This window comes from Saccopteryx leptura, chromosome 2 (genome assembly GCF_036850995.1).
Source record: "Saccopteryx leptura isolate mSacLep1 chromosome 2, mSacLep1_pri_phased_curated, whole genome shotgun sequence".
Classification (NCBI taxonomy): Eukaryota; Metazoa; Chordata; class Mammalia; order Chiroptera; family Emballonuridae; genus Saccopteryx; species Saccopteryx leptura.
In genome coordinates this window covers 283,088,289-283,160,377 of record NC_089504.1, presented here as the reverse complement: position 1 = coordinate 283,160,377, position 72,089 = coordinate 283,088,289, and the positions used below count along the sequence as shown (strand labels likewise).

At 40.1% G+C, this 72,089-nt stretch overlaps 1 protein-coding gene and 2 pseudogenes across 7 annotated transcripts; all 3 read right to left on the bottom strand.

Moving 5' to 3' along the window:
• Positions 1-16,961: 16,961 nt before the first annotated feature.
• Positions 16,962-21,961, bottom strand: HJV (hemojuvelin BMP co-receptor). Of its 7 annotated transcripts, XM_066362067.1 has the most exons (5): positions 21,781-21,960; positions 20,307-20,483; positions 19,893-19,929; positions 19,321-19,417; positions 16,962-18,213 (listed from the first exon to the last, which is right to left on the bottom strand). In XM_066362067.1, the coding sequence occupies exons 2-5, from the start codon at positions 20,401-20,403 to the stop codon at positions 17,593-17,595; spliced, it is 852 nt and encodes a 283-aa protein (XP_066218164.1). In that variant the 5' UTR covers positions 20,404-20,483; positions 21,781-21,960; the 3' UTR covers positions 16,962-17,592. The 7 variants fall into 7 exon arrangements, with proteins under 7 accessions (XP_066218164.1, XP_066218161.1, XP_066218162.1 ...); XM_066362064.1 differs by having other exon boundaries at positions 19,367-19,929; positions 21,781-21,961; XM_066362065.1 differs by lacking the exon at positions 21,781-21,960 and having other exon boundaries at positions 19,367-19,716; positions 20,307-20,409.
• A 9,099-nt stretch (positions 21,962-31,060) lies between these two features.
• Positions 31,061-31,379, bottom strand: LOC136393461 (protein S100-A14 pseudogene; annotated as a pseudogene).
• A 3,213-nt stretch (positions 31,380-34,592) lies between these two features.
• Positions 34,593-35,847, bottom strand: LOC136393996 (surfeit locus protein 6 pseudogene; annotated as a pseudogene).
• Between the last annotated feature and the right edge of the window lie 36,242 nt (positions 35,848-72,089).

The window sequence follows — 72,089 nt, the reverse complement described above, 5'->3', positions numbered from 1 at the left end:
AGGACATCCAGAACTATGTTGAATAGAGTGGTGAAAGGGGGCACCTCTGCCTTGTTCCTGATCTTAAGGGGATTGCTTTTATTTTTTCCCATTGAGTATGATGTTAGCTGTAGGTTTGTCATAGCTGGACTTTATCATGTTGAGGTATGTTCTCTGTATTCCCACTTTGCTGAGAGTTTTGATCATAAATGGGTACTGGATTTTACCAAATGCTTTTACTGCATCTATTGATATTATCATGTGATTTTTATTCTTCATTTTGTTTATGTGATGAGTCACATTTATTGAGTTGTGAATATTGTACCAGCCTTGTTTTCCCAGAATAAATCCCACTTGATCATGATGTATGATTTTTTTCATGTATTGCTGGATCCAGTTTGCTAATATTTTGTTGAGAATTTTAGCATCTATGTTTATCAGAAATATTGGCTTATAGTTTTCTTTCTTTGTAGTGTCTTTACCTGGTTTTGGAATGAGAATAATGCTTGCCTTATAAAATAAGCATGGAAGTCTTCCCTCCTCTTGAATTTTTTGAAATAGCTTGAGAAGGATAGGTGTTAGTTCTTTTTTGAATATTTGGTAAAATTCGCCTGTGAAGCCATCTGGTCCAGGACTTTTTTTGCTGGGAGGTTTTTTTTTTTATTTCATTTTTTTATACCTGTTTCAGTTTCATTTGTAATAATCAGTCTGTTTTGGTTTTCTGATTCTTCCAGATTGAATTTTGGAAGATTGTGTGTTTTTAGGAATTTATCCTTTTTGCTTAGATTGTCCAGTTTTTTGACATATAGATCTTTATAGTATTTTCTTACAATCCTTTGCATTTCTGTGGTGTCAGTTGTTACTTCTCCACTTTCATTTCTAATTTTATTTATTTGGGTCCTCTTTTTTTCTTGATGAGTCTGGTTAAAGATTTGTCAATCTCATTTACCTTTTCAAAGAACCAGCTCTTGGTTTCATTGACCTTTTGTATTTTTTTTTAGCCTCTATATAATTTATTTCTTTTTTGATATTTATTATTTCCTTCCTTCTACTTCCTCTGAGCTTCATTTGTTGTTCTTTTTCTAGTTCTTTTAGTTGTAGGGTTAAGTTGTTTGAGCTTTTTCTTGCTTCTTAAGGTATGCCTGTAATGCTATGAACTTCCCTCTCAGTACTGCTTTTGCTGTGTTCCATAGATTTTAGGTTGTTGTATGTTCATTTTCATTTGTCTCAAAGAAATTTTTATTTTTTTAATGTCATTGTTCACCCATTTATTTAATAACATGCTATTAGGCCTCCAAATGTTTGAATGTTTTTCAGTTTTTCTATTGTAGCTGATTTCTACTTTCGTGCCGTTGTGATCAGAAAAGATGCTTGATGTGATTTCAGTCTTCTTAAATTTATTGAAATGTGTTTTGTTTCCTAACATGGTCTGTCCTAGAGAATGTACCATGAGCACTTGTAAAGAATGTATATTCTACTGCTTTGAGTGAAAGGTTCTGAAGATATCGATTAAATCCAGTTGATCAAATATGTAACATAAGGCTGCTGTTTCTTTGTTAATTTTCTGTCTGGAGGATCTGTCCATTGATGTTAGTGGGGTATTAAAATTCCCTACTATTATAGTATTGCTATCGATCTTACTCTTTGTGTCCATCAAAATCTGCTTTATATATTTAGGTGCTCCTATAATAGGCACTTAAATATTTACAATGGTTATATCCTTCTGTTGGATTGCTTCCTTTATCATTATGTAGTGACCTTCTTTATCTCTTTGTTTTAAATGCTATTTTGTCAGATGTAAGTATTGCTACCCCAGCTTTTTTTTTTTCATTTTCATTTGCATGAAATACTTTTTTTCATCCCTTCACTTTCAGTCTGTGTGTATCTTTTGTTCTGAGGTGGGTCTCTTATAGACAGTATGTGTACGGGATCCTGTTTTGTTATCTATGCAGCTACCCTATTTCTTCTGATTGGAACATTTAATTCATTTACATTTAAGGTTATAATTGACATGTACTTATTTATTTCCATTTTATTCTTTAAAGCTACAATCCTCTTTCTCTCTATTTCTTTTTTTCTTTGCAGGCCCTTTAACATTTCTTGCAGTACTGGTTCAAACCCAGGAGTCTTAATACTTGATCTCCAGTTTTCTCCAGGAGGCTTTTTAAAGGTGTTTTTGTTTCTTTTAGTTTAGTTTTTTTTTTTTTTACAGGGACAGAGAGAGAGTCAGAGAGAGGGATAGATAGGGTCAGACAGACAGGAATGGAGAGAGATAAGAAGCATCAATCATCCATTTTTCGTTTGGACTCCTTAGATGTTCATTGATTGCTTTCTCATATGTGCCTTGACTGTGGCCTTCAGCAGACCGAGTAACCCCTTGCTCGAGTCAGCGACCTTGGGTCCAAGCTGGTGAGCTTCTTTTTGCTCAAACCAGATGAGCCCGTGCTCAGGCTGGTGACCTCGGGGTCTCGAACCTGGGTCCTTCCGCATTCCAGTCCGACGCTCTATCCACTGCACCACTGACTTGTCAGGCTCTTTTAGTTTAAAGTATTAAAAATACCTCATCTGAACAGACTGATGGTTGCTAGAGGTGAAGGTTGAGGGTTGGGAAGAGTGGGTAAAGGAAATCAAAAGGAATAAACTTGTAGTTATAAAATAACTCATGGGGATGAATATATGGTACAGTATGGCAACTATAGTTAAAGATACTGTTGCATATTTGAAAGTTGCTAAGAGAATAGATTCTAAAAGTCCTCATGACAAGAAAAATTTCTGTAATTATGTATGGTGACAGATGTTAACTAGACTTACTGTGGTGATTATTTTACAATATATCTATATATTGGATTATTACGTTGTACATATGAAACTAATATGATCTATGTCAACTATACCAAAATTTAAAAAATAAAACTCATCTGGAAGACCACATTTCCTGTTTATTGAGTCTATTTTTCTACTTAATTGAGGAAAGATTGAGATCTAGGAGTTGCTCAACTTCAGGGAAAGCTGGAGAGGAGATGAATTAATTTTTTCAGCTCTATTGATGATTCATTTAATATATTTTTTAAAGTTGCCTTATTAAAAAATTCTTAATGCTTTCTTATGCTGTCACCTCATCTATTTTCTTCCCTTTACTACTGAATTTAAGAGAATAACTTTTTTTTTTAAGAATTTTATTTATTCATTTTAGATAGAAGAGACAGAGAGAGAAAGAGAAGGGGAGGAGCAGGAAGCATCAACTCTCCTATGTGCCTTGACTGTGCAAGCCCGGGCTTTTGAACATGCGACCTCAGCATTCCAGGTAGACACTTTATCCATTGCACCACCACAGATCAGGCCAGAATAACTTTTTTTTTTATACATATATATATATTATTGACTTAAGAAAGAGGAGAAAGAAAGAGTGAAAAGAAGGGAGGAGTAAGAAACAACAACTCATAGTAGTTACTTCTCATATTTGCCTTGACTGGGCAAGCCCAGGGTTTTGAACCAGCAGCCTCAGCAATTCAGGTCAATGCTTTATTCATTGTGCCACCACAGGTCAGGCAACAATAACTTGTACCACTTTCTTTGTTGATTAAACTTGTCCCTTTGTAGTCTGGTTTCACCTACCATTGAAATGTTTTTTTTCAAGATTTCATAGGAAACCAGAGTGATTTTTAGGCCTTATTCCTCTTGACTCCTATATAATTTAACTGCTATGTCTTGAAAATTTTTAAATTTCTTTTGACTTTTGGATTTTATTTATCCCTTTCTTCTTTGCTAGCAATTTGTTTTTCTTGTGCCTCCTGAAAGCTTTTCTTTTTTTTTTTTTTTTTTCATCTTTCCGAAGCTGGAAACAGGGAGAGACAGTCAGACAGACTCCCGCATGCGCCCGACCGGGATCCACCCGGCACGCCCACCATGGGGCGACGCTCTGCCCACCAGGGGGCGATGCTCTGCCCATCCTGGGCGTCGCCATGTTGCGACCAGAGCCACTCTAGCGCCTGAGGCAGAGGCCACAGAGCCATCCCCAGCGCCCGGGCCATCTTTGCTCCAATGGAGCCTTGGCTGCGGAAGGGGAAGAGAGAGACAGAGAGGAAAGTGCGGCGGAGGGGTGGAGAAGCAAATGGGCGCTTCTCCTGTGTGCCCTGGCCGGGAATCGAACCCGGGTCCTCTGCACGCTAGGCCGACGCTCTACCGCTGAGCCAACCGGCCAGGGCCTGAAAGCTTTTCTTAAAGGACTTGTCTTTGGCCCTTCTCCTTTTTTTTCCCTTTAAGTTTTGCTCTTTAGTTTGCCCACCTGTACCTCAGTCATGTAAAAATCTGTCCTATACCTTTAATTTGTCTCCAAAATTCCAGCTGGCATCTCAGGTTTAACTTGTCCAGTATAGAATTCATAATCTTGTCCCTGTGCTCCAATTCAGTTTTCCCCCTTGTTTTCTTTCTTTCTTTCTTTCTTTCTTTCTTTCTTTCTTTCTTTCTTTCTTTCTTTCTTTCTTTCTTTCTTTCTTTCTTTTTTTCTTCTCTCCCCCCTCTCTCCCCCTTCTTCCCTCCCTCCCTCCCTCCCTCCCTCTCTCACTCCCTCCCTTCCTTCCTTCCTTCCTAAGAGGAGGGGAGGCATAGACAGACTCCGCTACCTCCCCTATGAAGATTCACCTGGCAGGCCCCCATGGTTATTCAGCAACCGAGCTATTCTTAGCTCCATAGGCTACCAGCTGCTGGGGCCAACTCCCCCCAATCTAGCCATGGCTATGAGAGAGGAAGAAGCAAGAAGGGGAAGGGTGGAAAATCAGATGGTCCATTCTCCTGTGTGCCCTGACTGGTAATCAAACCCAGGACATCCACATGCTGGGCCAGTGCTCTGTCATTGAGCCAACTGGCCAGGGCCTCCCTTGTTTCTTTTAATGGAACCATTATACATTCCCACTGCCACCCCTCTGGTTCATGTCTTTTTTACTTTTGCCTAGATCAGGGGTCCCCAAACTTTTTATACAGGGGCCAGTTCACTGTCCCTCAGACCGTTGGAGGGCCGGACTATAAAAAAAACTATGAACAAATCCCTGTGCACACTGCACATATCTTATTTTAAAGTAAAAAAACAAAATGAGAACAAATACAATATTGAAAATAAAGAATAAGTAAATTTAAATCAACAAACTGACCAGTATTTCAATGGGAACTATGCTCCTCTCACTGACCACCAATGAAAGAGGTGCCTCTTCTGGAAGTGCGGCGGGGGCCAGATAAATGGCCTCAGGGGGCCGCATGCGGCCCGCGGGCCGTAGTTTGGGGACCCCTGGCCTAGATTGTTTTAATAGCTTTTAACTGATATTTATGCTGTAATCTATAGACCATGACAAAATCTATCAAAATAGTTTCTGTCTGTTCCTATGAGACTCTAAAACCCATTGTTTAACTGACTTAAACTCAAATACTTTGACCTGGTGTTTAAAGCCTTTTCAAATTGGCCTCAAAAATACTTCCAGCCTCATTTCCCACTACTTCCTTGTGTATGTACCCTATATTTTAGCCAAACTTAAGTACTCAATGTTCCCCTAATATATCCTTCTCTGCCTTTGTCTATGCTTTTTCCTCTACCTGACCTTTTTCCCATCTCTGCTCTTTAAAATCCTTCCCACTCATCAGTAGACAGAAAAATGACTTTTCCTTTATAAAATCTTTCTTGATTCCCCATCCCCTCATCTTTCCAGCTTCAACCAAATTTTCCTTCTCTTTTGAGTACTCAGTAGCACATTGTTTATATTTCTGACCTAGAACTTATATGAAATTTTCTTTTCTCTCTTAGATAATGAATTCTTAGGGAGAGGGAACTATGTCCTTTTAAAAAATCTTTGTATCTTCTTTATAGCATCTAGCAGAGTACATATTACAGAGTAAATGTATTATTAGATATATATTGAATTGATAGGGCTATGTCTCCGGACTAGATTGTGCCAAAAATTCAGAACCTAGTATTGTTTCTTATGAGTGTTAGACTACTTTAAACCTCAACCTCAGTTCCTTCTGCTTAACTGTAACATACCTAATTAGTTTCTCCTCAAGGCTATGGCTCAATTATTTGTTAGAGCAAGGGTGAGAGATGATGGTTTGCATTTCTATGAGAGGAAAATTGGACTGTGTTGGTGCTTATATAAATATGAGAGAGACAGGACATTGTGTGCTTAGCCCAACTTCCTTTTTCTGAGAAAATTCTTTCTTACTCAATTCAGTAATCCAGTTGTCTCAGACCTGCCGCCCAGTGGGTAAATTAATGTACTGTCAAGATCCTAAGTCCAAGAGTCGCCTCAAAAATGCGGAAGCTTTTCTGAGACTTGAAACTTGACCCAAACTGCTCCCTGAGTGACAAAGATGATTCTTTGATCATGAGACAAAAAAACAAAGGAAGCAATGTGGTGTTGTTCATGACTGAGAGGAAGAAGCTGCATATTAAAAGTTTTTTTTGGCCTGACCAGGTGGTGGTGCAGTGGATAGAACATCGAACTGGGATGCAGAGGACCCAGCTTCTAGCCTCGAGGTTGCCAGCTTGAGCGCAGGGTTGCTGGCTTGAACGTGGGATCATAGACATGACCCCATGGTCATTGTCTTGAGCCTAAAGGTCGTTGGCTTGAAGCCCAACGTCACTGGCTTGAACGTGGGATCATAGACATGACACCATGGTCACTGGTTTGAGCCCAAAAGTTGCTGGCTTGAGTCCAAGGTCACTGGTTTGAGCATGGGATCATAGACATGACTCCATGGTCACTGGCTTGAGCCCAAAGGTCACTGGCTTGAGCCCAACGTCGCTGGCTTGAGCAGTGGGTCACTCACTCTACTGGAGCCCCCTGGTCGAGGCACATATGAGAAAGCAATCAGTGAACAACTAAGGTGCTGCAAAAAAAAATTAATACTTCTCATCCCTCTCCCTTCCTGTCTGTCTGTCCCTGTCTCTCTCTGTCTTTCTCTCTTTCATCTCTCTTGCTAAAAAAAAAAAAAAAAAGATTTTAGTTTTTTTATCCAGACTGACATTTAACAATACTTTTTTGTTAATAACATTTATACATGTGTGTTATAAAGAAATTTACAAACATTTAATTCTCACTAGATAGGTCAGCAAATATTTTGTAGAATGTGTATTGTGATTCAGAGAGCTCACACAACTAGGACAAAATTCATCTGATTTATGGTTCAAAGATCTTTCTACTAGAGCATCTCTGATTCTTTAAAAAAAAAAGAAAGTCATTTTCTTTGTAAATATTTCTCTGATTTCTACAAGCAGATTTGTATTCCTACAGCATGTTGGACATGCTTCTATATGTTACACATATTGTTGTTTATCTTGTAATCTTTATTATATGCGGCTTAAGTGTCTGTTTGTCGCCGATAGCTTATTGGTTGCTTGCGTAACTGTACTAGCCAATGGGGTGAAGTTGCCACGGCATTCAAATAGTCCCGCCTTCTGGCATGCCACCTCACAAATTGAGGTTAAAGATTGGAGCAATTATTATGCTGTTAAATCTTAACACCAGAAGGAGTCTTTGCAATGGTATAAGACTAGAGGTTCTCCAATTGAAAAATAATGTCATAATAGCTAAGTCTTTGACTGGCTCCTCTAAAGGTGAAATACATGTCATTCCAAGAATTGATTTGGCTCCATCTCAAACAGGGTTGCCGTTTCAATTGAGACGTAGACAATTTCCTGTAGAACTTGCTTTTGCTATGACCATCAATAAGTCTCAGGGCCAAATGCTTAAGCGTGTTGGCATTTTTTTACCTGAGCCTGCATTTGGACACGGTCAACTTTATGTTGCCTGTTCAAGAGTTCGTGAAAGAACGGATGTAAAATTAAAAATAATTGATGGTCCTCTGCAAGGCAAGCTTAAAAATGATGGAAAGATCTACACAAGAAATGTGTACAAAGAGATCTTTGACATGTGAATTAACATTTTATTATTTAAATCACCTTTATTTATTGAGCTAGCGGTGGCTCTTAAGAAATGTACCGCCAGTGGTTTCCTTCATTGCACTCTACTTTAAGCAATTAAGCAAGTAGAAGGGGGAAACCCCATGGGGCAGTAAGCAAAGGGGCATCCTCACCGCCTGCCCTGGGTAATTCAGTTTGAATTAGCAGACACCTTTGCACAAATCATTTTAATTACAATTTATAATATCTAGAACAGCGGTCATTTCATATGACTGCTGGGCTTTCTAGTTATGTTTATATGACTGTTACTTCCTACTAAACTGAACTCTCTAAAGGTAGGAACTATGTCATCTTATGGCTGGCATCATTTAGGTGCTTCAAAAATTCTAAAGAATGGTCAAAATGAATCCACAGAATTATTTTACCTTGATCAGCTATGTAACCCATTCTACTGTTCACCCTTCTGGTTTTGGTTTCTTCTCTGATGCTGATTGTCTTTCCCTCGGGCTATAGGGTTGGTTGTGGTAGATCCAGGTCAGTGACCTCCATAAAGAGAAAATAAAACCATGGCAGAACATTTTCTGTTTCAGATGCTATCGTTCTAGCAAAGGGGCTTTCAATTCTTGGCTGGGTAAGGTGGGGTAAGAGAGCAAAATGAAGAGGCTGATAAATTTTTTAAAAATCTGACTTAACTAGTTTCTCAGAGGTAGAAGTAGAGGGAAAGTGCTGTATCAAAGATTGACTACCAAAACCCTTGATATTAAAATTATTGGTTCTCTCAGATCTATATTCCTGTCTCCTTTCTTCTTTCTCTAAAAGCAATAAAGTAAACATTAAAAAAAGTTTAAAAAGATAAATAAAATTATTGGTTCTTTGAACCAGTGCAAAGAATGATTCCAAAATAGCTCACAGTGGAGGAAAAATCTAGTTATCTTTTCTGATTTCTCTTTCACTTTCTCAAAACCCACCCTCCACTCCTACACAAATTGTATCTCAGGAAACATATTTAACTTATTCCTCCCTACTAACTGTTAGGAAGACGATGAGTAATTTGGTTTGGGAGTAGGCAGAAAAATTAAGGGAGGACTTTTATTTTTTAATGGCTTGCTGGTGCAGTTTCTTGGAACTGATTTTGAGAACTGTAATTACTGGACCATGGAAATTCTTTGTTTCCTTGAGAAGAAATGTAGGAAGGAACTTGCCATAAAGTGTATGAGGTAGGGTAAGGAGGTGGGGTAATAATCTGGTAAGTCATTGAGGTGGCTACAAGTTTAAAAAGTAAAGGGGGAAAGTTCAGAACTGGCAAGATGGAAATACCATCCCTTTTAAAAATCCTGTTTTTTTTGTGACAGAGACAGAGAGACAGAGAGAGGGACAGATAGAGACAAACAGACAGGAAGGAAGAGAGATGAGAAGCATCAATTTTTCGTTGTGGCACCTTAGTTGTTGTTTTTTTAAATATATATCTTTTTATTTATTTATTTATTTTTACAGAGACAGAGCAAGAGTTAGAGAGAGGGATAGACAGGGACAGACAATCAGGAACCGAGAGAGATGAGAAGCATCAATCATCAGTTTTTTTGTTGCAACACCTTAGTTGTTCACTGATTGCTTTCTCACATGTGCCTTGATCATGGGCCTTCAGCAGACCAAGTAACCCCTTGCTCAAGCCAGCGACTCTAGGTCCAAGCTGGTGAGCTTTTTGCTCAAGCCAGATGAGCACACACTCAAGCTGGTGACCTCGGGGTCTCGAACCTGGGTCCTCCACATCCCAGTTTGACGCTCTATCCACTGTGCCACCGCCTGGTCAGGCTGTGGCACCTTAGTTGTTAATGATCTCATATGTGCCTTGACAGAAGGGCTCCATCAGACCGAGTGACCCCTTGCTCAAGCCAGCGACCTTGCCCTCAAGTTGGTAAACCTTGATGAGCTCCAACCAGATGAGCTTGTGCTCAAGCTGGTGACCTCGGGGTTTTGAACCTGGGTTTTCTGTGTCCCAGTCCGAAGCTCTATCCACTGCATCACCTCCTGGTCAGACCCTTTTAAAAATCAAAATAAAGTAACAATATAGTTGAAATCATATAGTATTTAATACACACTAACAGCACTCCTCAAGTCTCTCTACTGAAATGTCTCTTCCAATTATTTCAGGTTTTTAATCTTTTATTACTTCATATTTCTAAACTATGTGTTTCTTCTTTTATTTCTTAAGTTGGAAATATTAGCCATATCTACTCTTTTTTATAAAAGTTACATTTTACTCTTTCTTTTTTTTTAGATTTATTTATTTATTTATTCATTTTTAGAGAGACAGGAAAGAGAGAGAGAGAGAGAGAGAGAGAGAGAGAGAGAGAGAGGGAGAGAAGCAGGGCAGGAGCAGGAAGCATCAACTTCTATATGTGCCTTGACCAGGCAAGTCCAGGATTTTGAACTGGCGATCTCAGTGTTCCAAGTCAGCGCTTTATCCACTGAGCCACCACAGGTCAGGCTACTCTTTTTTGTTATAGTGATTGAAATTTTAAGCATTTTATATCCTCTTGTATCCCTACCTTCCTTTTCTTTTTTTACTTTATCCTCTCAATAGAGTTATATCACAATTTTGGCCAAATCATTAGTCAGTGTTTACGTTATTATCACTGTGTAAATAATATCCTTGTGGAGCCAAGTAGTTTATTTTGATTGTTTTATGACTTGAGCAACCCTTTGTTGTAAAGTTTTAACAGTTTAAACAATTTATTTAGTCTACTATGCACTTATCTTCAGTTTATTTCTGAAATGACAGTTCTGCCAAATTCTTATTAATATTTTCTTTTAAATGGGCGACATATCAGATAATCTAAGGGATTAATTTTCATTTTCCTGGAGACTTGTCCCATCCTGAGTTATTATTTTTAGTCACCCACGCCACCTGCTGACTATAGGCAGAGTGTGAAGACAGAATTATGAGGCACATGGTTCCTGTTTTTAAGCCAGGAAATGTCCTTTCTCTGGTCTCTGACTCTGAGGATGACAGACTGGAGGAAGGAATGTGGTCCTCATGATGGGAGTTAGAAGAGAGAATATAATATCATTAAATATTCTCTTTCCTTGTCCTATTATCCTTTTCTGTGTTTTCCTAGAAGAAGGAAAGACTGTTCTAATATTACTGAAAAAATTTTAAATTACCCCGACCAGATAGCTTGGTTCGTTAGAGCATATTTCTTTTTTTTTAAAAATTTTTTATTTATTCATTTTAGAGAGGAGAGACAGAGAGAAGGGGGAGGAGCTGGAAGCATCAACTCCCATATGAGCCTTGACCAGGCAAGCCCAGGGTTTCGAACCGGTGACCTCAGCATTTCCAGGTTGACGCTTTATCCACTGCGCCACCACAGGTAAGGCAGAGCATATTTCTGAAGTGCAGAGGTTGCTGTTTTAATCCCTGGCCAGGGCACAAACAGGAACAGATGGATGTTCCTCCCTCTCTCTCTCTCCCCCCTTTTTCTCTCGCTAAAATCAATAAAATAAACATTAAAAAAATTTTAATTGAATGTATTGGGGTGACACTGCTTAAAAAATTACACAATTTTCAGGTGCATAATTCTATAACTCATTTCTGTGTTTACCCTCCCCCCACTTTTTATTATTTTAAAAAATATTTTTTACTTATTAATTTTTTTGTATCAATATTTTTCTGAAGTGAGAAGCAGGGAAGCAGAGAGACAGACTCCCACATGTGCCTGACCGGGATTCACCCAGCATGCCCACTAGGGGGCAATGCTCTGCCCTTTTGGGGCTTTGCTAGGTTGCAACCAGAGCCATTCTAGCGCCTGAGGCAGAGGCCATGGAGCTATCCTCAGCACCCAGGCCAACTTTGCTTCAATGGAGGGTTGGCTGTGGGAGGGGAAGAAAGAGATAGAGAGGAAGGAAAGGGGGAAGGGTGGAGAAGCAGATGGTCGCTTTTCCTGTGTGCCCTGACTGGGAATTGCACCCAGGACATCCACACACTGGGCTGACGCTTTACCACTGAGCCAAACGGCCAAGGCTATTTATTAATTTTTAGAGAGAGGGAGAGAGAGAGGGAGAGGGAGGGAGAGAGAGAGCGAGCAGTGGGGAAGAACAGGAAGCGCCAATCCCATATGTGTCTTGACCAGGCAAGCCTGGGGTTTCGAACTGGCAACCTCAGCATTTTAGGTTGATGCTTTATCTACTGCAACACCACAGGTCAGGTTACCCCCTACTTTTTAAAATTTTTTGAAAATTGATTTTAGAGCCCTGGCCAGATGGCTCAGTTGGTTAGTGCTTTGTCTGGAAGCACAGTGGTTGTCCATTCAGTATCCAGTCAGAGCACATAAAAGATCAATGTTCTTGTCTCTCTCTCTTCTTTCCTCTCTCTAAAATAAAATAAAAGTTAAAAATAAGTTTAAAAAAACTGATTTTATTTTATTTGTTTATTTTTAGGTGAGAGGAGGGGATATGGTGAGACAAACTCCTGCATGTACCCTGACTGGGATCTACCTGGCAACCCCATCTGGGACCAAAGCTAGAGTACCAAGCTATTTTTAGTGCCTTAGGCTGATGTGCTTAGACCAACTGAGCTAGTCTCACTGCCCAGGGCCATGCTTGAACCAATCAAACCACTGGCTATGAGCCAGGGCCCCAAATAATTGATTTTAGATAGACATCAGTTTGTTGTTCCACTTATTTATGCATTCATTGGTTGATTCTTGTATGTTCACTGACTGGGGATCAAACCCATAACCTTGGTGTATCGGGATGATGCTCTAACCAACTGAGCTGTCCTGTCAGGGCCTAATATTATTTTTTTTCTATGCAATGGTCATTCTAAGCTTTTGTCTGATTCACCAAAAAAAGAGGGAAAGGTGGGCTACCTGCTTGCAAAAAACATTTACAACTTTATTGGGTATACTTAATGTATGATAAACTACACATTTAAAATGTATAATTTCCTGTTTTTGACATATGTATATTCATGAAATTGTTGCCACACTCATGATAATTAACATGTTATTCCTGCCTGACTAGGTGTTGGCGCAGTGGATGGAGCGCCGACCTAGGGTGCTGAGGACCCAGGTTCGAAACCTTGAGGTCACTGGCTTGGGTGCAGGCCCATCCAGCTTGAACATGGGGTCACTGGCTTGAGCATAAGATCATAGACATTACCTCAAATGTCACTGGCTTGAAGCCCACGGTCGCTAGCTTGAGCAAGGGGTCATTGGCTTGGCAGGAACCCCCAGCATGTATGAGAAGCAATCAATGAACAACCAAAGTGCTGCAACTGCAAGTTGATGTTTCTTATTTCTCTCCCTATCTGTCTGTCTGTCTCTCTTTCTATCTCTTGCTAAAAAACAAAAAAAACAAACAAAACTGTGTTATTCCCCAAAGTTTCCTCATGCCCCTTTGTAAATCATTCCTTCCTCCTTCTACTCATTCCCAGGCAACCATTGGTTTCTCTTCTGTCACTATATATTTTCTGTTACTATAATTTTATATACATGAAAACAAACAGTATATACTCCTTTTTGTTGTTGTTTGGCTTCTTTCATTTGCATTATTATTTTGAAATTTATCATGGTGTGTGGATCAGTAGTTTATTGTATTTTATTGCTTAGTAGTTTTCTGTTGTATGGATTTACTATAATTAGTGTATCCATTCATATGTTACTGACCATTTGGCTTATTTCCAGTTAATGGTTATTTCAGACAAGACTATTATGGACATGTGTATGCAGGTCTTTGTACAGACACATGCTATCATTTCTCCTGGGTCAATACTCAGGAGTGGGACATTTCAATTGTATGGTAAGTGTATACTTAGCTTTTTTTTTTTTCTTTTTTTCTGAAGCTGGAAATGGGGAGAGACAGTCAGACAGACTACTGCATGCGCCCCGACCGGGATCCACCCGGCACGCCCACCAGGGGCAATGCTCTGCCCACCAGGGGGCGATGCTCTGCCCCTCCGGGGCTTCGCTCTGCCACGACCAAAGCCACTCTAGCGCCTGGGGCAGAGGCCAAGGAGCCATCCCCAGCGCCCGGGCCATCTTTGCTCCAAAGGAGCCTTGGCTGCGGGAGGGGAATAGAGAGACAGAGAGGAAGGAAGGGGGGGATGGAAAAGCAAATGGGCGCCTCTCCTATGTGCCCTGGCCGGGAATCGAACCCTGGGTCCCCCGCACGCCAGGCCAAAGCTCTACCGCTGAGCCAACCAGCCAGGGCCTATATACTTAGCTTTTAAAGAAACTGCCAAACTATTTTACAAAGCGGTTGTACTATTCTACATTCCCACCAGCAGTGTGAGAACTCCACACCTTGTCAACACTAGATATGGTCAAGCTTTTACATTTTAACTGTTCTAATGGTATATATTTTCTCATTGTGGTTTTAATTTGATTTGCATTTTGCTAGTGACTAATGATGTTGAGCACCTTTTCATATGCTTATTTTGAATGATTCCCCCTTTAAAACACTGCATTGGTAATAGGGCAAATACTAAGTTTGAGCAAAGAAAGCAGTGTTACATGACAGGTGTCATAAAGGATCTCTTTCACCAGTTGGCTATGACAGTCTTCTTAACTTAACTTGAGATTTCCAAACCTGAGGGATAAAGTTACTCTGGTAAGTGAGTTAAGGGAATCAGTGTAAGGAGCAGTTTCTAAGAAAAAGATGTCTTGAATTAAATGCTTGTTATCTGAAAATGAAGGCAGAGCCCTAGATATTTTTCTTCCCATTTCCTTCTATTAGAAGAGATTGATTTCTAGAGTAGCTAAAGGTCATTTCAAAAATTAAACAGACTGTGCTTTGAGGAAATGGCAGAGTGGCTATGGTTCTTAGAGGAGTGGAGAAGAGGAAATAAGGGATGAAGAATTGCAAAAGAATTTGAAATGGCAGGCCAGATAGGACAACCTGTCTGGTAAGCACTGACCAGTGTATAAGTGTGTTCTGGGGAAGAATGGTTAGGTCAGTGAGGCTGAGAGAAGAGGAGGAACATAAGTGTCAATATATGATTACCATATTTCCCCATGTATAAGATGCACCTTAATTTTGGGGCCCGAAATTTGAAAAAAAGTGTATTACATAAAATTATTGAACTCAGGTTTTATTCATTATAAAATTTATACAACTTCTCAAATGGGAAATGTAAGTAAAAAATCTACAATCACTATATGAGATGCACCCAGTTTTTAGATCCCCATTTTTTTTGAAAAAGGGTGTGTCTTATACATGGAGAAATATGGTAGATCAGGGTCAGGCCCCAGATAATTGAGTAGTTGGAGGGGGAAAGCGAGAAAAGAAATAAAAGGGGGAAATACTCAATATAAATGTTACCTCCTACATAGTTTTCTTTCAGAGCAGCACTGTTACTTTAGAACATTCTGGACTTAGAATAGCTTCTATTCTCAAGTCTTCTCTTATACAAACTAGATTCCTTCAACTTTGGGTTTTCCCTTCCTACCCCCAGCTCTCCCTTTTGGGTTTCGTAAGACAGAAGAAAAAAGTAGCCTTTGTGGTGGCAGCCACTGCTGCAGCTCTCCTTTTCTGCCCAGCTCCACAGCCAAAAATTGTAACAGATCTCTGTTTCCTTGACAAAATAATATAGTGGTTAAGAGTTAAGGCTCTAGCCTACCTGTGGTGGTGCAGTGGATAAAACGTCAACCTGGAACGCTGAGGTTGCTAGTCCAAAACCCCGGGCTTGCCTGGTCAAGGCACATAATGGAGTTGATGCTTCCTGCTTCTCTCTCTCTCTCTTACTCTCTCTTCCCTCTCTAAAATGAATAAAAATAGGCCCTGGCTGGTTGGCTTAGTGGTAGAGCATTGGCCTGGCATGTGGAAGTCCTGGGTTCGATTCCCGGTCAGGGCATACAGGAGAAGTGACCATCTGCTTCTTCAGCCCCCCTCTTCTTTCTCTCTCTCTATATCTCTCTCTTCTCCTCCTGCAGCCATGGCTTGTAAGCAAGGTGGCCCTGGGTACTGAGGATGGATTCATGGCCTCGCCTCACCTCACCTCAGGCACTAAAAATAACTCAGTTGCCAAGCAATGGAGCAGTGATCCCAGATGGGCAGTGCATCAGCCCCAGACAAGGGTTGCCAGGTGGATCCCATTGGGGGAACATGCGGGAGTCTGTCTCTCTGTCTCCCTGCCTCTCACTTGATTAAAATAAATAAATATCATAAATAAATATTTTTAAAAAATAATTAAGACTTTAGGCCCTGATCAGATAGCTCAGTTGATTAAAGCATCATCCAGACATGCTGAGGTAGTGGGTTTGATCCCTAGTCAGGGTACATACAAGAATCAACCAGTAATGGAGTGAATAAGTGAAACAATTAATTGATTAATTCTCTCTTGCTCTTTGTATTTCTCCTTTCCTCTAAATATCAATAAAAAAAGGTTAAGGTTCTAGAGCCAAACTGCCTAAGTTCAATTTCTGGCTCTAATTTATTAGCTGTATGATGGTGGGCAAGTTGCTTAATCTTCCTGTACCTCAGTTTCCTTATATAAAAATGAGAATATTACCTTCCTTAGAGTTGTAAGGATTAAGTGAATTAATAATTTACAACATTGCCTGACAGGTTTTAAGCTCTCAATAAATGTTAGTTGTTATTTGAATTTAAGCTCCTTGGCTCCACTTTCAAGGCACTTTATAATCTGGTCTCTGCCTTTTATTCCATTAATTCTTGCCTAATTCATTTGAGTTTTGCTGATTTTCTCACTGAATCATAAATCTATGCATAATTCTAGATGGTTTCCATTTCCTGGAAGGCTCTTAACAATTCAAATCCTACCCAGTCTTCAAAGATCACCTCAAAGCCTATCTCCTCTATTAACTCTTGTTACTTATTATTTGATGAGTTTTCTTCAACCACCTTCCCATCAGAATTCACAGTACCATAGAATTTAGTGAATAAGTACACACTCATCACTCCATCTGAATCACTTTTGTCTCTCTAATAGCCTGCAAACTTTCTGAGGGTTGAAACAATGTCTGGTGCTTCTGAGCCTTCTAGCAGTGGAGTGAATACATTGTCTTTACTCATTGTCAAGCGTCTGTGAAGAGATTAAACGTAGGAAACAGAGGAGGAGTAAAGAACTCATAGCTTTAATAACAGATTAGTTAGAGATGGGGATGATAGTTTCTTTTCTATCTGTGCCATTCTCTAAAGGCAGAGATTCCTTTCACTTAAGATCCAGACAACCCCCACATCATTTCTGAACCAAGATAGCAGAAGACATCTTACTCATATATATTCCTCAGACAGACATTTTTCCCTAGTCATTTTTATCTTGTTCCACCTTTGAGAGAAAATCATTGAGTTTTTATGAGTCATGATCATGTCTTCCTTTTTCATTTCTGTCCTCTTGAAAGACTCAACCCTTCAGTTTTCTACTGATCATCAGGACCACTATAACCTCTAAGCTTGTGGGGGTGATCTCAGGAGTAGGTGGTCTATAACAATTCACTTTTACTGTAAACAGGACTGGGGAAACTGGTGAAGAGTCCCTAAAGAGGTGTGGAATGCAGAAACCTGGCCCAGAATTCTTATTCTCTGATCATTTCATCTCTGGACTGCAGCCTTATCTGACTCTGGATAAATGTCATTGTATCATGCATCTCCCAGTCCCCACTGTTTCCTTCAGTGATTTTTTTACTTTCTTCCCTGCCAATCTCTATCCCCAAATCATTTCCAAACCAATCAAAGGCTTGCTGGCCTAGTTATTGAATGCAAAGCCACAGAACAAAGAGCCCAGAAAAGAGTAGGGCTGGGAGGGTTGCTGAGAAAAGAGGAACCCCGGCATCTGAGGGGAAGAGATGCAGCTTGTCTAAGTCTGGCAAGAAGGCTCGGGCATCCTCCAGAGCAGCCTGAGCTGCCACAGTAAAGTTGGGATCACCGGAGATTAGAACATCAAAGACACAGGAATGAAAGTAAGCATCTTCAACCGGCAGCCCTTCCTTGCACAGCTGTCTGGCAGTATCAGTGGTTATAGCTCCCTGACTGGGCTCTGAGTAAGAGAGTCGCTGACTTGGGGGGCACCCTCCAACACAGAGCTGTAGGTCCTGCTCAGCTGAGAAGGCCCTTGCCACATCCTCTGCTACTTTGATGGAGAAGGAGAGCTGCCCAGCTGTCTGCCGAATAATTATGGTTGTACCAATATAGGCAGCTCGGATCTCCACATGGTTCCCAGGGTTAGCAGTTCCAATGGACAAACTTGAGCCCCCAGGTCGGTCACCTCCATTGATAGAGCCATCTTCAAAGGCTGCAGGAAGATTTTCCACCTCAGCCTGGTAGACCTTCTGATCAATGCATTCCTGCATATTCTTAAATATAATGGTGAGCTGTGAGGGCAAGAGGGAAAACAGTTCATTTTGGGTTCAGGGCATCCTTCCCCCTTCTCCCAATCTGGCTTCTTAACATAATTAGGGATCTAATCCCAAGAGAGGTGCAAGGTTTAGCATGGCCCTCACTCCTTCATCCCTTCTCATTATGTTCCAGTATTGCCTCATCCCTGCTCAACCCCTCTCTCTCCTTTTTGGCCTCAATCTCAGCAACACACACAGGAGAAGGAAAAATTTCCCTTTTGTTACTCCTCATCCCAGGGCTCGTCAGCTCTTCTTTCCCCAACTCTCTCTTCAGTGTTTTCTGAATTTGAGTTAAATTCAGTGGTGGGATTCAGCCGGTTTACACCACCAGTTCAGCAGAACCAATACCTAAATTTTTGCTGAGTTTGGCGAACTGGTTGTTAAAATGTCACTTGTAATCAAGGGTTCTCTTTAAGGTAGACGCCTGGGCAACCGCCCGATGTGAAAATCACAAATTTATATTCCTTACTCTTTTTTCATGTTCAGCTGTGCAACACAGCAGCATATTCTAAGCGCCCATAGTAACATTCATTCCGTCTATTGGTGAAAAAAATTTGACGGAACGATGCTTGTAATATTTATTTATTCATTTCATAAAACTTATTATACCATTGATGAAATACTACATTTTAATTCCCTCACATTCGTTACTTCATTAAATAAACATATAATATAAAAAGAAAAAGTGTCAAACAACCAGGGGTAACAAGCTGCCATTGGAAATATCTTAAATAACAGTTTTATTATTTTTTGTCAGGTATTATTGAATACTTTTCATTAATATTTAAAAACTCTTACAACATAATCTAGTTTTGTGTACCTCTTTTATTGTTCTTATTTAAGTATTGAATTCATGAAATAATAAGCTACCTTTCAGTATATCTTTTTTTATACTTAAAATGATAATTAGGGCAGAGAACCGGTTGTTAAATTATTTGAATCCCACCACTGGTTAAATTCTCTCCAAGGGAAAGTGAGCAACTGTTTGGTAGGGGGGAATGATTCCAGATGAGAAAGTGGTTGAGGAAAAAAGGGAATAAGGAGCATTGCTGAGAGATAGTGAGAATGAGATGGGAGTGGTACCGTGAGGTGACCATGAGAGGGTCTGGAGGAGCACTTGAGTCCTGACCTTCTGGGTGGTGGTGGCGTTGGCCCCGGAAGCCACGGGGGAGCTGGTGGCCTGGACAAAAAGGAAGTCATTATCCAGCAGGGGCCAAGCTCCTTGGACACGGCACGTGTGAAAGTGGTGGTGGAAGCTGCGCACGTGTGGGTCCCCGAAGGAAGCGCAATGTAAGAAGCCTGAGGGACGACCGTGCAGCCGGGAAAACCGACCTTCATAGTCACAGGGGTCCGGGGCTACCGGGCCGGAGGAGCTGACCGGGCCTGTGCCTGGAAGGGCTGGGCCCCGGGGCGGGGGAGGGGCTGTGGGGCCCTGGCGGGAACAGTTGTGCTGGATCATCAAGTCCTCGATGCCATGCACTGCGGAATGGAAGGCGAGGTCCCCCCGGCAGGTGCGGGCCGTCCGCCGAGTACATATCGCATAGGAGCGGAGGGCTCGACAGAAGCCGCTGGAGCCCACCCCTCCACCCCGGCCTCCTCCTCGGAGCGCTCCTGGTGAACCCCCACCTCTAAGGCTCAAGGTGGAGGATACATACTCAGCATTGCAGCGGAGGATCTTGCATTGTGAATGAGCTGAGAACATAAGGGAGAGGATTGTGAGAAGGTCCCCAGGTACCCGGCTCAACCGAGTATGCTCTTCCAAATCTCATCAGGGGATTCCAGCCGTTCCTAAAACCACTGAAGGCCGCCCCTAGCCCCCAGCCCCCAGTTCCCTACTCCTGTCTTCACTCAGTTTTGCTAAAAATGTATAAGCCAGGTTGATCTCTTCTCCCTGTCCATAGAGCTCTTTCCCAGTGCCCTTCCCCAAATTGAATGGAAAAGACCTGTTTGAGAGTGGGGCAAGTGACCTTCATCACCTTTCTCTTCTCACGCACACTTGCTCACACGCCCACCCCTACATAGCAGCCTGCCCTGCAGATTCCCCACACCCTTCCCTAGCCCTTTCTTACCGTATCCACAGAGGAGCAGCAGGAAAGTGAGAGTGCTCAGAGATGAGATACTACCGTGGGGGAATTTGGGACTAGGGGACTGGCCTGGATCCCCCATACCTATCCAGCCAGGTCCCCCCAGGCTTCAGTTCTTTCCTGATGATGGCTGTCCTACCTAGTGAATTTTGAGTGGCCGTTCTGTAAGAGATGGAAAAAGAATTTTTTTGATTGGGCATGGGGAAAGAGAAAAGTTGAAGATTGTTTAGGATGATGTGAAGAGAATCCAGAAAGATCAAGAAAAGGATAAGTAGACTGGATTTTGGGAGAATGGGGCTCCCCAAACTGTAAGTGTGGCTGTTAAACATCTGTGCCCTGCTCCTGTGAGCCTTTTCAGGTCTGTTATGCAATACCCTGAGGTGGGGGTGGAAGGAACATTCAGTGGACTCTGGGGGTGGGGGGCAGAGTCCGCTGTGTTGTCCCATTTGGGGCTACCAAGAAGCGGAAATATCCAGAAAGGAGGAACCATGGGGATAGATCAGAATTCAATCATTCCAGTGGGCTCCCCGACAGAATAAGGATCTGAAATATTTTTCAGATCCTCATTCGCCTCTCCTCTTCAGGAGGGAACACCCTCCAGGGGTCATTCATGTCTTTTTTTTTTTTCTTTCTTTCTTTGTGTCAGAATTTGCAGCAAGAAGGAATCAAGATTGTAATACTTATCCCCTCAGTATTCAGATAAAAATAGAACCAATTTCTTTCATCTATTTTAGAGAGCTGCGATTGTAATCCCTCTCTCTCACTGAATAATGGGGTGCAACCTAAGCATGCAAATCAATATTTGCTTGTTATGAGTCAACCGTTCTTGAATATTTCCAAACCTGACCAAAGAATCACTTTTGCAATTAATCTTTCCTTTGCAAATTCAGAAGTTTTCAGGCCTTTGATGAGAAGAGGGCTTGAGGAGGGGCTTGCCTTTCCTGGGATAAGGATATGATTGGGGGATGTCATGCCGGAGGGAGAAGAGGATGACAGGACTTGGCAGGACTAGATTTGTGGGGAGAAATCATTTATGACAAGGAGTGGCCACAATCCTCGGAAGCCCAGTGTGAAGGGCACTGCTAAGTAGGGACAAGGTAGAAGAATATCAGTGACTAATCATGTGAGGCTAAATTTGGCCTTGGTGAATAAAAACGCAGACTAAGGGATGGGGGAAACTCCTCCTAAAGAAGGAGACTTCCTTAGAAGTCTTGAGGTAATAAGGTAAGGAGAGAGCTAAAACTGCCAGAGGGGAGCCAGAGAATTAAACTTCAAATGGCCAGAGGCCTCTGGCCAGAAAGAAATCACACAGAAGGGAGAAATGGAATTTGGGGCACCTTAGCATGGAAGAGATGTTAGCTTTTGGATCAGAGATATCCAAGTAGGTGTTCTAATTTTATTAAAGTCTAACTTCAATCCAAAAGCTTATTAAAGGAATTGCAATTTCATTTTGACTTACTGTTTCCAGAGGTCAAACATTACTCTGATTTCCAGTTCTCCAGCCATGACTGCCTACTCTGTTGGTCAGCTCCAGCCAGGGGATCCCCCGTCTCTTTCTCCATGTCTCCCCCAGATTCCCAGACCTGCTGCAATCTCAGTGAGGTCAGGGAGCCAGAGAAGGTCTGGTGTTGGGGGAAGGGGGAGTATATGGCTGGACGGAGCACTGGACAGCTGGGCGGGGGAGGGAGGTGGCTACTGAGTTGACTGTTTTAAAAATAGCTAAGTCCAAAATTCCAGGAGCTTTGGTGGGGGTAGGGTGTGGGAGTGGGGAGGGTAGGAAGATTAAAAAGAATGTGGAGTATAGGGTGCCAAGTAGGGGAGGGGGGTCAGAAATATGACAGGCAAGTCAGATATCCAGTTCCAGCTTATATGACACTAGTCACTGTCGACTCAAAGCAGCCCTCCAGCATGGTCAGTAATGAGCCCCAAGCCTTTACAAATTAGAGCTGGCAATTGTACACCTCTCATTGACCACCCTCTCTCTGCTCTATTGAATATTGCATTTAGTTTCTACAGAATACCTAGGGGGTAGCTGAATTTAAATAAGGTCCACAGCAGAAGTAGTTTATAGCCCTTCCCCCATCTTTGCAGGCTATTTCAGAAGGATTGAAAAAACTGGCTGCCCAGAGAAGAAATCTGAGCTCTAAGTTGTTTAGGATGAGGGTTTGTTTCGGTCTACCAGCTCAGATCCTTGCAGCTGTCTATCCTCCTACCACCTCCGTTTTCATTCCCTTAGTTATATAGAGTTTCTCTTTCCTTCCTGTCACCAACACACACACACACACACACACACACACACACACACACACACACACACACACACATGGTCTCTCTCTCTCTCTCTCTCTCTCATTGCTGGGGGAGTAGGCTAACTAGAGCAAAGAAGTAAAGAAGGAATGGAGATAGAAGTTTATTTTTATTGTAATTTAAAAATTTTATTTAGAAAATCAACTTTAACAGGGTGACATTGATCAATAAGAGTATAGAGGTTTCAGTTAAACATTTCTATAGTATTTGAACTCTTGATTCTGTTGTATACCCATCACACAAAGTCAAATAATTTTCCATCATCTTATATTGGGCCCTCTTTACACCCTTCCCTACAACCCCCTCTCCCACCCTTCCCCACATCATCTTCCCCCTGGAAACCACTTCACTTTTATCTATGTCCATGAGTCTCAGTTTCATATCCCCCTATGTGTGAAATCATATAGTTCTTAGCTTTTTCTGATTTACTTATTTTGCTCAGTATAATGTTCTCAAGTTCCATCCATGTTGTCATAAATGTTATTATGTTATCATTTCTTATGGTTGAGTGGTATTCCATTGTATATATGTACCATATCTTCTTTATCCAGTCCTCTGTCTAGGTTGTTTCTGTGTCTTGGCCACTGTGAATAATGATGCAATGAACATGGGGCTGCATGTGTCTTTACATGCCAATGTTTTTGAGATAGATTCCCAGTAGAGGGATTGCTGGGTCATACGATAATTCTATTCTTAATTTTTTGAGGAGCCACCATAATTTCTTCCATAATGGTTATACTAATTTGCATTCCAACCAGCAGTGAATGAAGGTTCCTTTTTTTCCACAGCCTCTCCAATACTTATTTTCTGTCTTGTTGATAAAAGCCAATCTAATAGGTGTGAAGTGGTATCTCATTGTGGTTTTGATTTGCATTTCTCAGATAGCTAGTGAAGGTGAGCATCTTTTCATATATCTGTTGGTCATTTGTATGTCCTCTTGGGAGAAGTGTTTGTCCAGGTCCTCTCCACATTTCTTAATTGGATTGTTTGCTTGTTTGTTGCTGAGCTTTGTGGGTTCTTTTTATATTTTGGATGTTAACCCCTTATTGGAGCTGTTGTTTGCAAATATCATCTCCCATTTAGTTGGCTGCTTATTTTGTTGTCAGTTTCTTTTACTGTGCAGAAACTTTTAATTTGATATAGTCCCATTCATTTATTTTTGCCTTTATTTCCCTTGCTTTTGGGGTCAAATTCATACATTGTTCTCTACGGCAAGGTCCAGAGTTTAGCGCTTATGTTTTCTTCTATGTAATTTATTGTTTCTTTTTTTTGCATTTTTTTTTGCACTTTTCCGAAGCTGGAAACGGGGAGGCAGTCAGACAGACTCCCGCATGCGCCCAACCAGGATCCACCCAGCATGCCCACCAGGGGGAGATGCTCTGCCCCTCTGGGGCGTCACTCTGTTGCATCCAGAGCCATCCTAGCACCTGAGGCAGAGGCCACAGAGCCATCCTCAGCGCCCGGGCCATCTTTGCTCCAATGGAGCCTCAGCTGCGGGAGGGGAAGAGAAAGACAGAGAGGAAGGAGAGGGGGAGGAGTGGAGAAGCAGATGGGCGCTTCTCCTGTGTGCCCTGGCCGGGAATCGAACCCGGACTCCTGCACGCTAGGCTGACGCTCTACCACTGAGCCAACCGGCCAGGGCCAATTTATTGTTTCAGATCTTATATTTAGGTCTTTGATCCATTTTGAATTTATTTTTATGCAGGAGAATGAACTATAGTCAAGTTTCATTCTTTTGCATGTAGTTTTCCAATTATCCCAGCATAATTTATTGAAGAGGCTTTCTTTTCTCCATTGTGTGTTTTGGCTTCTTTGTTGAAGATGATTTGTACATATATATGCAGTTTTATTTCTGGGCTCTTGATTCTGTTTCAATTGGTCTGTATGTCTGTTCTTCTGTCAATATCATGTTGTTTTGATTATGGTGGGTCTACAGTATAATTTGAAATCAAGTAGTGGGATACCTCTGACTTCATTCTTTTTCCTCAGGATTATTTTGGCTATTCGAGTTTTTTTCTGATTCCATACAGACCTAGTAATTTTTTGTTTTATTTATTTAAAAAAATGATATTGGAATTTTAATGGAGATTGCATTAAATTTGTATATTGATTTGGGTAATATGCCATTTAAACTATGTTTAACTATGTTTTTCCAAATCCATGAACATGGAATATTTCTCCATTTCATTGTGTCTTTTTCAATTTCTTTCAATAATGTTTTTTAGTTTTCAGTATATAGGTCCTTCACATCCTTTGTTAAGTTTATTCCTAGGTATTTTTTGTTGCAATTGTAAAAGGAATTGTTATTTTGAGTTTATTGTCTGATGTTTCATCATTGGCATATAAGAAAGCAGTGGATGTTTGTACGTTGATTTTGGATCCTGCTACTGTACTGTAATGATTTATTGTTTCTAATTGTTTTTTGGTGGAGTCTATATACACGATCATGTCATCTGCAAAAAGTGATACCTTTACTTCTTCTATCCCCATATAGATGTATTTTATTTCTTTCTGTTGCCTGATTGCTCTGGCTAAAACTTCGGAACTATGTTCAATAAGAGTGGAGAAAGTGGGCAGCCTTATCTTGTTCCTGATTTTAGAGGAAAAGCTTTTAGTTTTTAACTGTTTAGTATGATATTAGCTGATGGTCTGTCATATATGGTCTTTATTATGTTGAGGTATTTTTCTTCTATTCTGATTTTATTGAGTGTTTTAAACATAAAGGCATATATTATAAAACATTTTTCTGCATCTATTGATAGAATCATATGATTTTTGTTCTTTGTTTTGTTGATGTGGTGTATTACATTGGTCAATTTCTGTATGTTGAACCATCCTTGTGCTTCTGGAATGAATCCCACTTGATCATGATGTATTATTTTTTGATGTATTGTTGTATTCAATTTGCTAGTATTTTGTTTGGGATTTTTGCATCTGTATTAATTAGAGATATTGGTGTGTAATTATCTTTTTGTGTGTTGTTCTTGCAAAGTTTTCACATAAGTGTTATGTTGGCTTCATAAAGTGTGTTAGAGAGTACTGCTTCTTCTATTTTTTGGAAGACTTTAAGAAGAATAGGTACCGGCCCTGGCCGGTTGGCTCAGCGGTAGAGCGTCGGCCTAGCGTGCGGAGGACCCGGGTTCGATTCCGGCCAGGGCACACAGGAGAAGCACCCATTTGCTTCTCCACCCCTCCGCCGCGCTTTCCTCTCTGTCTCTCTCTTCCCCTCCCGCAGCCAAGGCTCCATTGGAGCAAAGATGGCCCGGGCGCTGGGGATGGCTCTGTGGCCTCTGCCCCAGGCGCTAGAGTGGCTCTGGTCGCAACATGGCGACACCCAGGATGGGCAGAGCATCGCCCCCTGGTGGGCAGAGCGTCGCCCCATGGTGGGCGTGCCGGGTGGATCCCGGTCGGGCGCATGCGGGAGTCTGTCTGACTGTCTCTCCCTGTTTCCAGCTTCAGAAAAAATGAAAAAAAAAAAAAAAAAAAAAAAAAAAGAAGAATAGGTACCAAATCTTTGAATGTTTGGTAGAATTCACTAGTGTAGTCATCTGGTCCTGGAATTCTGTTTTTGGGGAGGTTTTTGATAGTTGTTTGTATTTCCTCCCAGCTTATAGGTCTATTTAGGTTTTCCACTTCTTCGTGACTCAGTATAGAAAGATTATATAGTTCTTGGAATTTATCCGTTTCCTCTAGATTTTTGAATTTGGTGAAATGTAATCTTTCATACTATTTTACTATGATCTTTTGTATATCTATGCTATGTGTAATAACTTTTTCTCTTTCATTTTGGATTTTGTTTATATGCAACCTTTCTCATTTTCCTTAGTGAATTTAGCTAGGGGTTTGTCAATTTTACTAATCTTTTCAAAGAACCAGCTCATTGTTGTATTGATTTTTTTCTATAGTTTTTTTTGTTCTCTATTCCACTTAGTTCTGCTCTAATTTTTACTATTTCCTTTATTCTGCAAACTTTGGGTTGACTTTGTCCTTCCTTTTCTCGTTCCTTAAGGTGTGATGTTAGGTTGTTTACTTGGAATCTCTCTTGTTTTTTGATATAAGGCAGTAATGATATAAACTTTCCTCTTGTTACTGTTTTTGCTGCATCCCAGAAAATTTGATATGTCATGTTGTCATTTTCATTTATCTGTATAGATCTTTTAATTACTACTTTTATTTCTTCTTTGATCAAGTTATTTTTTAGAAGTATGTTGTTGTTTAATTGCCACACTTTTGTAGGTTTCTTTACTTCTTTTTTATAGTTGAATTCTAATTTCAAAGTTGAATTTTAATTTCAGAAACTATGCTTGGTATAATTTCAATCTTCCTGAATTTGTTGATGGTAGTTTTGTGGCCTAATATATGGTCTATCCTTGAGAATGTTCCATGCACACTGTAGAAGAATGTATAATCTGACATTTTGGTATGAAATGTCCTTTAAGTGTCTATTATGTCCATTTGATCCAGAGTGTCATTTAAGGCTGATATTTCTTTATTGATTTTCTGTTTGAATCATCTATCTAAAGCTATCAATGGTGTGTTGAAATCTCCAAGTATGAACGTGTTTTTGTCTGCTTCTATTTTTATATCAATTAGATGTCTTATATATTTTGATCCTCCCTGGTTTGGTGCATATATATTAAGAAGTGTTATATCTTCTTGATACAGTGTCTCCTTTAACATTATGAAATGTCAATCTTTGTCTCTGGTTACTTTTGTTGTCTTGAAGTCAGCATTGTCAGATATCAGTATGTCTACACCTGCTTTTCTTTGGATATTATTTGCTTGGAGAATCATTTCCCAACCTTTCACTTTGCATCTACTTTAGTCCTTGCAGCTTAGATGTGTCTCTTGAAAGCAGCATATGATTGGATTTTGTATATGTTTAAATTTGAGTTCACAATGGTACTTAATTGTGGTAAAATACAGTTGCACAAAATTTACTTTTTTTTTGAGAGAGAGAGAGAGAGAGAGAGAGAGAGAGATGGACAGACAGGAAGGGAGAGAGATGAGAAGCATCAACTTATAGTTGCTGCATTTTAGTTGTTCATTGATTGCTTCTCATACATGCCTAGATGGGGAAGGGGGGGTCCAGCTGAGCCCAATGACCCCTTGCTCAAGCCAGCAACCTTGGACTTCAAGCCAGAGACCTTTGGGCTCAAGCCAGTGACTATGGGATCACATCTACAATCCCATGCTCAAGTTGGTGACCCTGCACTCAAGCTGGTGAACCTGCCCTCAGCATTTCTGGTTGACACTCTATCCACTGCCCCACCACTGGTCAGGTAAAATTTACTATCTTGACATTTTAAAAAATTTACTTACTGATTTTAGAAATAGAGGGAGGGAGGGAGAGAAACACTGATTTGTTGTTCCACTTATTTATGCATTCATTGGTTGATTCTTGTGCACCTTGACCAGGGATTTGACCCCTGACTTTGGTGTATTGGGACAATGCTCTAAACAACTAAGCTACCCAGCTAGGGCTTTTTACTTACTATTTTAACATTTTTAAGTGTACAGTTCAGTAGTGTTAAGTACATTCATTACATTCATACTGTTGTGCAGTCAATCTTCAGAACTCTTATCATCTTTCAAAAGTGAGACTGTATACCCATTAAACATAAATTAAAATTATTTTAACATAATTATAGATTTACATGTAGTTGTAAGTAATAATAAAGAGACATCTGAATGCCCTTTTCCCAGCTTCCTCCTGTGGTAACATCTGGGAAACTATAGTACAGTGTTACAACCAAGATATTGACATTGATACATCAAGATACAGGACATTTCCATTTGAAAGATACCTCATGTTGCCACATCCCCACCTTAACAGCTAGCAATAACTAATCTGGTCTCCATTTCTATAATTTTTTCATTTCAAGAATGTATATAAACAGGTTATAAATGTAACCTTTGGGGATTGGGGGTTTTTCACTCAGCATTTTTCTGTGGAGATTCACCCACGTTATGTGTGTGTCTAGTATTTACTCCTTTTTATTGGGGAGAGATGTACCACAATTTCTTTATTCACCTGTTGAAGGACATCTGCCTTGTTTCCAGTTTTTGGCTATTAATATATCTGCAATAAACATTTGTGTACAGGTTTTGTTTGAAAGTTTATTTTTATTTCTCTGGGATAAATGCCCTGGAGTGAAATATGAAAATTGTATATTTAGTTTTTTAAAAATAAACTGCCAAGCCTGACCAGGCAGTGGTGCAGTGGATAGAGCATCGAACTGGGATGCGGAGAACCCAGGTTCAAGACCCCAAGGTCGCCAGCTTGAGCACGGGCTCATCTGGTTTGAGCAAAGCTCACCAGCTTGGACCCAAGGTTGCTGGCTCGAGCAAGGGGTTACTTGGTCTGCTGTAGCCCCATGGTCAAGGCACATATGAGAAAGCAATCAATGAACATCTAAGGTGTTGCAACAAAAACTAATGATTGATGCTTCTCATCTCTCTCCGTTCCTATCTGTCTGTCTCTATTTATCCCTCTCTCTGACTCTCTGTCTCTGTAAAAAAACCAAAAAACAAAAAAACTGCCAAACTGTTTTCCAGAGTAGCTTATCATTTTACATTCCCATGAGCAATGTATGAATGATCTGGCTTTTGGCATTATTTTTACCAGAATTTGATATTGTCATTTTTTATCCTAGCCATGTAGAATATGTAGTGATATGTAATTGTGGTTTCAATTTGTATTTCCCTAATGGCTAATGTGCTTGTTTGCTAGCTGTTACTCATTTTGGTGAAATGTCCCTTCATATCTTTTGACCATTTTTTCATTGGTTTGTTTTTTTTTCCCTGTGGACTTTGAGAGTTCTTTATTTATTTTAGATAATAGTCCTTTCTTAGGTATGTGGTTTGCATATATTTTCTCCCAATCACTAGCTTGTCTTTTCATCCTCCTAACAGAGTCTTTTCCAGAGCAAATGTTTAAATTTTAATGAAATCTGTTGTATCAGTTTTTATTTTTACAGATAATGCTTTTCGTGTCAAATCTTTGTCTAGCCCTTCTAAAAGTTTTACGCTTCACATTTAAGTTGGGGATTTATTTGCTTTGAGTTAGTTTTTGCATAATGTCTGAGACTGAGGTGAAGAATTTCTGTTTGTTTGCCTATGACTGTTCAATTTCGTTTGCAATGTATATTTAAAAAAACTATTCTTGGCCCTGGCCTGGTAGCTCAGTTGGTTAGTGTCATCTGATTCACCAAGGTTGTGAGTTTGATCCCCAGCCAGGGTACATACAAGAAACAACCAATGAGGCCTGATCTTGGTGGCGCAGTGGATAAAAGTATTGACCTGGAACGCTGAGGTTGCGGACTGAAACCCTGGGCTTGCCCAGTCAAGGCACATATGAGAGTCGATGCTTCCTGCTCTCCCCCTTCCTTCTCTCCTCTCTCTCTTTTTCTCTCTCCTCTCTAAAAATTAAGTAAATAAAAGGAACAAGCAATGAATACATAAATGAGTAAACAACAAATCTGTTTCTTTTTTCTAAGTCAAATCAATAAGTAAAAATTAAAAAAATAATTATTGAAAATGAAAATAAGCACTATTCTTCCATTCAATTGCTTTTGCACATTTGTAAAAAAAAAAAAAAATCAGTTTGGCATATTTGTGTGGGTCCTTTATTCTATTTCATTGATCTGTGTATTTATCCTTCTGATAATATCCCACCAACTTTCCTCACCACTTTTTTCATTTTTTATTAATCAAATGATACAAAACAACCATCATTCTTTAAATGTCCAAGCATTGGTCTTCTTACTCCCAAGGTCACACCCTTTTTAGCCTGTCCCTCATCATCTCTTATTTCCCCTGCTTCAGTCCAAAGACAGTCCTAGGAGGTAGCTGGGGCAGAGCTGAAGGCAGGCAGATATTGGACAGACAGCTAGTTAGTTTGGGTTGGGGAAAACATTAGGAGGGGTAGGTTCAGAGGAAGCAAGAGAGAAAAAGTTTGAATGTGCCCTGACCGGGTATCAAACCCACAATCTTGGTGTTTCAGGATGACACTCTAACTACGCTAATCAGCCAGGGCCCTTAGAGACCTTTTTTAATACCAAATATCATGCCCTATTCCCAACTCCTTTCAAATAATTTCTCATAACCCAACTTTCTCGTTACCTGCACCCATTACCAAATGGTGTGGTTCTTACACTATCCTTACCCTATTACATCCATCCCTGGCCCAAAGCTCCCCCTGAGCCTCCCTCTGGTGGGGATTCCTGGACCCATCAGCTCTGCAGAGCTCTGAGGGGTGAAGTGCAGAGGGTCCCAAAAGGGCTGTTATGAACTTGAACCTTGCAGAGGTGATACAGATGCATGCAGAGGAACAGTGTGGTGATGGTAAAGACAGAAGTTTGATTTCCAGCCCCACAGTCTCTAAGGTTCTTTTTCCCCAACATCCCTCCAAGAATTCCAGGAGAAAGTTCTCAGCTTCCCCAGACATGGCTCTTCAGCTTCAAATGCTTGCCTGCTTCTCCAGTCTGCTCCCAGAAACTGCCAAACTTCAGTTTAGAGGCTTTACAGGTACTGAGGTTAGCAAGTCTCTCTTCCAGCCCACAGCTGCTTGGCATGAGGTGAGGCAGCTTCTGGGTCACCAGGGTCTGTAGCTTGGAGGGGGTCAGCATTCTCTTCCCAACCTCTACTGAGTACTGTTGGAAGTTCTAGATGAACATCTGGATGGCCCTCTCCACCTCACTGAACTCCTTCCCAAGCATCCTCAGCATTGGCTGACCAACACTGTCCCATGGTGCCTGTGTGCTTGGTCCTTTGGTGAGAGTTGTATTGTCCTTCTATCTGCTCCAGAGGAGTCAATGGCTCATGATCTCCCTGCTGACAGCTGCTGAGACAGAACAGGACCAATACCCTACCATGTTGACTGCTGCAGTCTTTTAATAAGTTTCGGTGAAGTCTCGAATAAAATAGGTTAAGCTGATTCCTCCCACTTAATCCTTCTTTTTCAAAATTTATTTTTAACTATTCTAGTTCCTTTGCCTTCCCATATGACTTTTACAGTAATTTTATCTAAATCTACAAAATTCTTTCTAAGATTTCCCCCTCACTAATTTTTTTTTTTTTTTTTGTATTTTTCTGAAGTTGGAAAGGGGAAGGCAGTCAGACAGACTCCCACATGTGCCTGACCGGGATCTACCCAGCATGCCCACCAGGGGGCGATGCTCTGCCCATGTGGGGCGTTGCTCTGTTGTGACCAGAGCCATTCTAGTGCCTGAGGCAGAGGCCATGGAGCCATCCTCAGCGCCCGGGGCCAACTTTGCTCCAATGGAGCCTCGGCTGCGGGAGGGGAAGAGAGAGACAGAGAGGAAGGAGAGGGAGAGGGGTGGAGAAGCAGATGGGCGCTTCTCCTGTGTGCCCTGGCTGGGAATCGAACCCAGAACTCCTGTATGCCAGGCCGACACTCTACCACTGAGCCAACTGGCCAGGGCCTAATTTTTTTTATTGTGGTAAAATACACATAGCACATACTTCAGTTTCAACCAATTTAAAGTGTACACTTCAGTGGTATTTAGAATATGCAAAATGTGCAGCCATCACCACTGTCTAGTTCCGGAACATTTTCATCACACCAAAAGAAAACCTGACACACATTATGCAGTCACTCCTCAACCTCTGGCAAGGACCAATCTGCTTTCTGTCTTAATGAATTTGCCTATTCTGCCCACTTCATACAAATGAAATCATACAACATATGACCTTTGTGTCTGGTTTCTTTCATTAAGCATATGTTTTTGAGGTTCTTGCAAGTTGTAGCATGTAAGTACTTTATTCCTTGTTATGTTCAAATAATATGCCATTGCTTGTATATGCCACAATTTGTTTAACCATTCCTTTCTTGATAGACATTTGGGTTCTTTCTACCTTTTGGTTATTGTGAAAATGAATGTTTTTACAATTGACTTGAAATGTGAAAATAAATGTGCTGTATACAGCTATTTAAGTACCTGTTTTCAGCTCGTTGGGATAAATATCTAAGGGTAAAATTTCTGAATCATATTCTATGTTTAACTTATTGAGGAACTGCCAAACTGTTCTCCACAGCAGCTGCAACATTTTACATCCCCACCAGCAATGTACAACAGTTTTAATTTCTCCTCATCCTCACCATACTTGTTATTTTCCATTAAAAAATTATAGCCATTGCCTGACCAGGTGCTTGCGCAGTGGATACAGTGTCAACCTGGGATGCTGAGAACCTAGGTTTGAAACCCAGAGGTCGCCAGCTTCAGCACAGGCTCACCAGCTTGAACGCCAGGTCGCCAGGTTGAGTGTGGGATCATAGACATGACTCCATGGTTGCTGGCTTGAAGTCCAAGGTTGCTGGCTTGAGCAAAGGGTCACTGACTCAGCTGTAGCCCCTCCACCCTGCCCCGGGGAAAGCACATATGAGAAGCAATCAATGAACAACCAACATGCTGCAACTGCAAGTTGATGCTTCTCATCTCTCTCCTTTGCTGTCTCTGTCTCTTGAGCAAAAAAGAATTATAGCCATCCAGGAAAATGTGAAGTGGAATCTTATTGTGGTGTTGATATGCATTTACTAAAAGACTAATGACATTGAGCACCTTTTTATATGCTTGCTGTTTATTTGAATATCTTCTTTGGAGAATTTTTATTCAAATAATTTTCTCATTTTTAAATTGAATTGTTTAAATTTTGTTGTTGAGTTGTAGCCCTTTCACGCTCAAAGAAGGATATTTTTGCTGGACATAGGAACCAAAAGACAGTTTTTTCTTTCAGTGCTTGAAAAACATTGTGCCACTTCTGGCTTCCATGGTTTCTAATGAGAAGTCTGCTGTCATTCAAATTGTGTCATTTTTCACTACTTTCAAAATTTTTTCCTGTTTTTAGCTTTTAGCAATTTGGTGATGATGTGCCTTGGCAAAAATTTATTTGAGTTTATTCTCTTTGTGGTTTGCTCAGCTTTTTGAACCTGTAGGTGTATCCCTCTGCTAAATTTGGGGGAGTTTTCAGCTTTATTATTATTATTATTATTATTATTATTATTATTATTATTATTTTGTATTTTTCTGAAGTTGGAAACAGGAAGGCAGTCAGACAGACTCCTACATGCGTCCGACCAGGATCCACCCCGCATGCCCACGAGGGGGCGATGCTCTGCCCATCTGGGGCGTTGCTCTGTTGCAACCAGAGCCATTCCAGTGCCTGAGGCAGAGGCCATGGAGCCATCCTCAGCGTCCAGGCCAACTTTGCTCCAATGGAGCCCTGGCTGCGGGAGGGGAAGAGAGAGACAGAGAGGAAGGAGGGGGGGGTAGAGAAGCAGATGGGTGCTTCTCCTGTGTGCCCTGGCCGGGAATCGAACCCAGGACTCCCGCACACCAGGCCGATGCTCTACCACTGAGCCAACAGGCCAGGGCCTAATTTTTACCCTTCTTACAAATAAACTTGAAATAATTCAATTGCAGTCATGCCTGAGGTTGCCTCCTTCTCCCAGTGACCTGGGCCATCAGCTTCACCTTCTGCTTGGGTGTTGGATTTTCATCCCTTTCAAGTGAGTTTTGGACTGACATTGGCAGTCACCAAGGCCATTCCCTTTATGCTCCTATGAACATGAGAGGGGCTAATGAAGTGCTCCCTCAAGTCGCCATGCCCTTCACACTACTCCCTTGTCCTTCACCCTGCAAACTTTGTGGGGCTTTCTGGCATCATAAGAGAAAGCTGGAGCCAGGATCTGCTTCACCCCTTCCCCAGGCCTGAAAGATCTGGGCCTCTATTCTCAACAATGATCTCTTTTGTATATAAGCTCTGTGTGTGACAGCGGTGCACTTTAGGTGGAGGAGCCCGAGTATGCACAGACTGGGGACTTGCCCAGAATCACAGGGTTTGCAGGTTCTCCTAAAGCCTTGACTTAAGGAGCCACTTGTGCAGCCACAGTGGAAAAGGTGCCCAGATCCGGGAGTAATCAGGATATCCGTCAGCTGGCCCTCAGGCCAGGCCAGCCCTCTCCAGGTCCTGGGCAGGATCTGGCCCTTCCTGCTGACCTTCTCCAGGCACTGCTCTTCCTTGGCCACCTTCTTGCACAGGTTCTGATGCTGCTGGTCCTGCTGCTGCTGTATCTTCTCCACCACGTGGGCGGTATGCTTCTCCCACTTGCAGCCCTCACCTCTCCTTGCGCTTCAGGGCCTCTTGCAACAGGTGCTCATAGCCATTGTGGATCCTCATAACCTCGGCCTTGTTCAGCACTTTGGTTCACTGAATCTTGCTTTTGAGCTGGGCATCTCCACATCCTGCTTCCGCAGCTCCTCCAGTTGGCTCTGTGGCGCCTTCAACTGTTCCAGCAGCTGTCGCAGCAGCTCTTGGTAGTCCTTCCCCATCAGTTGAGTCAGTTTCCCCTTCAGCTTCTGCAGCTTCTACTTCCTGCACGAGCCTTGATGGCCAGCTTCTTCTCGCTCACTTCCACCTTGTTGAAGAACAGCCCCAGCTGTCCCCACTCCGCCTTGCAGGGTACATCAGGCAGTGGCTCTGCAGCCTTCTCTTTGGCTCTCAGCTCCTTTCACTTCCTCTTCTTCCGGTCCAGCTCCTGCTTTCTCAGCTGTCTTTTCTCCAAAGTGGCAGCAGACAGCTTTTTGGTGCTGCCCTGGCTCCGGGTCTCCTGTATCTTCTTATGCAGTCGTTGCTGCAGAACATCCGAGGGAAAGAAAGAGTCAGGCTCTGTGGCCAGTCTATCTGCAGGGGACCCTGTTGAGCTGGAGACCTTTCTCTCCTTAGCTGATCCCGGTTTTCTGGCCCCGAGGCTGCCCGAGACTTCTCTGTCAGTGCCCAGGCCTTGGGCTCTGCAACCTTCTCCTCTCTCTCCTGGGATTTCCTCTGTGCTCTCTTCCTGTCCTTTTATTGGGGGCTGGCAGCTTCTGAGCCTTAAGTTTTGCCAACCAGTTTACACTTCTGTGGCTCCAGGCTGGGCTGGGAGCAGATTTTCCTAGCCAAGGATCTGCAGGTAGACATCGTTGGCAAGTAGAGAGAGGAGAGCAGTGGGGAGGGGGATAGGGCTGCACAACCTTGGCCATGGCTGCCAGGCCCCGCTTGCCAGCTCAGCCTTATATTTTACAGCAGTTTTTTTCAGTCCTGTTCTTTTTCTCTTTTCCTTCTGGGAACCCAATGACACAAATGTTAGATCTTTGTTATAATCTTGCAAATCCCTGACTCTGCTATTACTTTTTTCCATTCTATTTCGACTCTTCATATCAAGTAGTTTCTGTTGTTCTATCTTGTTCACTGATACTTTCCTCTGTCCGCCACTCTGCTGTTGAGCCTGTCCTCTGAGGGTTTGTTTGTTGTATTTTTATTTCTAAAATTTCCATTTAGTTATTCTTTATAGCTTCTATTTCTTTGCTGGGACCTTTTAAAATTTTTGTTTAAACATGTTGGTAATTGCCTTTTGAAACATTTTTATAATGACTGCTTTAAAATCTTTGTCAGATAATTTTAACATCTTGTCAACTAGGTGTTGTTTGTTTTCATTCAGTTGGGATCTTCTTCTTGGTGTGATGAGTGCTTTTAAACTAAAACCTGGATATTTTGGATGCTGGATCGTATTTAACGCTCCTGTTTTAGTTGGCTTTCTCTGATAATCCTCAGGCAGAGGAAGTATGTGTGGGTGCCTTGTTATAGCCAGGTAGGAGTAGAATCCAGGTTAGCCACTTGGTGTCTGTTTATACCTGAGGGGAGGGGCTCCTACATGGCCTCCACTGACTGGGGAATGTGGGTGGCCTTGTTATCACATGCTGTTGGTGAACATACTGACTCTCTACTGGGTCTCTTTAGGTACCAGTCCAGCCATGAAGGGTAAGAACACCTCTTTACAGGCCTGGTGAGAGTAGAAATCTAGAATCCTATTCAACCTTTGCTGGTATGGGTAGGGGCAATCCACTGTTCTTTCTAAGATGTTTGGCTGGAGTAGAATGGTTATTATTTAAGTTTTCTACTTTGCTAGGCTGCCTCTTTTCTGATCTTTTGGCTGGTGAGAGCATGCTTTTATTTTTTTTGTTTGGTTGTATTCATTGGCATTTCTAGGTTGCTGGCTTCTTCAGCTCCAAGTCTGGGATATATGAGGCAAAAAGAAAACCCAAGAAATTACCACTGTGTAGTTCTTTGGGTCTGAGGTCTCTAGCTGGTCTTTCTCTTTTTCTCTATCTTTTAGAGTCCTTTCTGTTTGTTTTATATGCAGTGTTCAGGGTTTTTCATTGTATTAGAAAAAGGAATAGGAACAAGTACATCTACTCAAACTTCCCTTATCCATTCTCTCTTATTTACTTGTTTATTTGGTTATCCACTAGGTCAGTGGTTCTCAAACATTTTGAAGTTGGGGCACATTTAAAATCCTACAAATAATTGTAGGCGCACTATATACATATTTCTGAGAAATATGTTATAATAATTAAGTCAAATATTAAAGAGAAAATGATAAATTCAAGTATGCTTTTATGGTAGTTAAACAAAATAAATACGACAAAATTAAATTTATTCTGACATTAAAAAGCATTTTTATGTTACATTTTTTGAGTTATGCTTTTTAAAATTCGTAAAAAATAGGGGTTAAAAATATAAAAACGACAAAAAGTTATCTTTTTATATATATAGATACATTCTTAGTAAGATTTAGTAAATTTGGCAGGTCCTGACACGAATGTGTTAAGTTTTTTCATTCTTGTGTTTGTGAGAAACATGAGCCTGATGTGTCCTAGCAATTTCTTCAATGTTTGGGCATATATTTGAAAGGCAAACTCTCATTTCCTCATCAATACATTGAAGAATTCCTCTCTTTTTACTCTTAATTGTGTTGAGTGCAGAAAACCCCCACCATACATATCATCTTAACTTTACACCAAACAAAGGATAGAAGAAACTTGCCTCTAGTCTTTCTGGGGAACATGGGGGGTAGTGTAAACAATCCAGCACCACAGCTTAACAGCCTTATGCAACCTAATCAGGCAAGTGAGGTGGGGGGTTGGGCAGACTGTCAGCTTACAGCCAATTCCCCATACCTCTGTCCCCCAAAAATCTAAACTCCAAAAACCCTATTGGTTTTTGGCCTCCAATAGGCACATATTTCTCTGGAATACCATAGGGCGCACCTGGAAATCTTCTAGGGTGTGCCAGTGTGCCTTGGTGCACACTTAGAGAACCACTGCATTAGGTTGTGAGTTCTTTAAGTATATTTTTGTATCTTTAATACTTAGTCTGGCACATAATCTGTAAATGTTTGAAACAAGGGAAAATGAAAATAGAACATGGAGTGAAGTGAATGAATCATACTTCTCTCTCATCCGTTCTTAGGAAGGGAGGAGGCTTAATCCTCTCCTGAATGATGACATTTCTCCTGGTGCTTTGATGTTGAAAAGAGGTTGGCTCCCAGAGCTCATAGGCTCCTTCCTAGGTTCTCATATGTTACTGAAAATTACCAATAGATGGCAGAATAATTGATGAAAATGGACTTGACCAAAACATAAGCAGGCTAATTGCTTCTGTGACAGAAAATCAGTTTTATTACCTTTACCCATCCTGGATATAATTCCAAGATGTTGCTCTGAAGGCTAGATAGTATGTTTTAGTCTTGAGGTAAGAGATGGACTGAAAGGAAATGAGTTCTGTTAGGCTCCTTGGTGATATGTGACAACAGGATTACATTTTGTGTGTGTGCATGTAAAAATAAGTGTCTAGCATTGAGTTACAGTTCTCCCTAATTTCTGTCATTTAAACCTATAGGAAGTTGAAGATTGTATGACTGGAGGAATAATACTTTTCTTAAACAACATTTTAACATCAATACTTTAAAAGCTAAACAAAACAACCTCCCCACCCCCACAAGACCCCATATCCTATTACCCTTTTTTTTCTGTCAGGCCCTGCTGATGTGTACATGTTATTGATTCAATTTTTTGAATTCTCTTTTTATTATCAAAAGGATTTTCTGATGACCTGACCTGTGGTGGCGCAGTGGATAAAACATCGACCTAGAACACTGAGGTTGCTGGTTCATAACCCTGGCCCTGCCCAGTCAAGGCACATACAACAAGCAATCAATGAACAACTAAAGTGAATCAGCTATGAGTTCATACTTCTCATCCCTCCTCCTCTCTCTGTAGAATCAATGAATACAATCTTTAAAAAAAAAAAGGATTTTCTGATGTTAATGTAAGGGGGTGTTGCTTTTAAAAACTTCTATTTGAACTCAAGTGTGGAAAGTTAATCACACTGCAGTTATAGGACCAAAAAAGGCCTGAGTGAAGGCTTTGATTGTTTATTTGTTTCCACTTTATTTTTCTCAACTTTTTAATTAATTAATTAATTGAAGTAGAGAAGGGGAGATAGAGAGACAGACTCCCACATGCCCCCTGACTGGGATCCACCCGGCAACTCTATATGGGGCCGATGCTTGAATCAACCAAGCTATGCTCAGCACCTGAAGCCAACGCTCAGACCAACTGAGCTCTGCTCAGCACCTGGAGCTGACGTTGGAACCAATTGAACCACTGGCTATGAGAGGGGAAGAGAGAAAGAAGAGGGAAAGAGAGGGGAAGAGAAGCAAATGGTTGCTTCTCATGTGTGTCCTGACCAGGGACTAAACCCGAGACGTCTATACACTGGGTTGATGCTCAATTCACTGAGTCAACTAGCCAGGTTCCATAACATTTTATTTTAAAAAATTTCAAACCTCAAAGGCTAGGGAAGTAAAGGCAAAAATAAATGAATGGCACTATAGTAAACTAAAAAGCTTCTGCACAACAAAAGAAACTGACAACAAAACAAATAGGCAGTCAACAAAATGGGAGATGATAGTAGCAAGCAATAGCTCTGATAAGGGGTTAATATCCAAAATATACAAAGAACTCACAAAGCTCAGCAGCAAACAATCTAATTAAAAAATGAGGAGAGGCCCTGTCTGGTTGGCTCAGTGGTAGAATGTAGGCTTGGCGTATGAATGTCCCAAGTTTGTTTCCCGGTCAGGGCACACAGGAGAAGCGACCATCTGCTTATCTATTCCTTTCCCCCTCTCCCTTCTGTCTATCTCTATTTCTCTCTTCTCCTCCTGCAGCCATGGCTCAGTTGGAGCAAGTTGTTCCCAGGTGCTGACGATGGTTCCATGGCCTGCTTCAGGTGCTAAAATAGCTTGGTTTCTGGGCAATGGAGCAGTGGCTCAAACAGAGAGAGCATCACCCAGTAGGGGCCTTGCCAGGTGGATTCTAACCAGGGCACAAGCAGGAGTCTGTCACTCTGCCTCCCCATTTCTCACTTAAGAAAAAAAATAGGGAGAGGACCTAGACACTTCTTCCAAGAGGACATACAAATGGCCAACAGATATATGAAAAGATGCTCATCTTCACTAGCCATTCAAGAAATGCAAATCAAAACTACAATGAGAGATACCACCTCACACCTATTAGATAGGCTGTTATTACCTGACCAGGTGGTGGCGCAGTGGATAGAGCATCAGACTGGGATGCAGAAGGACCCAGGTTTGAGACCCTGAGGTCACCAGCTTGAGCGCAGGCTCATCTGGTTTGAGCAAAAGCTCACCAGCTTGGACCCATGATCGCTAGCTTGAGCAAGGGGTTACTTGGTCTGCTTAAGGCCCATGATCAAGGCACATATGAGAAAGCAATCAATGAACAACTAAGGTGTCGCAACACGCAACGAAAAACTGATGATTGATGCTTCTCATCTCTCTTGGTTCCTGTCTGTCTGTCCCTGCCTATATCTCTCTCTGTCTCTGTAAAATAAATAAATAAATAAATAAATAAATAAATAAATAAATAAATAAATAAATAAATAGAAAGATAAGCTGTTATCAGCAAGACAGGTAATAATTATTGGAGAAGCTGTGGAGATAAAGGAATCCTTATTCACTGTTAGTGGGAATGCAAATCAGTACAACCATTATGGAAGTATGGTGGTTCCTCAAAAAATTAAGACTAGAACTACCATATGACCCAGCAATCCCTCTATTGGGTATCTACTCCAAAAACTTGAAACAATGGTATGTAAAGACACCCCCCCACATACCATGTTCATTGCAGCATTATTCACAGTGTCAAAGACATGGAAACAACCAAAGTACCCCTTGATAGAGAACTGGATGAAGAAGATATGGTACATATATACTATGGAATACTACTAAGCCATAAGAAATGATGACATAGTGCCATTTATGACAACATGGATGGACCCTGAGAACATTTTGTTGAGCGAAATAAGTAAATCAGAAAAAGCTAAGAACTGTATGATTTCACACATAGGTGGGATATAAAACTGAAACTCATGGACATAGATAAAAGTGACATGGTTACCAGGGGGAGGGAGATGTAGGGGAGAGGGCTGTAGGGGAAGGAGTAAAGAGGGCCAAATATAAGGTGACGGAAAACAATTTGATTTTGGGTGATGGGTATACAACATAATCTACAGTTCAAATGGTATAGAAATGTTTACCTGAAACCTATGTACTCTTATTGATCAATGTCACCCTGTTAAAGTTAATTTTCTAAATACAATTAAAAAACATTTCAAACCTACAGAAAATTTGAAAGAATAAAATAATGAATAATCAAATGCTCTTCTGCTACAGTTATTGTTGTTTGCCACATTTGCATTCTTTTCTTTCTCATATAGTTAATTTGCATACGTTGAAGGATTTGGTTTTTAAAGTTCCTTCAGTCTCTAGATTTTATACCTACATACACCCCAATTTCCTTTTCTTTCTCCTTCCTCTCTTTCTTCTTATTTTAAAAATATAAATCTTCAAAACTCTGCCCTTCTAGTCTCCCATCAGTGAGTTATGCTTAGATTCTGCTGATCACGAAGCACCCACTGGATGAATGATTTTCACTTGACTGTGATATTCATTTTGACCAAGAGTTTGGCTTCAATTCATAGCAGATGAAAAAGGCTGCTGTAGGATCTGGAACTCCTAGTGACCTTTCTATATACTTCAAGGAAATGTTTCTGGTCAATTGGCAGAGGCCTAGCTGAAGACCTTTTTCTTATCACAATTCAGGGAATCACTGCAACTGTGTGAAGCTGAGAGCTCCCTTTCTCAGTTACTCACTCTTCTCCAAACTTTCATCTCTGGTCTTGGGAACTGTGATTGTGTGTAACACGATTCTCCCTCAGCTCTGTGAGCCAGGCTTCGGAGTTCTCTCATGGGTTTTCTACTTTAAAAGAGAAATACAAAGAAGTAGTATCATTGTGGGGAAAGTCTAGTATTAAAAAAATCTAAACACCTAAGTAGTTGAAATAACATATGCAACATATGAAGTGGAAGCACACATTGTTAGAACTATATATTCTCTATTAGAAAGTACCATTGTTGTCCCTGGTAGTCTAGTGGTTAGAATTTGGCGCATTGCCACAACCTGGGTTTGATTCCTGGTCTATAGAATTCTTTTTATTCATTTTAGAGAGGAGAGAGGAGAGAGAAAGAGAGAGAGAGAGAGAGAGAGAGAGAGAGAAAGGAGGAGCAGCAGGAAGCATCAACTCTCATATGTGCCTTGACCAGGCAAGCCCAGGGATTCGAACTGGCGACCTCAGTGTTTCCAGGTCGATGCTTTATCCATTGAGCCACCACAGGTCAGGCTAGAATTCTTTTTAATGATTAACATTGTTTCTTCTAGTCACTTCTTCCATCTTCCCAAAGATGAAATACAGGAAATGCAGAAAAATGCATAAAAAATCACTCACAATTTAAACACTCAGCAATAACTTAACATCCAGTATTTGAACAAAATGAAATCATACTATGCATATTATTTATTACCAACTATTTTTGTTTGTTTGTATTTTTCTGAAGTGAGAAGTGGGGAGGCAGAGAGACAGACTCCCGCATGCGCCTGACCGGGATCTACCCAGCATGTCCACCAGGGGGTGATGCTCAGCCCTTCTGGGGTGTTGCTGTGCTGCAACTGGAGCCATTTTAGCACCTGAAGCAGAGGCCATGGAGCCATCCTCTGCACCCGGGCCAACTTTGCTCCAGTGGATCCTTGGCTGTGGGAGGGGAAGAGAGAGACAGAGAGGAAGGAGAGGGGGAGGGGTGGAGAAGCAGATGGGCGCTTCTCCTGTGTGCCTGGCTGGGAATCGAACCCAGGACTCCCACATGCCAGGTCAACGCTCTACCGCTGAGCTAGCCAGCCAGGGCCACCAACTAACCAATTACTTTTTTTTTTTTTTTTTTTTTTACAGAGACAAAGAGAGAGTCAGAGAGAGGGATAGACCGGGACAGACAGACAGGAATGGAGAGAGATGAGAAGCATCAATCATTAGTTTTTCGTTGTGCATTGCAACACCTTAATTGTTCATTGATTGCCTTCTCATACGTGCCTTGACTGCGGGCCTTCAGCAGACCGAGTAACCCCTTGCTCGAGCCAGCGACCTCGGGCTCAAGCTGGTGAGCTTTTGCTCAAACCAGATGAGCCCTCGCTCAAGCTGGTGACCTCAGGGTCTCGAACCTGGTTCTTCCGCATCCTAGTCCGACGCTCTATCCACTGTGCCACCACCCGGTCAGGCCCACTGACTACTTTTTAAGTTGATATCTTTCCAACACTTTCCAGTGGAAATTTTTTTCAGCAACATATTTTCTTTAAATTTAATTATTTAATTTTTGAAAAGATAATATATTTATATAGTTAGAGATTCAAATATTTATATATGCCTGATTGGTGGTAATGCAGTGGATAGATCGTCAACCTGGGGCGCTGAGGTCCCAGGTTTGAAACCCGGAGGCCACTGCCTTGAGTGTGAGCTCATCTGGCATGAGAGCAGGCTCACCACCTTGAGTGTGAAGTTAACAGCTTGAGCCCAAAGGTCACTAGAATGAAGCCCAAGGTCGCTGGCATGAACAAAGGGTCACTGGCTCAGCTGGAGTTCCTGGTCAAGGCACATATGAGAAGCAATCTATATATAAACAACTAAAGTGCCACAACTACAAGTTGATGCTTCTTATCTTTCTCCCTTCTTGTCTCTATTTCTCTAAAAAAAAAAAAAGATTCAAATATGCAAAAGTGCACAACTAATAAACCTAATTTTCACCTCTGCCTTCTAGTTTTCCTTTAATAAGGCAATCAATGTTAAGTTTTATAATTATAATGTTGTAAATATGCAAATGCAAGTATATGTATACAGACGTATATATTAAAATATGTTCCTTTTCTTGAATAAATGACAGCAATTTATACATGTCTTCTTGCACATTTCCTATTTCACTTACACTTAACAATATATTTTAGAAATAGTTCCAGAGTAAATATCCCATAGCATATAGGATTTCATTGTATTGCTGTTCCATAATTAATCGAACCAATTTCCTATGGATGGACACTTAGGTTATTTGTAAACCTTTGATATTACTAACAGTGTTGCAATAAATAATCTTATACATATGTCATTTTGCACAGGTGTGGAATCACTGTCCAGGAACTCAAATGCTTATTCTAAAGGTATGTGTATTTGTCAATAGCTATTGCCATTTTGTCCTCCTTAGAGGTCATATAAATTTATAATTTTCACTAGCAATGCACAAAGTAAATATCATTTTAAAAAAACTTGTGGGTTTTCATCAATCAATAGTATTTCTGATCTTTTGACCCCCCACCCTCATTTTCTTTCTTTTTTTTGGTGTTACAAATTGCACTTTGCTAAACAACTGCATAGCTACATCTTTGTGAATATCCTTAGTTATTTACTTAGCATAAGTTCATAGAAATGGAATTATTACCTCATACCATGTATTAAGTGGATTAAAGAATTAAAATGCAAAAGCTGAAGTAATTAAATGCTAGGAAAAACATATCAGGAGAACACTTCCAAGATAAAAGCAAAGGTAGGAGTTATAGAGCATAAAATTGACAGATTAGATTACAAAAGAACAGAAATCTTCTGCCCATCTAAAAATCTTACAAATAATTAAAAGACAAATGATTAACTGATATAAATCAGTAATATAAATATAATATAGTATACTCAGTAGAAAAATAGACAAAGCATATGACTTAGCAAGTCTCAAAACTAACAACTGGTGAGTTTATGAAAAATTATCAACTCAGTAGTAATAGAATAAATGCAAATTAAAATGAGATTCCATATTTTTATCCTGTGCTTTCTAAAGCTGAATAATGAAATCCAGTTGACCACTGTATTTTAGTAATACTCACTGAATACTGCAAATTGGTGATATCTCTCCATCTGGCAATTTGGTATATGAATCCAAAGCTTTAAAACGTGCTTATGTTTTCAATTACAACTTTATATTATGCGTTTGCCTTAAGAAAACACTCTCTCTCAAATGCATAACCATGTGTGTACAGAGATAACTCCTGAGATAGAGTCTTAACTTGTCTGTTAATTTCAAAGACCCCTGTGAAATAAAGATAGAAGAATTAAAGTTGACTTTCCTTAAACCTGTGAAACAATTAAAAAAAAAACAAACTACAAGAATTTTCATCACGATTGTAGGTGAAATTTTTGAGAGCTTTTTTTCTTCTTTGGCTCTGTGTTGAAATTTTCTCTTAACATAAATCTCAGAATAGTAAAGAAAATTGTGGGATCCAAACTTGATGTGGTAATCTTTATACGGAAAATAGCCCACACCTTGGCTGTTACTCTAGCAGCATAGTGGTGCACATAGCTCCCTTCCCACCAGTTGACTGGGGCTCGATTCCCAGTCAAACACACCCTCTCTTACTTTTCTCAGAAATAAAGGAAACAAACAACCTCTACCTGAGAGGAAAATCCAGATGTTTTGTAGCTGCAGTACTGAACCAAGTCTGTCTGCTGGCTTTGCACGAGTTTACGAAAAAATTTTTTTTGAGGGGGGGTGTTAGAGGGTTAGAGAAAGTTCTGAAATAAAGGCTGGTCAGATTTTCCCCCCCTAACTCTCAGAGGTGGCTCTAATTTACTAAGGGGTCAGAATAAGAAAGTCATTTCAAGTGCACGCGCTGTGGAGAGCTCGCGAAGTTACTTCGCAGCGGTACTGGTAGCAACAAAAAGTAAAGGGGATCTTCCCCGCCTTCCATAGCTCACCAGCTCAGTCTTTCTTCCGGTTCCGCCATTCCAGGAACAGAAACCTCAATTCCAGTGTCCAAGCTAGAGATGTCAACAGTAAAATCCTCCGAGGCTACCTCTCGCATCCTTGGGTGAGGCAGCTTGTGTTTTTGGAGGGTTAATAGTAAGGTGACCAACTTTTTTACAATGAAAAGGACAAAAATAAATAGAAGAAAACAATATCATAAACAAAAGAAACATTTTATTCATTGCAACAATAATACACTATAATATGATAAATGCATAACAAAAACATTTGTAATATTCTGTATTGTAATTTTGCTTACATGCCTATGAATTTTTAATAATAATTGTAAGAATAAAGCACTTATTTAGATAATATTATCTAAATGAGTACTTTTCAATTGAATAAATATTTTTTGTCAATGTCTCATCTTATAACAATATATTGGAAATATCTGAACAAGAAATATCCTTCATATTGAATTTTACGGCAAGTGCTGCAGCTAGAGTATCAACATTCAATCTCAATTTCTCTCTTGTCCAAAAATCATTAGTGATTGAAAAACTCTTTCAACCACTGCATTAGTTCCATGGCAGCACAATGTAAATTGAACAAGAATAAATAAATTTTCACATGGAATATGTTCATTTTTGAAATGGCTGAATATTTCCACCCATCATTTACCAATTTCGACGTTTTCATTTTCCCATTGTATTAATTTTTCAGAATTTAAATATACATTCAGTCTTCTAATTTCTTCAAAGAGACAATTGTCATGTATTTTGATGTCTGGCATTTCTTTAGATAAAAACTCAAGACAAGATTCAATATCTGTTCAATATACTTGTGATGAAGTAAAAAAAAACCATTGAAAACTTATTTCCCATGATGTTTGTTTCAGACCATTCTTCAATATATTGAAAACATGTCTGGTAAAAATTCTGCACTTCTTTGATAAACTTTTCTGTTATGCCCGGATTTGATTCCTCTGTCTGACAATTTTCTTTTTATAATTAAAGGAAGAAATTTTTCTTCAAAACAAGATTTATATTGAAGGATAAAGTCATTCAAAATAAGACTAACTTCCATAGCTGAAATGTGTTCACCTTCAATCTTTTGAATGGTTTTGTGAAAAGTAGATAGTTGAATATGTACAAAATACATTAATATCTCAGCCATTTTATTATTGAAAAATGATTCCAGGATTTTAGGACATTTGTCTAAACTTAAAAAATATAAACGGAGAGGCTCAAACAACTGTAGAACATGCTCTATAGCAGGTGTTAGAGCAAGCCATCTAACTTTTGAATATCCTTAAAGTTTTTTGTATTCAACATTTGCTTCTTCACAAAATTGTTTTAAAGTAGCAACATGAATGGTAAAATGACTAAAATACAAGTAAATTGTAGTTATTATTACTTCCACATCAATTGGCATGGCACAGGACACTGTGTTGATTGCATTTGACAAAATTATAACCTATTTCTAGTATTTTCTTTTGGAGTAACTCTTGTAATTGTACATACACAATATTCACCCCTTTGTGTCTTCATCTATCAAAATTTGTATTTGTATTATCAGCCATTAGTGCAACAACTTTGGATTTCAAATTGTTTTCATTTATTACTCTGTATAGATGGTTTGACAAAATTTCAGAAGTTTTGCCCTCAATGGATTCTAAATTTAAAATTTTTACTTGAATGCCCTTGGTAACATTAAAATATCTTTCTATTATTGGATACAATTTAACTTATGATTTGATGCATCAGATAAAATCATCACAAATGCTGTAGTACTTTGTCACAGTAATTTTTAAATACTGATTTCAAAATAGCCTCACATTTTGTCCTGGCATATGAAAATTTTGCATTGTAAAACTTTTTCAATAATTTAGTTGTACAATTCATACTACGAAAACTTTGTGAATTATGGTATGAAATGCAAATGTTCCCTTCATTGCAGCCAACTGTTTTTCATCTTCAGAATAATTTGAAGTTTTAAGAAAACTTGTTACTTTACAACTGGAAGCTGATGTATCTAATGATTGCTTATGTTTGTTGGTGGTCAAGTGTTTCGTTATCGCTGCTCTGCCCCCAACTGCAATACAAAATTGTCCGCTGCAAATATTGCAGAAAACAATGGTATCTTTCTTTGATATGAGGAATGGAAATTCCGTTTTCAATTTATTGTTGAAGTGGCATTTTCTCTTTTTTGAGTTTTCCATCCCTTAAATGAAATGAAAAATAAAAATAAAATATAGAGCTACAGGAATGATGCAAGCACATTAGGAACTGAAAATGTTACATCATGGTAGGCAAATTTTCTGGAAGCTAAATTAACAAAAGTAAATATCAAACAAAATCACTAATTTGGAATGATATTTGGGTGTATTTCTCATTTTCTAATTAAAAAACGTCTGTTTTATGCAACTATTTAATCAAAATGCGTTATTAATAGATATGGTTTGAAGTTAGATTTCCACTTTAAAACTCGAATTTTGGGAAATACTTGTAGATAAAATTATATGTATTTGGAAATTACTAAATAGATAATGAATTAATAAAACGTGAATTGTGCTTACCTGTGATTGAACATTCACTGAGAAAGAAATAATTGTGAGTCTACAATGTCATGTAGTATGTGCCATGTTGTCTTTCAGTAAGAAGTATAATACACAAAGCCATTTGTGGGCTCGGTATATCGCGCACTCCCGTGTGGAGTGCATGCATCTCATAATAGCGTCTTGCCGCACTGTACTGATCCTTGATGAATCATCATGTCAAATACAAATACGCCACATCACATGCAATGGATCAACTCTGCATTGATCAAATAAGGACATTTACAGATTAGTCTTCTAACATCAAAAAGGAGGACATGTAGGAGGACACTTTTCGAGGGAGAACAGAACTTACAAAAGAAGGACTGTCCTCCCTAAAGGAGGATGATTGGTCACCTTAGAAGTGACAGGGAGGGGCAACTGGGGTCACCCACCTGGGCTGCAGCCATCACTCAAACCTCAAGTTAGGAGTTGGGCACACTTCAGCTGCCCAGCCGAGGGCATAATGCAGGCACCAGTACCATGGGATTCAGGGGCTCTAAACCAGATTTCTGGTGTCGACCTTGAAGTTTGCACAGTGAAAACCTTTGCATGGGATTCTGATTTACATGGATCAATGAACAAGGAAAATAAAAGAGCAGCTCGAGGTTCTTCATCTCAAAAGGCATTAAGTCTAGACTTACTCTGCTCCTTCATAGGTGGCACACTATGATTGTATATAGTTGTTAGTACTCTGCATTGTGGCTGCAGCAACTTCAATTCAAAGCTGGGTCAATGACATATAGTTGTAGTTGGCTTGGGCAGCTGAATTTATTTAACCCCGTGTTGTTAGTGTTCAGGGTTTCATGAAGAGGAGCCACAAAGGAGTGAGGCAGCAACAACAATACTATAAGTGGAGGGCCCCAATATCTTTAGGATTGAGGTGCCTTGGAGAGATCAGTTATCCAATTTATTAAGCAGAAATATGACATCTTATGTAAGAAACTAACAAGCAGAATACAGTGTACAATTTTATTATTTAGTTTTGCAAAACTGATTAGATTTCTCTTGCCCTTTCTGAGACACAATACCACACCATCTGCTATCTGATTCCTGACCTGCAGAAAGCTCCGGCTGGGCCAAGCGCCCACGTCCTTGGGCTTTCCCTAGACGCGACTGCTTTCAGTCACAAGTGCTTGGCTTTGACCTTCACTTCCTCAGGATGGGAACAGAGAGTCATTCGGTGCTTTGGCTTTCCTCCAGCAACCTTGCCATCCTTTTTTTTTTAAGTGACAGAATGGGAGAGCAACAGACTGCTACATGCGCATGTGCCCCAACTGGGATCCACCTGGCAACCCTGTCTGAGGCCATGATCCATGCTTGAATCAAGCTAGCTATCTTCAGCACCAGGGACTGATGCTGCAACCAACCCAGCCACTAGCTGCCAGAAGGGAAGAGGAAGAGAAAGGGAAGAGTGAGGGGGAGAGAGGCAGGTAGTCCTTCTCTTGTGTGCCATGACAGGATTTCGGGGGATGTCCTTACACTGGGCTGATGTTCTATCCACTGAAGCAAACTGCCAGGGCTTTATTTATCTTTTTTAAAGTGACAAAAGCTTATAGGTACTTTGTGTGAGGTAGTGTAGCAGAACTGCAGCCAACTAATGAGATGAATAATTGTCTCCCCCTCAGCTCACTCTGCTGCTCACCTACCTGGGACAACCCAACCAGCCTTGGGGCTTCAGGGAGGGATGCATAGCCTCAGAGATGACAGAGGGTGCAGAGGGAAGCTCCTTTGGCTTCAGCTGAGTGGAGTAGAGAATCCTTCCTTGGGGAATCCGCAGCCCAGCTCTTCTTCCAGAGGCTGAAGAAAGGAATGCTTAGGAGAGCGGAAGGAAATCTCCTTAAGGCTCTGAATCCCCTCCGCATTATATCTTGGTGAGAACTTTGCACCTAATGAGTATGATCTTTTACTTATATTAGTAAAATATTAGTTTTTAAAAACAAACTCGAGCTCTGGCTGGTTGGTTCAGTGGATAGAGCATCAGCCTGTAGGGACCTCTGGTGAATGCCAGTCAGAGTACACAAGAGAAGGAACCATCTGCTTCTCTCCCCTTTCTCTCTCTCTTTCCTTCCTCTCACTTAAAATAAACAAACAAATAAATAAATAAAACCAAGCTTGTGCCTCAGATGAATAGTGAATTGAACGTATTTTCCCAGTAACAGGAAGGGCCCTTTCCCATTCTCTGCCCTCCCCGCCTCACACACCATCAAGTTTAGCGGAGAAAAGGGCTTTGGATGGAGAAGGAAGCAGGGCTGCAGTCTCAAGGTCCTGGAGCCCTAGTTCCCCTGCGCCTCCGACTCCGGTGGTTCCAGAAGTCATTTGGATTCTCAAAGTTATCCCAATTCTAAAGGGAATCTGCAGAAACATGAGGTCTCAGGGCCCATGATTCCTGAGTCCTGGGCAAGCCCACCTGGCCTCGTGCAGCCTCCATCATTCTCTTGAAGCTTTGGGTTCCTTAGTTTCTGTTTGGTCTGCAAAATTCAGAACAGGGATATTTTTTTCAGACCACATAACTACTATGTACCAGAACTTTGGAAAGAAATTATACTAATATCTAAAAGTTAGAAGGGGAACACAGAGATGCCTGGCTAGCTCAGTCGGTAGAGCATGATATTCTTAATCTCAGGGTCTGGGGTTTGAGCCTCATGTTGGTCGCATTGCTTTTTGGAGTTCCTTTTATATTAAATCTTTTTGGTCAGCTACCAAGAAAACCAGAATTTCTGAATGGCCATGTGGCCACTGTTTTTTTAAGTTTGGGTAAATGACTTCAGGAATTCCTTCCATTTGCCCCAAATTCAGAAAGAAAAAAAAAAAAAAAAAAAAAAAAAGAAGAGGAATCCAGGCCAGAGAGTTTAGCATCTCCCCCTTGGTCCTGTCTGGACTTTGCTCCATGGAGAAGATGATGGTCTGCTCTGTGGTGGCCCAGTGGATAAAGTGTCTGGACCTGGAGTGCTGAGGTTGCTGGTTCGAGGTCCTGGGCTTGTTCGGGAGGCACATGGGACAAGCAACCAATGACCAACTAAAGTGAAGCAACTATAATTTGATACTTCTTCTCCCCCCTCCCCTCTCTGTATAATTAATAAATAAAATCTTTTTTTTTTTTTTTAAAAAAAGGACCAGACCAGATGGAAGCATGTGGGTCAAGGAATTTTTGGATAAAGTTTCGAAGGAGCTTTCTTGCTCTGAACATGTTCCATTAGGTGTTAAGGACCATGTCTTTGTTTTTTAGGTTTTGAACTGTTCATCAACTACAAGGGGCTGTAAAATAAAACTTGTTTAGGAAGGTCCCAAAACAAAGAAGAGAAGAGGACCCTGGAAAAGGAGTTGGGCAGGTGGAGGAAGTCCTCTGAAGAGCAAAGAGAAGGGGAAGTAGAGGAAGAAAGAAGAGGGTGGAGCAAGAAGGAGGGCTGGGAGCCGAAGCCTCAGCAGGGGCTGTCTGACTGGCAGCATCTTTTGAGCGCTGCACCCACGTATATTGAGTTAATTATTGATCCACCAGGGAACTTTGCTCTAGCCCCAAAGCCTGAGTTGTTTGCCTGATATTTTTTATTTGTTTGTTTTACACTTGTTTCTGGTAAATCTCTTTTCATGGTTGGGGTGGGAAGTGGTAGGTTAAGTGAGTGAGTGGAAGCCAAGTTTGGCACCAGTCCTGTCTTCTTCATGAGAGTCAGTCGACATTCTTTTTTAACTCCTCATACAGTCTGCCTCCTCTCCCTGAGGATCATTTACCACTTCTATTTTTTTTTAAAAGTTTGTAAACATGCTTTAGTCTCTTTCTTTTTCACCTTTTTAATGTTACTTTTCATTATTTATTTATTTTTAATGGTATTTATTAGGGTGAAGCTAGTTAACACAGTTATACAGGTGTTAGGCACCCAATTCTACAATGCACCTTATTGTGTGTTCACGTCCCCAAGTCAAGTCTCCACCCAGCATCATTTATGCCCTCATATCCCCCTCCACCTGACCTCCACCATGAGGGTTCCCAATCACCACACTATTGTGTCTCCACGAGTTTTATTTATTTTTTGTCCCTTTTTTCTCTATCCCTCCACCTCCCTCACCCAGCCCCTGCCATAGTTGTCAGCTTGCTCTCTATGTATGAGTCTGTCTCTATTTTGCTGTTGGCTCATTTTGTTCATTAGATTCCACATATGAGTGGAACCATATGGTACAGAGGGTCCTCGGTTACAACAGTCTTTACATATGATGTTTTGAGTTTACAATGCTCGATCCCATATAAACTTTAAAAAATTGAGACATGAGTGTTCTGGCCTACATCATTAGTGTCCTACTTACTGACTACGAGGGCAAACTAGTTTGGTTGCATGAAGTAGAAGGATACACAATAACCAACATATGAGGGAGTTGGCATTCCCCAATATGCTTACCTATTCCATTTTGAACTGTTAAAAGTGCAACTGTTCAGTGTACAGTATAGTATATTTATGTCCTTTTCTTTTTTCTGTGGCTTAGTTGTGTTTTTATGTTCTAGAACATGATTTTACAATTGTGTTAGGATAGGTAAGTGACTTAGGCTAGGGTGTGTTTTCACTTACGCCAAAATTTGGATTATGTCACTGTTGTAATGGAACTGTGTTGTAACCTGAGGACTCCCTGTATTTATCTTTCTCTGACTGACTTATTTCACTTAGCATAATGATGATCTCCATGTCCATCCATGCTGTCCCAAAGGGTAAGATTTCCTTCTTTTTTATGGCCACATAGTATTATACTGTGTAAATGCACCACAGCTTTTTTATCCACTCATCTACTAAAGGACACTTGGGCTGTTTCAGATTTTGGCTATTATAAATAATGCTGCAGTGAACATAGGGGTGCATATATTCTTTCAAATTAGTGTTTCTGAGGCTATATTCCCAGAAGTGGGATTGTTGGGTCAAACGGCAGTTCCATTTTTAACTTTTTGAGATAATTTTATTCTGCTTTTCACAAAGGCTGTACCAATCTGCATTCCCACCAACAATGCATGAGGATTCCCATTTCTTCACACCCTTGCTAACATGTGCTGTTTGTTGATTTATTGATAGCCATTTTTTGTGAGAGAGACAGAGAGTGGGAGAGATAGGGACAGATAGGAAGGGAGAGAGATGAGATGCTTCCATTCTTTGTTGCGGCACCTTAGTTGTTCATTGATTGCTTTCTCATATGTGCCTTGACCGTGGGGCTACAGCAGACCAAGTAACCCCTTACTCGAGCCAGCGACCTTGGGTCCAAGCAAGCTGGTGAGCCTTGCTCAAACCAGATGAGCCTGCACTCATGTATGTTTCTAGGAATTTATCCATTTTATCCAGGTTGTCCAATTTGTTGGCATGTAGTTGTTTGTAATATTTTCTTACAAAGTTTTGTATTTCTTTGTTGTCTGTTGTTACTTCTCTTTCATCTCTGATTTTATTTATTTGAGCCCTCTCCCATTTTTTATTGAATCTGGTTGAAAGTTTTTCAATCTTTTTGTCTTTTCAAAGAACCAGCTCTTCATTTCATTGATCCTTTTTATTATTTTTTTTAGTCTCTATTTTGTTTATTGTGCTCTGTGCTTTATTATTCACTTTTTTAAAACTCATTTTGGGCTTTGCTTTTTATTTTATCAAGTTCCTTTAAGTATAAAGTTAAATTGGTAATTTGAGATTTTTCTTATTTCTTGACATTGGCCAGTAATGATATAAATATCCCTCTTAAGACTGCTTTTGCTGTGTCCTATTGATTTTGGGTTGTTGTGTTCTCATTTTCATTTGTTTCAAGGTACCTTTTGATTTGTTCCTTGATCTCATGGTTAATCCATTCATTGTTTAGTAACATATTTAGCTTCCATGTCTTCATGTGTTTTTTGTTGTTTTTCTTGTGATTGATTTCTAGTATTATATCATTATGGTCAGAGAAGATGCTTGGTATCATTTCAGTCTTCTTAAATTTATTGAGACTTGTTTTGTGTAGTAACATGTAGTGTATCTTAGAAAATATCCCTTGTGCCGTTGAAAAGAATGTATATTCTGCTTCTTTGGGGTGAAATATTCTGAAAATATCAATTAAATATAGCTAATCTAATGTCTCGCTTAAGGTCACCATTTTATTGTTGATTTTTTGTCTGGAAGATTTATCCATTTTTGTCAATGAGGTGTTAAAATCCCTTACTATGAGTGTATTGCTGTGGATCTCTCCTTTCATGTACATCAAAATTTGCTTTACACATTGGGTGCATAAATATTTATCAGGGTTATCTCCCGTTGTTAGGTTACTCCATTTATCATTATGTAGTGTTCTTTGTCTCTTACTATAACTTTTGTTTTAAAGTCTATTTTGTCAGATATGAGTATTGCTATTCACTTTCCCCTCTCATTTTCGTTATCATGAAATATCTTTTTTCATCCCTTTACTTTTAGTCTGTGTGTATCTTTCTTTCTTTTTTTTTAGTGAGCAAGAGAGATAGACAGTCTCGAAGGGGAAACAGAAAGTTTTTGTCTATTTTATTTTGTCTATTGTAATTATAGTAAATTTTGAATGCATTGAGGAGTCCCAAGGTCCATAAACCAATATCACCGAGTTTCAAAATTTGAAATAGGTAGTGCAAGTGGAGACATGAGTCTACTTGTGGATGGTCAACAATGCTTGGGCTTGACAACACACGTTAACTTGTGAGTGACTGCTTCCCCTTCCAGAAGGTTACTGCTCAGTTTTGTGTCAGAGTGATATTCATATTCACCGCTGTGGTTAGATTCTCAAACCTGAAGTGGTGAGATTTCCAATTACTGTTCATGTAAGTTTGGAAAAAAGTTGGGCAAAGATTCGTTTCTACCTTAGTTGACTACATTCTTGCCCAGGCATGTTAGATTTACTTTTTTTGTTGTAATGAGGTCCAGTGCTACATTTAATTTTTCGTTGTATCTGGTTCCATTGCTAAAATTAGTTCCCAGTTTTCTGACCTAGCTTCGCTCAGGTGTATGTTTGGAGTTGCTTTAAAATTAACTTCAGGCTTTCATTTTTTAATTGTATCTATTTTCGGCTCAGGAAGGTCTTCCATGCTTAAGTTATAGAATGTCTTCTTTTAACCAAAAACTGCTTCATTTTTGAACTGCACCATAAACAGCATATTGAGTTCAATAACAATCAGATCCCTGATGGTAAACTATGGCATCATTGTGTAAATCAAGTGATGAACCCTTAAGAAAGACAAGTGAATCCAGAATCTAAAGTAACTCCAATCATACAACGAACAGTAACAGCAAGTCTAACTTAACTGTACATGTACAGGAAAGGTTATACTTGTGTCATAAGTTCAAACTAAATATTTATCCTGCATTTCACACAATACTTGGAACAAAGTATGTGCAGAATCAAACGACCATTGTCAAAACAATCAATATGTGAGTTGTCATGTTTACCCTCAACCTGGACCAAATTTCAGAAGGCTACAACTAAAATTGGAATACCTACCTACCTATCTTAACGAGGATACCAGAGGTATTTTAACACTGAAATAAAATGGTTTTCTAAACTGTTTCTAATTCTACCTCTAATGTCAAACTATAAATAATTCTATCCTCCAGAAGATATATTAATATTAATGTGAACTCATAACTCATGCTCTAACATTCACATTCCAAAGTTTCAGAATACCATGTGAGACAATTGGAAAGCAGTACGTATTAACTGTGTGGAAAATCAAGCATAGTTTGCCTAATAAACACCAATGTCACTCGAAAATTTTACGCTGTACACATCTGCTGTTCATGATGTGTTGAATGATGAGTTATAGATGCATTGTAAACATTCATCCCATTTTTCTTTCACATTTTACAGGTGTAAATCTAAAGGTCCAGTTCCCACATATCCCAAACTATGCTGTGCTTCCATTTGGATGTTAATGGTGTTATTGATGATTTCTTCCTTATTGGGCTAACACACACTCATGTCTCACCTGCAACATGCCCTGCAGAATGCTGAACATACGCCAATGAGAATAGACGCCTATGAGTTGAACGTGTACTAGTACCAGCTCCTCCCCCACCCCTTCCCCCTACCACTTTCCCTGCACCTACCCCTATAGCTACCACTACCCCTAACCCTACCACTTCCTCTACCCTTACTCCTACACCTACCACTCCACCTACCCCTAACACTGCCCCTACCCCTACCTCGGCCCCTACCACTCCCCTTACCCCTACTCCCTCCCCTAACACTCCCTTCTCCCTACCCATAGCCCTAACATTCCCCCTCACACTACCACACTCCTACACCTCCCATATTTTCTACCCCTAACCCTATCACTCCCCTACCCCTACAACTCCACCTACCCCTACAACTCCACTTACCCCTACTGCTACCACTCCCCGTACCACTACTACTACCCCTATCACTCCCCTCTGCCTACCCCTTCCACTCCACATACCTCTACCACTCCCCCTACTTCTCCCCCTACCCTTGCCATGCCCCCTACCCCTATCATACCCCCTACCCCTACCAGACCTTGGGCTTCAAGCCAGCAACCATGGGGTCATGTCTATGATCCCATGCTCAAGCCAGCAACCTGTTCTCAAGCCAGTGAGCCCACGCTCAAGCCAATGACCTCGGGGTTTCAAACTTGGGTCCTCCATGTCCCAGTCTGATGTTATATCCACTACACCACCACCTGGTCAGGCCCTTCCAGTGTATTCTTGATGTCAGTTATTGCATTTGTCATTTCTCACTGGTTCCTTTTTATTATCTCTATGTCTTTTTTTATGGTTGCTATGTCTTTTTGGGGTTCTCATTTTGTTTATTGAACATCCATATATTTGTTATTTTGAATTCTATATCTGATAAATTGCTTATATCCATTTTAGTTAGCTTTTTTTTTTATCTCTTTCTCCTGTTCTGTCATTTGGGGCCTCCACCCCACCCCCATTTTGCCTGCCTCTTTATCTTTGTTTCTATGTATCAGATAGATGTGCTGTGTTTCCCAGTCTTCATAGGGTGGCCTTATGTAGTGGGTATTCTGTTAAATCCAGTGGTGCAGTCACCTAGATCACCTGAGCTGGGTGCTTCAGGAATTTTCCCTGTGTGTGTTATGTGAGACCTCCTGTTGTAATTGAATCTTGATTGCTATTGGCCTATTGTGCATGGAATTGACCCTCATGCTGGTTGACTGTGAGGCTCCACTTTGACCAAAGTATGCAAGCTGTGCAGGTGCTGACCACAGGAAGCAGAATTCACCTTTGATGGGTTTGGTGCCTGATCAGATCTCCCTTTGGATATGCTGTGTATAAAGCAAATTGGATCCTGCTGTGATGTTGTCTAAAGTTGACCGCTGGTTGTGTTGGTTCTGGGCCTCTTGGAAAAGAATTTGGTGCAGACCAATGTAAGACACTGCCTGTGACCGGCCCTCAGTTACCCATTTGGAGCTACAAGTGATTCAGTTTGTAGCCGTCTCTCCTGGGCTTAGGTGCATGTGGAAAGAACCAAACTGCACACCAAGGCCAGCTTTTACCAGCACCTGCCCAAGGACTGGTCATCAAAAGCATCAGAAGTGCTTCCAAGGCATTTCAAGATCCTCCTCTGGCTGCCTCCTTCTGCTGGCTACCTATTAGGCTCTGTCTCTGAAAGAGCCTCTGGTAGAGTTGGGATAATGGGGCTATTGGATCTCCACTGAGGGGAAGGTGGTGGTTGTAGCTTGCCTCCAGGAGTTACAGGTCTCAGTCTATTCTAAATATTGCCCTGATAACAGCAGGGAGGAGCCAGTAGGAGTCAAGTGGGTTAGGCCTTGGAACCAAGATGTGGGTTTGCTGGCAGCCAGGAGTGTGGTTATATTGAATCTCCAATGAGGGAAAGTGTCAGACAGATTCATGGGAAAGTGGGGGGAATGGCCTCCATCTCAAAGCCAGACAACTGAAGTACCGTCACTCTCTGAGTCTGTTCAGACCTCTACCCCTTGGCCAAGGCAGCTGACTGTTCAGCAGGGTGGGGCAAATTCATTTCCCCCAGGCTCTTGCCACATGGAGGGGAGTACTTTGTTCAAGAATGATAGCAACTATAGTATGGGAGAATGACTCAGCCCAGGAATTTTGGTATCTGTCATCCTGTGTCTCTCCTTAGAGCCACAATCAGAGACTCTCCTCATGCAAGTCTAGTACACTCAGCCCTCCCTCCACCAGAGCCCAGGTTAAGTGGCTGCAAACAAGATACTTTTGTTGGCCTTTTTTTTTTTTTTTTGTATTTTTCTGAAGCTGGAAACGGGGAGGCAGTCAGACAGACTCCCGCATGCGCCTGACCGGGATCCACCCGGCACGCCCACCAGGGGGCGATGCTCGGCCCATCCGCTCTGTTGAGACCAGAGCCACTTTAGCGCCTGGGGCAGAGGCCATGGAGCCATCCCCAGCGCCCGGGCCATCCTTTGCTCCAATGGAGCCTCAGCTGCGGGAGGGGAAGAGAGAGACAGAGAGGAAGGAGAGGGGGAGGGGTGGAGAAGCAGATGGGCGCTTCTCCTGTGTGCCCTGGCCGGAAATCGAACCCGGGACTTCAGCAAGCCAGGCCGACGCTCTACCACTGAGCCAACCAGCCAGGGCCCTTGTTGGCCTTTTAAGAGGGTGCCTGAGTCTTTGCAGACTCCCATCTCTTTTTGGCAGATAAGAAGCTTGCTCCATTTTATAGCCAAATGCTATGTGGGTGCCTCTTACTGGCCCTGATGCTCTGAGCTGGGGAATCTGGCTTGGAGTTTAGGCCTCTCCCTTCTCCAGAGGAATTTCCTCTGAAGCTGCAATATTCCTCCTGAACCTCCTGAAGCCAGTCTTGATATGGCTTCTTCTATGAGTCCTTGGTTATAAGACTCCTCTTCATTTATTCTTGAGTTGGTTTTTCAGGATGATTATTCTTAAATTTAGTTGTAACTTCAGTTTGGTCCTGGGAGGAGGTGAGTATACCAACCACTTATTCAGCTGCCATCTTGGATCCTTCTATTGCTATTTGTTTTTGTTAATGTTCTATTTTATTGATTTTAGACAGAGAGGAAGGGAGAGAGAGAGAGAGAGACAGGACAAACATCGGCAGCATCACCTGGAAACTTGTGAGAAATGCAGATTCTCAGGTGTCAGCATGCCTCAGGTTTCAGAAACTCAATATCTGGGGTGACCCCAACAACCTGTAACTTAAGCTCTCTAGGTGATTGGAAAAATGCTTAAATTTGGGAATCACTACATTACGGCAGCTTCCCTCCCTATCTACCAAGATAAACTGTGTTCTTGGGGAGGAGACTCAATGTCATAAAGATGGCACCTCTCTTTAACCTGCTGTCTGAATTTAATATAATTTTCATTAAAACATCAAAAAGGTTTAAAAAAATCCAAACTGGACAATATAATTCTGAACTTTAAATGGAACAATACCTAACAGTTATATTTAGAGAACTTTTTTTTAAAAAAAGAACAATAAAAACAATTAACCCTATGAAATATTAAAATGCCATGTTATAATTATTAGAACAGTAAAATATCATATATGAATAGAAAGCAAGCAATGAGACAGCATTGAGTCCAGAAATAGAACAAAATGCATAAAAAGTGTAGTATATTAGAAAAAGGGACTCTAATCAGTAGTTCTAATGAGCAGTTTTTGAATAATTAGATCGCTTTCTGGAAGAAAATAATGACCAATGAATATTATACCCTTTACATGAGGGTAAATTCTAAATTGATCAAAGATTTAAATAATGATAATTTTTGTGGAAACATGAAACAATTATCTTTGTTTATCTGTGGAAAAGGCTGTTCTAACTATGACACAAACCCAGAAGCCCTAAGAAAAAATATTGATAAATTTGATTATATAAATCAAATGGAATATGAACATGCAAAGTCTAAAGACAAATGACAATTTGGAAAAATATTTGCAGTTCACATTGAGTTTAAAATCCTCCATTTTGACTTCATTTTTTGAATGCATCAACATCCTTCTCATTGCACTAATTGCAAGCACACTCCAAAATAACTGAAACCCCTTGATAGTCAACTGAATGGATGGGCCCTAACTTCCCCCTTTCTTCTTCTCTTCTTACCCCCTCTCCCTTTTCCTTTCTCCTACCCTTTCCTTTTCCCTCTCTCCTCCTCTTGGTTTGCATTGCCTAAACCCCACTGAGGACCCACAGGTCTTCTCTCTCTCTGCTGCCCACCTGTACGATATAGCACCCCTACTTGTGCTCCTGCATGACATGTGGTGACACCCTCTCTGGGACCTGTGATTATAATAAACTTTTTATCAAAGGGAGATGAGAGAACTGTTTGTATGTATTCTCTACAGTGTTGATGCACTCCAGTCTATAACCATCAGGAACAAACCTTTAGCTGTTAGACCCTAGGGAACTGTGGGACAATTCTACTATTGGAAATCTTAATAATTTTTATCTAGAAAGTGGTATGAATGGAACAGGGATAAATATTAAATCAGTAAAGAAGCAACAGTCACGATTAATAGTTGGAAAGGGGGATGTTTGATTATTTTTGTGATTTGAATAGTATTCTGTATGTGTTCAGATGTGATCATGAAATAGTTTTCTGGGTTTTTTTTTTTGTTTGTTGTTGTTTTTTTTTTGTTTTTTTTTTTTGCTTCATCATGATCATAGAGTGTCTGATATTGGTGGTCTGTAAAGTTTTTAAATTTTAACAGAACATCATGGCCCAGATGTTTGAGTCAGGCCAGCTCTAAGCTGACAATAGTAAATGGCAATTCTTTCCTTCTCAACAGCAACTCTAGAAAATAGAAAACAGAGAACAATGGAGCAATGCCTTAAAAAATCTGAGGAAAAATTATTTTAACCTAATATTCTTTATTATATAATCTCTAGCAAAATATTGATTAAATACATAGCTAAAATAGTCAGTTTTAGACATGCAGTATCTTTAAAAGTTTAGTTCTTGGGCAACTTCTATACAGAAGTTATTGGAGGATATACACCATCAAAAGAAAAGAAAAAATGAAGAAAGAAAACCACTTATGGTCCATTGAAACAGATTCTAATAGAAGAGAGACGCAATAGAAATCCTAAAATGATAGTAAAGTAAAATGACATAGTAGGATGGCAACTATGGGGAAGGCCTGAAGATCAAATGGTTTAGAATGGAGAAGATAGAAGTGCATCAGGAGAGATTTCTTTTTTAAAAAATTAACTTTAATTTATTGTGTTTACATGGATTCAAGTGTCCCACTGAATATAACACCTTCACCCTCCACCCCTGAGTTCCTTTTTATACCTTTGGCCCCCCTCTCCCTAACTGCCTCTCCCCTTCCCTCTAGGATTTGCTGTCCTGTTATCTATATCTCTGTGTTATGTATATATAATTTCCCTAATCCCTTCACCTTCTATGATCCCATCCCCTCATCCCCCTTCTCTCTGACTGCTGTCTTCTGCTCCCTGTGACCCTGCCTCTGCCTCTATTCTGTCCCTCAGTTCACTTTCTTTATTAGATTCCACATATAAGTGAGATAATATGATATTTGTCTTTCTCTGCCTAGCTTATTTTACTTAGCAGGATAATTTCCAAGTCCATCCATATTGTTGCAAAGGGTAAGACATTTTTCTTTTTCACGGCCATGTAGTATTCCATTGTGTATATATACCACAGCTTTTTAATCCACTCATCCACTGATGGACACTTAGGCTGTTTCCAGATCTTGGCTATTATAAACAATGCTGCAATAAACATGGGGGTGCATATCTTCTTCTGAATCAGTGATTTGGTATTCTTAGAATATATTCCTAAAAGTGGGATAGCTGGGTCAAGAGGCAGTTCCATTTTTAATTTTTTGAGGAAACTCCATGGAGTTCTCTACAGTGGCTGCACAAGTCTGCATTCTCACCAGTAGTGCAGGAGTGTTCCCTTTTCTCCACATCTTCACTACCACTTAATGAGTGCCATTCTGACAGATGTGTGGTGGTATCTCATTGTGTTTTTAATTTGCGTGTCTCTGATGATTAGTGATGTTGAATATTTTTTCATATGCTTATTGGCCATCTGTATGTCCTCTTTGGAGAAAAGTCTATTTACTTCTTTTGCCCATTTTTTAATTGGATTGTTTATCTTCCTGGTGTTGAGTTTTAGAAGTTCTTTATAAATTTTGGTTATTAACCCCTTATCAGATGTATTGGCGAATATATTCTCCTATTGTGTGGGTTGTCTTTTTATTTTGTGAAAGGTGTCTTTTGCTGTGCAAAAGTTTTTTAGTTTCATATAGTCTTGTTTGTTTATTTTGTCCTTTATTTCACTTGCCCTTGGAGATAAATTGGCAAAAATATTGCTACAAGAGATATCAGAGAGTTTATTGCCTATGTTTTCTTCCACGATGTTTATGGTTTCACAATTCACATTTAAGTTTTTATCCATTTTGAGTTTATTTTTCAGAATGATGTAAGTTTTTGGTCTAGTTGCATTTTTTTGCAAGTACCCATCCAATTTTCTCAACACCATTTATTAAAGAAACTGTTCAGTGTATGCTCTTACCTCCTTTGTCAAATATTGATTGACCAAAAAGGCGTGGGTTTATTTCTGGGTTCTCTGTTCTGTTCCATTGATCTGTATGCCTGTTCTTATGCCAGTACCAAGCTGGTTTGAGTACAATGGTCTTGCAGTATAACTTGATATCAGGAAGTGTGATAGTTCCCACTTTATTCTTTATTTTTAAGATTACTGAGGCTATTTGGGTTCATTTTTGGTTCCATATAATTTTTTGGAATATTTGTTCTACATCTTTGAAGTATGGCATTGATATCTTAATAGAAATTGCATTGAATTCATAGATTGCTTTGGGTAATATAGGCATTTAATGATGTTTATTCTTCCTATCTATGAACATGGTATATGCTTCCACTTGTTTGTATCTTCCTTGATTTCTTTTTTTAATGTTTTGTAATTTTCTGAGTACAAGTCTTTTACCTCCTTGGTTAAATTTACTACTAGGTATTTTATTTTTTTGTTGTTTCAATAGTGAAAGGGATTGTTTCTTTAAGAATTTCTCTTTCTGACAGTTAGTTTCTTGTTGGTGTATAAAAATGCCACTGATTTCTGAATATTAATTTTATACTCTGCCATCTTGCCGAGTTCATTTATCAGGTCTAGTAGTTTTTTGACTGAGACTTTAGGGTTTTCTATGTATGGTATCATGACATCAGCAAATAATGATTGTTTTACTTTTTTTTCCAATTTGAATGCCTTTTATTTCTTCTTCTTGTCTGATTGCCAAGGCTAGAACTTCCAGAACTATGTTGAATAAGAGTGGTGAAAGGGGCACCCCTACCTTGTTCCTGATCTTAAGGGGATTGCTTTTAATTTTTGCCCATTGAGTATAATGTTGGCTGTGGGTTTGTCAAAGATGACATTTATCATGTTGAGGTATGTTCCCTGTATTCCCACTTTGCTGAGAGTTTTGATCATAAATGGTTGCTGGATTTTATCAAATGCTTTTTCTGCATGTATTGATATTATCATGTGATTTTTATCCTTTCTTTTGTTTATGTGATGAATCACATTTATTGATTTTCAAATATTGTACCAGCCTTGCCTCTCCAGAGTAAATTCCACTTAACCATGATGTATGGTTTTTTTCATGTATTGCTGGATCTGGTTTGCTAATATTTTGTTGAGAATTTTAGCATCTAAGTTCATCAGGGATATTGGCCTATAGTTTTCTTTCTTCGTGTTGTCTTTACCTGGTTTTGAAATGAGGAGCATGCTTGCTTCATAAAAGGAGCTTGGAAGTCAAGAGGAAGTCTCATCTTAAATTTTTTGAAATAGCTTGAGAAGAATAGGTGTTAGTTTTTCTTTGAATATTTGGTATAATTCTCCTGTGAAGCCATCTGGTCCAGGACTTTTGTTTGCTGGGAGTTTTTTTTTTTTTTTTTTTTTTAATATTTTTATTATTTATTTATTTATTTTTCACAGAGACAGAGAGTCAGAGAGAGGGACAGACAGACAGGAACGGAGAGATGAGAAGCATCAATCATTAGTTTTTCGTTGCACATTACAACACCTTAGTTGTTCATTGATTGCTTTCTCATATGTGCCTTGACCATGGGCCTTCAGCAGACTGAGTAACCCCTTGCTGGAGCCAGCGACCTTGGGTCCAAGCTGGTGATCTTTGCTCAAACCAGATGAGCCCGTGCTCATGCTGGTGACCTCGGGGTCTTGAATCTGGGTCCTCCGCATCCCAGTCCGAGGCTCTATCCACTGCGCCACCGCCTGGTCAGGCTGCTGGGAGTTTTTTTGATAACTGTTTAAATTTCATTTGTTATAATCAGTCTGTTTAGGTTTTCTGATTCTTCCAGATTGAGTTTTGGAAGATTATATGTTTCTAGAAATTTACTCATTTCACCTAGGTTGTCCAATTTTTTGGCATACAGATCTTCATAGTATTTTTTTACAATCCTTTATATTTCTGTGATGTCAGTTGTTACTTCTTCACTTTCACTGTTAATTTTATTTATTTGAGTCCTCTCTCTTTTTTTCTTGATGTAGCTGGTTAAAGATTTGTCAATCTTGCTTACCTTTTCAAAGAACCAGCTTTTGGTTTCATTGATCTTCTGTATTTTTTTTTTAGCCTCTATGTCATTTACTTTTGCTCTGATCTTTATTATTTCCTCCCTTCTACTTCCTCTGGGCTTTATTTGTTATTCTTTTTTTTAGTTCTTTTAGATGTAGGGTTAAGTTGTTTATTTGAGCTTTTTCTTGCTTCTTAAAATATGCCTGTAATGCTATGATCTTGCCTTGCAAGACTGCTTTTGCTGTGTCCCATAAATTTTGAGTTGTTGTATGTTCATTTTACCGTGGTACCTTGAGATAAAAATTTAATTCGTTCTGTAACTGAGCTCGTAAGTTAGTCAACTCATATATCAAACTGCCAATACTGGACGCATGCACCAACAAGCCAACCAGTGGCAGCTTCCTGAATCACAACTCGTATCTTGGAATTTTGCTCAGATCTCAAACAAAAATACAAACTGAGACTCAGCTTGTATCTTAAAAAATTCGTATGTTGGTCTGTTTGTATCTCAAGGTACCACTAATTTGTTTCAAGGAAATTTTTTATTTCTTCCTTGATCTTGTTGTTAACCCATCCATTATTTAATAACATGCTATTTAGCCTCCAAGTATTTGAATGTTTTTCAGTTTTTCTATTGTAGTTGATTTTTAGTTTCATACCATTGTGATCAGAGAAGATACTTGATATGATTTTTGTAAGGTATTTTTCCCCGCCGAGAAGGAAGGAAGAGGGCCGGAGCCGCAAAGTGTGGAATAAGTAAACGGCTTTATTGAGTACAGAGTGCATATCCCACCCGGCAAGGTTCCCTGGCCCCCAGGAAAGAAAGATGGAGGCTAGGGAAATTGCAAAGATTAAACCGCGTGGGAGATATTTAAAGGGTCCCTCTAGGGAAGTGGAGCTACTATGATGTGGTAAAATTTCACTGGCTGGCAGACGATCGCTTCTTTCCAAATGGTTCCTGGGAAGCTTCCTTTGGTGGGCTTGATTGTGGGCGGTCCTAGCCAAAGTGGGCGGGTCTGAGTTCCCCACATGACCATGCCCCATTATCCACCGACCTTACAATTTCAATCTTCTTAAATTTATTGAGACTTGTTTTGTGTTCTAACATGTGGTCTATCCTAGAGAATGTTCCATGAACACTTGAAAAGAATGTATATTCTGCTGCTTTGGGGTGAAAGGTTCTGAAGATATAAATTAAATCCAATTGAGTTTAAGGCTGCTGTTTCTTTGTTAATTGTCTATCTGGAGGATCTATCCATTGATGTTAGTGTGGTATTAAAATTCCCTACTATTATAGTATTGCTGTCAATCTCATCCTTTATGTCCATCAAAATCTGCTTTATATATTTAGATGCTCTTATATTAGGCGCATAAATATTTACAATGGTTATATTCTCCTTTTGGATTGCTCCCTTTATCATTATATAATGACCTTCTTTATTTGTTACTATAGCCTTTGTTTTAAAGGCTATTTTTCAGATAGAAGTATTGCCACCCCAGTTTTTTTTTTTCATTTCCATTTGCGTGAAATATTTTTTTTCATTTCTTCACTTTCAGTCTATGTGTATCTTTTGTTCTGAGGTAGGTCTTTTATAGACAGCATATGTAGGGGTCCTGTTTTATTATCTATACAGCTACCCTATGTCTTTTGAATGGAGCTTTTAGTTTATTTACATTTAAGGTTATTATTGATATGTACTTATTTGTTGCCATTTTATTCTTTAAATCTACAGTCTTCTTTTTCTTGATTTATTTTTTTTCTTTGCTCTTTTTATAGCAAACCCCTTAACATTTCTTGCAGTACTGGTGTGGTTGTAATGGATTTTTTGCATTTTGTATGTATTTTTTTTTGTGTGTGTATATATATATTTTTTGTCATAGAAGCTTTTTATTTCTCCTTCAATTTTAAATCATAGCCTTGCTGGATAAAGTAGTCTTGGTGTAGGTTCTTGTTTTGCATCACTTTGAATAGTTCTTGGCAATCCCTTCTGTCCTCAAGTGTTTTTGTGGAGAAGTCAGATGTCATCCTTATGGGGGCTCCTCTGTAGGTAATTAACTGCTTTTCTTTTGCAGCTTTTAGTATTCTTTCTTTGTCTCTTAACTTTGGCATTTTAATTATGATGTGTCTTGATGTAGCCCTCCTTGTGTTCCTCTTTAATGGGACTCTCTGTGCTTCTTGAACTTGTGTGACTTTTTTCTTCATCAATTTAAGGAAATTTTCAGCTATGATTTCTTCAAACAGATTCTCTATTCCTTGTTCACTCTCTTCTCCTTCAGGAACCCTTATGATGCGAATGTTATTTCTTTTCATGTTGTCACAGAGGTCTCTTAGAGTTTCTTCAGTCTTTTTGAGCCTCTTTTTGTTTTGCTGCTCTACTTCAACATTTTAAATATCATTATTTTAAACTCTGCATCTGGTAGTTTGGTTACTTCCATTTCATTTAGTTCTTTTTCTGGAGATTTCTCTTGTTGATTCATTTGAGTTGCATTTCTCTGTCTGCTCATTTTGTCTGTGTATTAGGTAGCATTGTCTGACTTTGAAATTTTTGTAGTTTCTTTATGAGGAAGATGGGCTAGGTGGTACTGATCTCCAGGCCACCTATTTTTCTTGTTATATGAATGCTTCTTGAGGATACTATTTTCTCTCCTGTTGTCTGTGGGTATTGAATGTAGTCAGAACTTTTGTGGGTACAGTTATTCCTTTAGGCTGGCTAGCTCTAAAAACCAAACTTGGTCGTGTGTATTACACACTGTAAGAATGGAGCCTGCAATAGATCCTTTTGTAACACCAAGTATTGTACTAAGACCTGAGGCTCACCTGACCTGTCGTGGTGCAATGGATAAAGCGTCGACCTGGAAATGCTGAGGTCGCCGGTTCAAAACCCTGGGCTTGCCTGGTCAAGGCACATATGGGAGTTGATGCTTCCAGCTCCTCCCCCCTTCTCTCTCTCTGTCTCTCTCCCTCTCTCTCTCCTCTCTAAAAATGAATAAATAAATAAAAAAAAAAGACCTGAGGCTCTGTGCCAGGTGCTGCCATCTTCCTACCCAGCTCTCAGGAGAGATTTCTTGGAAAAACAAAACAAAACTGATTCTGTGTTTCAATGTGTTGAGGGTAGATATATAGAACCAAGAAAAAATTGGTTACAAATCAATAATAAATACATGGAAAATTAAGCAAATGGAAAAATATAATAATTGTTACTTCCAGACTTCCAGGAGAAAAATATTTTACAAAAAGGGATCATGTAGTGTTCTGGCCAGTGGTGCAGTGGATAGAGTGTTGTCCTGGGTTGCTGACTCAGTTCCAAGGGTGCTAGCTCAATTCCTATGGTGCCAGCTGGACCCAAAGGGTGCTAAAAGGGTGCTAGATTGATTCCTGAAGTCAGAAGTTTGAGCTCTGGTGAGGACATACATGAGAAGCAGTCAGTGGCACAATAAATGGAACAATGAGTTGATGCTTCTCTCTCTCTCCCCCTTTCCTTTCCTCTCTCTCTCTCTCAAAAAGAAAAAAATGATCACATGTGGCTTGTCTGCTGGCCCTGACTGGTTAGCTTAGTCAGTTAAGAGCATTCTGCTGAAATGACAAGGTAACGGATTCAGTCTCTGGTCAGGGCACACATGGGAAGCAACCAAAGAATACATAACTGAGTAGAACAACAAATGAATGCTTCTCTCTTCCCTCCCATCTCTCCTTTTCTCTCTCTGTTTCTCTAAAAAAATCAAAAAAGTTAAGCCTTGTCCTCCCTGAGCATGGAGGTTGCAGTTAGATTCCCCCATCAAGGCACACATGGGAGCAGCTTGATGTTCCTGTCTCTTCGCTCTTTCCCTGCTTCTCTCAAATAAATAAATATAAAATGTGTGGCTTGTCTGTTAATAATTTGTACAGTGGCCCCTCGTATATCATGAGGGTTAAGTTCCAGAACCCCCGTGATAGGTGAAAATCTGTGAAGTAGTGACTTAGGGGAAAATAAGAATAGGAATTCAGACAAAAATTATCCAGGAATTCTAGCAGCCCCCCCTTGGAAAAAAGCTGCTCAGGTAAAGGGGAACCAGCAATTGTGCATGTTGTCTGGACTAGAACAAAATTAGAGAATCTACATGAAAAATTTCTCTGATTTTTATCTGGTACCCGGATGGATTCGCAAAGGAATTTAATTTAACTGTTATAGAATATGTGATCCTGGCTATTCTGACCTATTCCAATTAATATATTTATTGGCTTCTAGGAGCAAAATCAACAGAATTACTAAATAATGTTTGCTGAGAAACTCTTGTAGAGGAGTCTCTTTTTATTGTAGAAAGGTAGGTCACCTTAAAAAAATTTTATAGGAAACTAAAATGGGATTTTAAAATATATATAAATATAATAGAAAAAGAAGTAACTACTTGTCAACTTTGTTAACCCTCTTTATAGGATGAAGACACCCACAATTATGTCTTGCTTACTGACTATCTTCTTGTTCCTAGGCATGAGTTACAGAAAACTCTGACTGATAATGCTGACTTAATTTGATTTACAGATGAATCTTCTTTAAAAAAATAAACAGGGACATTACAAACTATTCAATAGATATGCAATAACTTCCATGGTGGACACAATTCAAATTTCTTATATCCTGAAATAAAATTACTCAGCAAGCTGAACAATGTGGGCTTGCCATTTAGAAAAAAAGAATTAAGTAGTCAGTATTTACACTGATAGTCACTATGCACTTGGTATATAGTTCATGACTTTGGAATGTTATGGAAGCGACGAGGTTTCATGACCTCTTCAGGGCAACCCATAAAATATGGGAAACTGGTTGTGTAACAATTAGATGCTATACAGCAACCCAAGCAATTGCCAACTATCAAAATTTCAGGACACTAAAGCTACCATCATAGAAGTAAAAAGAAATAAAATAGTCAAGCTATCCAGATATGAGAATGCACCTTGCTGTCTTTTAACTAAGTTAAAGAATCTCTTACAGTTCCAATGAAAGTATACAGAGAAACAAAAAATATGGCAACAAAAAGGGGAACCTTTGTCCCAGGCAAAAAGATGCCTTGGATCCAATCAAACCAATCTTACCAATAAGGGTTTAATTACCTATGCTTTACCATATACATGAGCTAACCAATTAGGGTCCTAAAAAGATGATTTCATAAAGTAAACTATATTATGCTACTTTAACTCAAAGTGTATAGCAAATAGTCTATCTGTCCAAAATATAACCCTAGAAAATTATTCCATGGATCTATTTGAAATATGGCAATTGGATTTTATCCAAATGCTATTATTTCAGAGGCAAATATAAATATGTATATTATAATTTAATGTCTTCCCCTTCTATAGGTTGAGACATTCCTTTGCAGGAGAGCTACAGCTTTATTGATTCCCAGTTGGGAAATCCCTTCTAAATTAGTGACTAAGGAACTCATTTTACTGAGCAAATAATGCAATCTATTTGTAATATTTGGCCTATTCTACAGTAAACTTTTGATCTCTCTTGGCTAAAAGCTCTCCTTACAGTGTTCCTCAACTTGAGATCTACTACTTTTGTAAATGAAAACCTTCCCCTTATAAAATAGTCACTGCCCCCTGGTGGGCAGAGCATCGCCCCTGGTGGGCGTGCCGGGTGGATCCCGGTCGGGCGCATGCGGGAGTCTGTCTGACTGTCTCTCCCCGTTTCCAGCTTCAGAAAAATACAAAAAAAAAAAAAAAAAGAATTGCATGAGGAAAGTGTGAAGTTGGTGGCCCAGGGAGAGACGCTATGGAGGACAGCCACTAGAAACTCTGTGCTGTCATTCTCTAATACTGCAGTCACCATCTTTCTTGGGTGGAGCAGTCCCCTCTATGAGGCATCAGCCTGGGGGAAAGCAACTGCCCCACCCTTGAGAATCCTTCCTGCCCCACCCTAGGGAGACTGGGACATTCTGAGAAGCTAGGAAGCAGGGAGTGCATCAGTGACTCAGCTTCCTGGCATTGAGGTTGAAGCTTTCCCTTGCATGCTTCAGAGTCTATGACTGGTACTTGTGCCTCACAGGAGACTAAGTAGAAACTGTCCGACTATGGGCAGACCACATCTCTGAATCTCAGAAGCCACACCCTACTGAGGTCTATGAAAAAAGTTTGGGCAAACTGGCACCTGGGGCCAAGGAGTGGAGCCACACCCACCACCCTTCCTAATCCCTGAATTGTCCCAGGCTCTAGACCAGTGGTTCTCAAACTTTATGAAGTTGGGGGCATATTTGAAATCCTACAAATAATGGAAGGCACACTATATACAAATTTCTGAGGCCCTGGCCGGTTGGTTCAGTGGTAGAGCATTGGCCTGGCGTGCAGGAGTCCCGGGTTCGATTCCTGGCCAGGGCACACAGGAGAAGTGCCCATCTGCTTCTCCACCCCTCCCCCTCTCCTTTCTCTCTGTCTTTCTCTTACCCTCCCGCAGCTAGGCTCCATTGGAGCAAAGATGGACTGGGCGCTGGGGATGGCTCCTTGGCTTCTGCCCCAGGCACTAGAGTGGCTCAGGTCGCAACAAAGCGACGCCCCGGAGGGGCAGAGCATCGCCCCCTGGTGGGCAGAGCGTCGCCCCTGGTGGGCGTGCTGGGTGGATCCCGGTCGGGCGCATGCGGGAGTCTGTCTAACTGTCTCTCCCCGTTTCCAGCTTCAGAAAAATACAAAAAAATACAAAAAACAAAACAAATTTCTGAGAAATATGTTATAATAATTAAGTCAAATATTAAAGAAAAAAATATAAAGTTCAAGTATGCTTTTATGGTAATTAAATGAAATAAATATGACAAAATTAAATTTATTCTGACATTAAAAAACATTTTTATGTTACATTTTTTGAATTATGTTTTTTAGAATTTGTAAAAGAGGGGTTAGAAAATAAAAAAATGACAAAAAGTTATCTTTTTATATATATAGATACATTCTTAGTGAGATTTAGTAAATTCAGCAGGTCCCGGCGTGAATATGTTAAGTTTTTTCATTCTTGCACTTATGAGAAACATGAGCCTGATGTGTCCTAGTGATGTCTTCAATGTTTGGGCATATATTGGAAAGGCAAACTCTCATTTCCTTGTCAATACATTAAAGAATTTCTCTCTTTTTACTCTTAATTGTGTTGAGGGTATAAAATTCTAATTCACATAAATAGGATGTTGAAAATTGTAGTAAAATGTTCAAAGCTTTTTTAGATATTGCCACATATTCTTCTTTTATAGAAATCCAAAAGGCTTCAAGAGACAATTTCTCATGTTTAATCATCAATCCATGATCAGTGGATATAGCTGCCAGTTCTTCTTCTGTTAATGTTAAACCAAAATC

Coding starts and splice junctions, on each gene's coding strand:
- HJV (XM_066362064.1), bottom strand. CDS start 20,403: ATGGGGGATCCAGGCCAGTCCCCTAGTCCCAAATTCCCCCACGGTAGT. Junction 19,930..20,306: donor GCTGCTCCTCTGTGGATACG/GTAAGAAAGGGC, acceptor TTATGTTCTCAG/CTCATTCACAATGCAAGATC. Junction 18,214..19,366: donor ACGCCACCACCACCCAGAAG/GTCAGGACTCAA, acceptor TTGCCCTCACAG/CTCACCATTATATTTAAGAA.